We start from the raw sequence: 72,089 nt of genomic DNA on the forward strand, positions 1-72,089 counted from the left end.
AGAATAAAAATAAGAGCAATTTAGTGATTAATTACTCACTTTCCGCGTTTCCTTGAATTGCTACATCATGAATAAATTGTTAGTAACTTCAATAAAAATAAATCAAATTGAAATTAAATTAAATAAAAAGTAGAATTGATTTGGTCCAAACCTTCAGTTAATTATACCTTTCACGCCTTGGTTTAAGTATAAAACTTCGGGTATTGTATGGACTCCTTAGAGTGCTTAAGGGATATAAAATGAGAGAATAGGGCGGCTAGGGTTTAGGCAAGAGCAAGAGAGAGAGGAGAGAATATTTTTGGTGTAAAAGAGAGGAAGAGAGAATGATTAGGTGATCAAGCTTGTTGATGATTGAAAAAGGGGAGATATGACCTCTATTTATAAGGAAAAAAGAGGGGTCGAATCAAGAAAAGATAAGAATTCGAATCAGATAAAACTCTTGCGATATACAGCAGTTTTTACGGTTTTTGTTTTTATCATATCTTTTGATCCAGAAATCGGAATAAGATGAATAAGATATCGTTGGAAAGCTCTTGAAGTCTACTTTCTAACCGAATTATAATAAGATTAAAATATTTCGTAGAATAAAATATATGGCCGAAATAAAGGGACGGTGTCAGTTTTGGATAAAGTTTCGTATTTCATTCATATCTTTTTCGTTATAGCTCGGAATTTATATTATAATATATCATTGGAAAGGTGATTTCAAGAACTATCCAACCATATAACAATTAGATAAAAACTGTGAAGCACGAAAATAATATCTGACAATATTTGAACGTCTTTCAATTCGAATAAAATTAGGACTTTCAAAAAGAAAAGTTTTATTCAATTTCAAATGCTTTAATCTTATCTTTTCAAAAAGGAAAATTAAGATATTTTAGAAACTCATATAAGCTTCTGATTAATCCTAATTGGATTAGGAATGGGATTTAAGCCTTTGGACCCTCCACATGATCATTGGGTCGTAGGTAAGGTGGGCTTAGGTTCGATTTAGACTCAGTTTAGTATTTTGGCCATAACTTATTCGTTATAACTCGAATTTAAGCTTATAATATATCGTTGGAAAGCTCTTTTAAAGCTCCATCCAAATAATTAATCATTGGACCCATATTATGGACCAAAATAAACTGGTCTAAACGTTTTTATAAAAAGGACACGAAATGAATGATTTTAATAGATACGAAATGAATTATTTTGGGGTTAATGGCACGAAAAGAGGAAAATAAGTATGGTTTTGGGAAATGGGCTAGAAGTTGGGTTGGTTTATGAAATGGAAATATGTATTTAAGCACTCCAAGATTAAATACTCAACCCGACCAATAATGGTGGTGAAAGGTTGTTCATCATCGGTTTTGGTTTTAGGGAGACAATTTTAGGTGTCTACACCCACCCAAATTTAAGATCAGGTGAAGAAAAATTATTAATCACAATGTCCACTTTTTCAAAAACGTATGCTGATTGATTTAACAAGCCCCCCAAACCCATTCATCGCCAAACAACAACAGCAAAATTAAGGGTTTAGGAGTTTCATGGGTGGTCAGGTTCAGGGATTCGTGGGTGGTTGGGCTTAAGGGATTCGTGTGGTCGAGTTTAGGGGCTTTCTAGGTGGTTGTGGTGGTCGGATTTCAGGATCTTCGGGTAAGGGGTGGTCAAATTAAGGGTTTTCGGGTAAGGAGTGGTTGAATTAAGGAGTTTTCGGGTTTGGGGTGGTCAGGACTAGGGGGTTTAAAGGTGGTCTGGGGGTTGGTGTGGTGGCGGCTATGGAAGGGAGTTGGTATGGGTGGTGGCCATGGAAGAAGCTTGGAGAAGTGAGACTTGAGGTTGAAGAAGCTATGAGTATTAAAATTATATAAAAAAAAAAAAAAAAAAAAAAAAAAAAAAAAAAAGCCAACACCTGTTTAAAAGTTATACGTCAAAATACCTGTTTTAAGAAAATGGGGGTATAAGGTGGGATTATTGTGGGAATACGAAAAGGTGAAATTGTTTTGAGAAGACTAGGCAAAAGTGGGATTATTAATTTGCAATTTTTCTATTAAGTTTTGCTAGATTGGCCATAATGTAAAAGTCCATAATATCAACTATTTATTAATTGACAAAGATTTCATTTTGCTAATAAACAATTACATATTATCAAAGTCGTGCATTGATAATGTAGTCAAAATGCTCAAGGTAAAGGATAACAATTTTTAAGATTGATAGATCGAATTTATATCTTTCCTTCCAAATTTCTCCAATTTGGGAGGGAAAGAAACTCAAAATAATAAGTAAAGGAAACTTTCTTTCCACTTCCCTTTATTTCCTACTATACAACTAATCTTGTACTTCCTCCGTTTTCTTTTACTTGCAACACAGTCTTGTGGCACGTGTTTTGAGGTCGGGTTTATGTAATGTAAACGGACAAATTTTTCATTATAAATTTTACAAATGATACTTAACCATTTTCTAATTTTCGTGTAAAAATTATATTGATAAAATCGATCGTTTACCCTCACTAATCATTTTCTAAAACTGCGTGCTTAAAAGGTGTGTTGCAAGTAAAAGAAAACGGAGGAAGTATAAGACAAGCTTACGTTATTTTTATTGTACAGTTTGAGGGTAATTATAACTGTCTTTATGGTAATTTTAATCCCTTTAAAGTTGACTTTTAATTTATATTGAACTTATTGTTTTTAATGTGTAATTTCTAATGGATACAAGCTTACAAGACTAATTTGATTAATCTAATACATTACAAGTGTTGATAAATTCATGTTAGAAAAAGGTAACTTTTATAATATACTTCCTCCGTTCTATTAATATTACAACAATGGACTTTTTGCACTATTCATCACTCTTGTTTGACCATATAATATTGATTTATACGTTAATCAAAATATAGTCATGTGGGATCTTGTTGGATTCGTCTCATAAAATACTTTCACGATATCAACTTTTTATAATTTTTACACTTACACAATTATAGATATATAGCATATAAAAAGTGCTTTGGGATGCGTAATTTCCTCCTTGTTGCAATATTAACAGAACGGAGGAAGTATAAGAGATACTTTTAGAATTTGCTAAAAAAAAAAAAAAAGAAAAAAAAATACATTTAGAATAAATTGAACCCGTCATACAAAAAGTCAATAAGTTAATAAAAGTTCACCTAAATCAAGAATTTGTGCATTTCCTCACATCCAATTTATATTTTAGGACCAAACAACAGAATTAAGTTTTTTTCCTTTCTTTTGTTTCCTCCTAACTTCTGCCGATCAAAAAGTGCATTAAGTTTGGCAATTTAAATTTTTTTGAAAGGCGTCTCATCAAAAGAGCTCATGAACTTGTTGGGAAATAAAATATGGCTGACAAGTTAATGCATACGAGAAATGAATATTATATTCAAGTTTTAAATATACACTATGGCCTTGTTTGGTTGCACTTCCATAATGGGGGAATTATAAATTCATGGGAAATGTGTTTTAGGGTAGTTCTTCGGCATTTAATTCCCATATGCAACCAAACGAGCTTATAATTACATTTCCGAATTTACTGACTAATCATATATCCACAACACAATCAGTATCCATTAACATCCTAAACAGCAAGGACCCCAAAACAAAGTAAGCAACTAAAGAAAACTTTTTTTTTTTTTTTTTAAAAAAAAAAAAAAAAATTTACTTTTACCAAGAGCTACTATGTGCAGCCATTTGCTTCCAGAATGTCTCTCAATATATTACCTAGAAACGAGCCAACCGGGTTTAATTAATGGATCCTTCTTGAAATTACGGCGCCCTACAGATGTAGATTCCCCAAGGCGACGGTAACACTGTATGAAAGATGTGAGATATTAGAGAGTTAACCAAAGTAATGGTATCAAAAAATTTCGTATAAAATTGTTTCTTAACAATAAAAAGAACACTTGAAAAAAATCAATCCACAAAATTCCCAACAAAACAACAAAAACAATTATCAGTGTACTATATAAACACGCAGCTCTACGTCCAAAAGATCCATTCAACATTTAATAAGTACTCCCTCCGTTTTTAAATACTTGCTCCATTTCTCCATGTACGGAGTTTTTGGAGAAATTAGAGAAAATAATAAAATATGGAGGTAGTGGGGCAGTTGAAAAAATAAAAAATTATAAAAAAAAAACAAAAGTAGTGGAAGAATTGAAGGAGAGAGAGTATTATGTTGGGTCCACTAGGTTTGAGAAATGAATTAAATATTGTAAAAGCTAAAAACGGCCGAAAATAGAAAGTGGAGCAAGTATTTAAAAACGAAGGGAGTATCCTTTAGATTCTAAAATTGTATCTGAAATTTTAAACTAGAAGATACAGAAACAGTCACCCCCCTAAGTTAGAAATATACATAATTTTTTTTCTGATAAAAAACAACCCTTGAGAAGGATCTTTAATCCCAAAACCATCCCTAGCTTAGAAAAATATACAAAAATTATATGTACTTATGCTGGGTAGATACAAAAACTACATGTACCTGTGTTGAATGGTACAAAATTTTACAAATATGAACTCATATTCCAAACATTCAAAAAGCTGCCCCTGAATGGTTCACATGCAAAAACCATTACTTAGTCCCCTAGTCCTAAATTTAACCCTTTAGTTTTACAAAAAAGTGTAATCACCGCCATATAACCAGCCTTTCCTCTTCCCCCCTACCCCCTGCGGCATACCCCCCCATCACTGGTCCAGCCTATATGTACAGATGTACTTGTGCTGGGTGAGCACAATCTGGTCAGTTCTTCTGAATTCAACATCGTCATAGCTAAAATTAGATAATTGAGCTTTAACAGTTTCAAGGGAGGCAATGGTAAGTAATATAGGAATTTCACATATGGTTTATTTTAAACCAGGAAGCCTCCCATAGACTCTCAATGTACTGTAATGGTGGGACAGTGCATATACAAATACAACAATAGGCAGATCAACTAAACAAGATTGAGTCCAAGACACTGCTGGTTCTCCTATCATTTTGAACATGAGAAGTAATTACATAAATAATGAGCGGTGGAGGAGGCAGGGAGGAAGATGAGGTGTTGACCAAGGGGAGAGAGGAAGAGTGGGGGTACATTTAGTGGTGCCTTCCCAGCCTGGTGGTAAAGAGGTAGAGAGAAAAGTTTTGGCCGAGTTACAGAGGAACAAAGAGAAAGCTATAATAATGGAAAAAAGGAAGAATTATAGGACGGTTTCAGTGTTGTTCGAAACTATGGAAGAGAGAGAGAAAAGAGTTGGGGGGGGGGGGGGTGAGGGGGGATTTTATTTATTTATTTTTTCTTTTCTAATTAAGTTAGAGATTGAGTATTGAAGCAATGAACAGAGTAATTAAGAAACTTTTTAGAATTTAATTAACCTTAAGGTTTGACAATACTGACTAAATATCTGCCAGAATGAATTACACAATTCCACTGCAACACCGAAAGAGATGACAAGACTACAAAAACAGCATTTACCTACTGAATTTATCACATACAAAATCACCAACCTTGTAACAGACGATAGAATCATCAGGGTACATTGCAAAGAGCTTGGTTCCAAGACGGGCATGACAAGAATCACACAAGCTCTCACCATTTAGCTGCACATTCCGTGCTCTCTCCTCAAGTCTAGCAAGCCTAGCATCAACATCGACTGCACGCGAAAGACTATGCACAATCTGGGAAAAAACACGTTATGTCAGATCTGCAGAGAGCTTATTAGAGTTCTATGCATTAACAAGACATCTAGAAATAGAATATACAATACATTATAAGCAGGTTATGTTTGAGCCGAGAATACTTTAGTCAAATGTGAAGATCAAGGGTTATCCCAATAATTACAAGGAGTCTTTTTTGTTTAGATCTCATATGTAATATGTTGGCTTTGAATCAGTCCAATAAAAACCAAAGTGAAGAGGATTATTATAACTTTCTGAAAAGTGGCATGTTACAAAAGCAGGTTTTGAAAACCCATAAGGAGCCTTGATCGTGTCAAGATACACAGCTCTTGATCATGACTCGACTCAGTTGAAATTATTTCACAAAGTTTGAGCTAGGGATCAAGGCCATCTTGAAATTGGCATGAATGTTGTTAGTGGATTTTGTATTCGAGCTCAGCGCAATAATCTATGTAAATAAACTAAAAAAAATAGAATATTTCTGCAATACTGCTGCTCCTACTCGTCTTTGTGGTAGTTAACAGATCATGCAAGCCATTTAAGATTCATTGTGGCACTTTGGTAAACAGCAGACTGGAGACCTTTTAGAGGTTTGACCACTCCAAACCACTAATTTATGTGTTTGGTAGAGGCTGGATTCAAAGAGCAGTTTGGTCCCAAATATCTAATTTCCTAAAAGCACAAAAGAACAGCATTTTTAAATAGCAGTTCAAGATATAGGACATAAAAAGACATGTTTGCCCCAAGCTATATTCCACATGCATCCTACCTGCCTCCTCTACTCAGTACTCAACCCCATCAAGTCCATATGCAACTACAATTCAACTTCCATTTTTGGATGTTAATTAATTTTGGTAATATCATCACCCAAAGCCCCAAAACAGAGGAAAATCCTTCTAGCTTCATCAAAATCCCTGATCTATCTATGTATGTATGCATCAAGTTGAGAATTGAGAGATTCCAGACATGGTAATGAATTGTGAAGAAACATTGCAACTGGTAGTAAATATTTTTATCAAATTACATCTCAAGATGGGAGTATATCAAACACAAAAGATCAATTAAGGAAAGAAAAAAGGAGAAGAGTTGTGAAAACAAGAGGAATTGCCACAAATGAGCCTAACTGCCTAATGTAAACATCATTATTTTATTATTTTTTTTTTTTTGGTGATCAAAGTGGTACAATAGGTTTATCACATAAGCTAGATTGTACTCTCTCCCTCCACAAATGATAATCTTGTATTCCGTTTTACAAAGGAGTCATTTTACAATTTACACTAACTATTAGCTACTTGCCAAACACATATATAAGAATAACTAATACAATCATCTAATAGTCACCAGCTAATATAATCAGCTAATTAAACAAGCTAATAGAAACAGCTGATTGCTAAAAAAGCATAATTAGCAAAGATTAGCAACTACCAAAACACAGAACCACTAATAATACATGCAGATGAAAATTTCTGTAACATTTTTAAACCACTCAAATCTGTAGCATCATATATACAGCATGCATATACAAAGGGAAGAGGCCAACATACTTTTCCTTGATGATAATGATGAAGTCGAGCTCTCAGCATTCTTAATATAGTTTCTGATGCAAGCTGGAGTGGCATATCTGGTGATAATCTCTGCAGAGGAGACAAAAATGAAAGCTGAATAAATATACTCCTGAAGTAAAAAAAAAAAAAAAAATATATATATATATATATATATATGCATTCCAATCCTTCATTTAAACATCTACAAAACTGTGTCCACTTCAACACATTCACCATACAGGCTCCCAATGGCCAAACAGTTCCCCCCTCCTAATCCCAAAGATAAGAAAGATTATCATAACATAGTAATAATTGGATATCTTCTTAGAGAAGCTTTGTTTAAGCTTTGATTAAGCTTCTTTAAGAAGCTATGTTTTTTACTTTAGGTGTATTACTATTATCTTTTATGTTTTTTTATTCTCTGTATTTTCTATATTTTTGTCTATTTGTCTTTCCTTGATATATAGTGAGACTTTTAAATTCTAGCAGTCTTCCCTACGATAGGGGGATAGCTAGTACCTGTGTACCTTTCCAACTTTAAAATAAAAACATTAATAATTCACTTTCCTATATGGATGTTCATATTTTTGGCATTTAGTTTTGCTTTGGAAAAGGAGGTCTTGATCAAATACCTCTAGGACTTGCAGAGGATCAAGTGATTCTCCATGATTATGAAGAAGACGGACTGCAGCGTTAAACATTGGCTCCTTACCGTTCTGTGGATCTAAATACATATCAAGCAACCTGATATTCATAATAGTATAAAATCAATCAGAAGAAAATTACAAAACACTATAGACACACTTTTTGTAAGATAATTAGCTATAGACATAGGAGGCAGTGTATGGAAAACTCACTGCATGTAGGCATCTGGTCTGCCAAGTTCTACACAATATTGCTCAGCAGCTTCACTATCTTCTAGCTTCCTGATAAATTAACGACAAATTATCAGTGATCTGAAATATTTGACAAAAAAACACTTCAAGGAACTTCGTGAGCATGCATATGAAACTAAAATTGAGCACCATAAGTTATGTCCCAAATAATGTCATCTAACAAAATAAGACAACTTTTTATCTTTGCCTTTTATGTTATTCTATGATAAGTGGTCTATAGGACCACTTTTCTACATTAATATCCCCTTAATTTGGTCCCTTTCTCTTATGCTTATACCCCATTTCAGGCATTTATAGTATTTCTTCTTCAATTTCATTATCATGCTCTTAGCAAGCTCTATTTTACATCATTTTTAGAAATTCATATCCTTTTTTTTTCCATTTCCCACATATACCCTTTTAGCTTATATTGTTGCACTTGATCTTATTGTAGGTTGCTTCGGAAACTTTGTACTGCAAGGTTTCATGATGATGCACACCCCCCGAAAGCCCTTAGCATTTTAGCAAGGATGACCAAAGCAAGGAGTAAAACAGGGGAGGTACAGATGCTCTAAGGAGTGCATATTGGTGTTAAAGACCCCTTTGGGAAGAAGGCCTGGCTCTGGCCTATGGAGAGCCTGCTCCAGGTTTTGAAGGAATTTGTGCTTCGGAAGAGGAGCGCCTGCTCCTGACCAGCAGAGTGCATGTTGTATTGATCTAAATTTTAATCTTTCTTTCTAGTTTTATAATTGGGGAATTTTAGGGGGTATTTACACGAAAATCTCATGTAGTAAGAGGACAATCCGGATTTTCATATTTTTAGCTTTGATGCTAGACTAGTAGAGAGAGAAGTGGATAACCATTGTTATACAATTAAGCTTTTAATACAAGTTTCTCCAATTTTCAGTAATCTCTTGCACTTTTCCTCTATTTACTTGCTTTGCTTAGTAGTTTTGTATGATTACCTAATGATTTAACGCTTTAGTAATTAGTGATAATCTATTAATCTTCATTAAAATCTCATTATTAATTGATGCTTTGTATAGTTGATTTTGCGGTTGAACTTTTAATGTTTTCAAGTTGGTTAAGCTTTCATTTCCCAATCTAGGCTAGGTTTCATAGCTACGGAGATAGTGATTGGTTGACAGAGGATGAGGCTTTGTATCGGGAAATCATTGATTAGATTCTTTGTTTAATCATTTTCTTCCACGCATGTTGCAATTTTTTGGCCAATCAATTGTAGCATAGGAATAAGCTTTGATTAGAGATACAAGTTTATTTGGACCTTAGACTATGAATTAATTCGTTTATTTGGACCTTAGACTAAGCACGTTGAAGGCGGAAGCTTAGGTTTGCATTCTTAGAGAAAGCATCAACTATCAAAAGATATGGGGGGTGTATTTTCAGTCAATGAATTCGATTCAACTTAGTTCAATGTGTATTCTATTCCCTATCCCAAATCAATTGCATGTTTTGTGAATCGACCTTGACCTCATTCCCCTACTGCTCTCCTTATTTGAATATTCCGCTTCTTAATTAATCTCGTACCTGATTAGTGCTTCACTTTAGTCTAAGTTTTTTTTATATATAGTTCATTTTAAGTTAGCTTAATATGTTGGTTGTGCTAATAGTGTTATCACCGTCCTTGTGGTTTGACCTCTTGCTTACCATTAGATTAGTCTAAGTGTCAGGAAGTGTAAAAAATTGTGTTTGATTTAAGAGGTTAGTTAACAACCTAATTTTCCTTTATCATATACATAATAGTACTTCATTAAAAAGAAAAGGTACTATAGTTTTTTTCCATTAAAGTTCCCCACTAATGATAATACAGCTACATGATACCTGAGACAATGGGAGCAGAGACATGGGGCTTTGAGAGAGCTATGCAGTGGTAACTGTTCAAATTGAATCCACATAGTGTAAAGGGGCTCTCCTAATCTGGTCCTAATCTGGTCTACAATGCAGTCTTTGAATACTTTATTAACATAGATTACTAACTGAATGTTGTATCCAACAGCTTTTCTTATTTGGAATTTAATGCAGCTAGTTTTCCTATTCTTCTCTACAAGAAGTCTACTCAAGTTCCTTTCAAATGCTTTCGTTTTAAGTCTTGAACTTCCATCATCACCCTTTGATTGGAATAATTGTTGTTATCTTGCATAAAGCTAAGTTTATCTTGCACCGTTTTGGACAAAACAAATAAGCACAAGCACGTCAACGAAGGCAGGTGCACACTTATGTATGTATGCATGCAAGCATGATTGTATGTGTATATATATAAAAGTATGTGTGAATGCATACGTATATGACAGACTTTTTGATTCATTGACTACCTATGCCAGCCACTTATCCAGCAGAAAGGAATCAACACAACTTATGCTATGCATGCTCCACCATAACCAATACTACAACAATTCTTGGTTTCTCAAATACATTTCAAGCCATATGCAGTTATTGTTTTGAAAATTCCTTATATTATTCTCCATCGCTTTAACACACCCCTCTGATAATACAATAGAAAATCCTTAAGCCACCAAATGCAAAACAGACATCTAAGATATACCCAGTCCATGATAAGTTAATAATATACAATCATTACATTATTAGTATACTTTGAGGGAAAAGATAATTGTTTACAAAAAAAATATATACTCACAGTGCCAGTATTTGAAGAACCAATGTTTCCTGTCCTAACTTCCTGTATAGAATAGCCTGTCAAAAAGGAATAGATATTTGATCATCATACTGAAAGTAGAAGACTGAGGGCACATTTTCTAGAACTTAAAAAAGCCAATCTTCAGTGAATATCTAATTTATTAAGTGAAAATAAAATTGAGTGATTTGTGTCTCATCAGTCAACTTCAGTTTTAAGCATTAACTGTATATGAGAGGGGAAGGAAAAAAAAAAAAAACACTTGTCCAGCAAATAAGATATAAGAGAACAAAGCCTATCATTGATTCATAAGAAAAGGCATAAATACTTATCAGCTGAACCATTATATATCAGAGCATTATTAGTGTAAGAAGTGCGCCCCGCCCGCCCGACCCCCCCCCCCCCCCCCAACCACAGAATTTTTCCACATAAATCCAAAACTGAAAACATTATGTCACCTTCTCTAGCCATAAGTCTGAGCCTTCTATTAACTCAAGAACTTCTTCTGCAACATACAAATCGGAAGAATGAAGGAAGATTTGTAGTCTTTCCCTAACAGGATTTTCAGATGACAAATTTCTTCCAGGTATACATGTATTTGGTTCCCTCATGCTTTTGTTAGTAGCATTTGTTTCCAGACTTTCAAGAGCAGTTTTGGCAAGAGAAAGAGCATATAATGTGTGAAAATGAGTATCACTAGAGTCTTGATCTTCAATCAACCACTGCAGATATCTGCACCACAAGAGGCCTGGAGGTTCAAATTATGGTAATAACATCCCAAGGTAAATGAATAACTAATAAAAAGCACACCTTACATTTAAACTTTAAATTGAAAAATGAACAAGTAATAATTTATATAAGAAATATAATTTTTTTGAAAAGAGGAGCTGTAAGCCTTTGAAGAAAGAGTGGGTATAGCAGACGTTTTGTGTGAAACAGCAACATACTTATGAGTTTTAGAGAATAGAGATAAAAATGGAGCGACGAGGAGAGAGAGAGAGAGAGAGACTGAGAACCATCAGTCAAATAAAGCAATATTGCAATTATTTTGCAATTTCCCAAAAAGGAGTGCATATCATGAAGGAAAGCACACCAAAATTTCTCTACAAAATTCTCTATCCAAGACTAAATATAGTCTTCAAGCCTATTTATCTAACCCGAAAATATCACACACAAACCAAAATAAATTATTTTAGGTTTACCCCATGTACATAGCTAACTTGTATGGAAATTATATATTCATACACACAAAAGTTAGATGTACTTTGATCAAAATAAAGGTAATACGAAGTAGTTTATTTTAAATAAAACTCTATCTTCCTTTTTATCTAAAGTGTTTGTTTGAACATTAAACCCTCTTTTCTTATATTTTAATGCACCAACATGTACTAGTGCCACAAAAAGGAAAAAATACTTATATGTCCAAGAGAACTGGACACAAACATGCATCACTAATTACAATAGCTTCATACCTTTGAAGGATCTCTATTTTTCTTGGATCAATAGCGGCAATTACATCATCTGCATTAAGAAACACATGTAAAAATAATGAATAACCAAAAATTTCCTTCCAAGGACAGCAATCTACTGTATAGCAAATGTATGAAACCACACTCCATAGTGAACGCTCAACAAAATCACGAGGAATTATCCGAAATATGCTACTCCCTCCATCCTAATTCATTTTCCACAATCTTCAAGACATACTTTTGATCATCAAAATATTATTAATTACATATGTACAAAAAATTATAAGAAGTTGATATTATAATACAACATATTGACATGAATCTCACGATATCTTACATGACTACATCTTTTTAATATATTAATAAGAGTTTTTTTTCAAAGTTTATAAATTATGAGCACTATATTATGGGACAGGGGAAATAGTAACATAGACTGCAATGATAAATCAAGTTGCACAAGTTTCGCAATTGTTGCTTACTTGATTGCAACAATATTTCACAACAATTTGAGGAAAGGCAAATGAAAAGGTTATGTTCATGGAATTCAATCTTGAGGGATTGACAACTTGATAGCCATCTCTTTAACTGCAATGATAAATCAAGTTGCACAAGTTTCACAATTGTTGCATACTTGCAATCTGCTGATAAATTTTCAAGTTTGCGAAGGAAGGGCAGGCTCAAGCATGAAGGCAAGTCTTCCGATAGAAGGAATTTTAAGCACCATAGTACACTGCAGAAAAGGTCAAATCTAGAATTGGGCTTGAACACATTGCCGTTGATTATGTGAAGTCAAGACCAAGCATTTTATCCCAAAGCATGTAACTAGGCTAGCCCATTATTAAATCTTTTTATCAGCCAAACATCACCTATAGCTCCACTCTGCTCTAAGTATAGGGGCAGACACACGCTAATCTACTGTACACATTATAAATCCTATTAAATTTGCACAACTAAAATCCTGATATAAATTGACAAATTGCATATACAATTAAACTTGACAATTTACAATTACACATATAATTAGACAGATTACTCCAACTAAATCACCACGAGTCATGAGAAGCAACCAACATTTACAATCAACATTGAACGAGAGAGAGAGAGAGGAAAAAAAAAAAAAAAACAACAACAACAAGCAGAAGCAGAAGCCTGCAGTGAACTAGGTAATTAAGTAATATATAGCCATGAGCCCTTTGTCAAAAAAAAAAAAAAAAAAAAAAAGCCATGAGTCCAAACAACTCTTGGTTTTTCTTAAAACAAAAAAAATATTGGTTTCTTAAAGCCCAAGTTCTGCACTCTACATTAAGGTTTTACTAGATTTAAGCCTATGTGATCGGTTTTTTATGTAACATGTTGTATAAGATCTATATAGTTTTTTTTTTTTTTTTGGTTGCTTTTCTTAAAATTCATAGTACTTTTCTCATTAAAACCTTAAATAAATACAAATCTATAACATTTCACCACAATCCTCTAGAACCCCAATATTCATATCCTATGCACTTTATATTTTTTTACAAAAATAAAATAAAAAACCTACCATACCTATTTACTAATTTTCCTAAATTTTCTAAATTTTTTCAAGGGACTCCAATAACTATCAACATTATGCTTTGAGTTGTTTTCTTTCGTAAATAACATATCCCGTGCATCAGCATAGGCATGTTCTAGTCTATATATCAATTTAACAGTTTTTTTTTCAACGTTCATTTACAACACTCCAAAGTCTCATCTTTTCAATTTTAGCCTTTCTAATTTATTAGATTTTCATTTTATTTTTTTTTTTTTGATAAAAATTAGCCATTAACTACTCATTTACTCTATAACTACCCATTTTACTTAATATATACATTTTTTCAAAAAAACTACCTACTTTACTAGATTATCCAATAACTTTATCTAAAGAAACCCCAATATTACAACTTGCAGAGAACATATCCCGTGGGTACATTCTAGTTTCTCTGAGAAGAAGAGGCAATTATTTAATCTAGTGACTATATATTTATGTTATCATATTAACAATTTAAATTCTTCAATCTACCCCATTTGCTTAAGATTATTGCTTTTATCTCACTTTTACCATTACTTATTTGACAATACAATATTTTAGTTTGAAACAAATTGTAATTATTTAATCTCATTACCTAGAAAATTAATCTCGTATCTTTGACCATTAATATCTCTATTCTCTAATTACGTATTAAAAAATTAAAAAAGTAAATATTATTGATGCACTCATGAGATGACAAATTTTCTTTTCCTAATATAATAGAAATTAATATATTAAAAATAATTATAGCATTAAGAATAAACGGAGGAAGTAGGGAGTATATTGTTTAATAGGGTGGAGGAGAATCAAAACAATCACATAAGCATTATATAAATTCCATTAAACAACACATTTGCCTATCTAAAAAAAAACAAAAAATTACCATCCCATGGCCAAAAATAGTTTTTAATTAATTTCTATTATATAAATTTTTCACTTACCTACCACTAAAACAAAAAATTAAAAAGATTATTAAATAAATAGATAATAAACAATTAAACACTAAACTATTCTTTATTAAACCCTTAAAGCAAAAGAATTTTTTTTAAAATACAATTAATAACAATATGCAATCTTATTCGTTAAAAATTACTTATGTGGCACTTCAAACTTTTAAATATAAAACTGATTAATACTCGAATTTCAAAATCATTAGATAGTTGGATAAAACTCCCAAATATCAAATGATTATACTCCGTATATGTTTTTAAATTATTTAAACTTCTCTATCTCACTTATAAGGTTTTTTTTTTATGTGGCACTTGAATTCATTAACCTATAATTAATTTTAAATCTCTTTTTTCTCAAAAATAATTTAGAAGAAAAAGAAGTTGCATGTAAAAGTATTGTAAGGAAGATTACATGAATTAAGGCAAGTGAAAATTGGCCTCCCACACAAAAAGTGGGGGTATAAAGGTCATACAGAGAGAATAACGAGAAAAAAAGTTTAATAATAATAAGGAAATGATGCAACTATATTTCATTTTAGGGAAATGGTGCAACTACGAGTAGATCAAATACATTTAATGAATTTGGTAATCCTATATTCCTATGGGTAGTTTCCACATTAATATGTACTTCCTCCGTTTTCTTTTACTTGCAACACTTTCCTAAAAAGGAAATATCACAATACTTGCAACACACTATAAAAGGAAAGTTACTTTAGGGAAAAACTATACTATTTCCCTTATTTAAAGCACATGACCCACTAAATTACACTCCTAACAACCACTCATCCCATTTTAAAGTGTATTATATCATGTGAACCCCACATTTCTTAAATACCGTGAAAAAGTGTGTGTTGCATCTAAAAGAAAACGGAGGAAGTATATATTGTGAAATAATCAAGTCTAGTTAGTGATGGTGTATCCCACCGCATTGGAATATTACCTAAATAATGAGATTATACTATTATAGTCAAAATTTAAGTCAAATATTCTGTAGTAGATGTTCTTCTAGTGCTTGGGGTGCCTAGGTACTTGCCAAAATGTATTGACATGCTTTTGCGAGACTTCAACAGCAAGCAATTGTCAAGTACTTCCCTGTCCCTATTTAGTAGATACATTTTCCTTATAAAAGTTGCCTCTATTTAGTTGACACAACCTTTCTTTCCATAAATGGCAAGGACCCACTCATTTTTTTATTATTTCTCTCACCTTACTTTTTAACCACTATTACCCACCAACTATTATAAAAAAGTACCCTAAAACCTATAACAATGATATATCCCAATTTCAACTATCACACAATAAAATAAGACGAAAATTTTGTACTGACAAAAGTGTGTCAACTTAATAGACAGACAGAGGGAGAAATAAAATGTCAAGGAGAAATACCAAAATATAAACATATTCATTCCAAAGTTTAAAGGACAATATGCAGATGCATGAAGTGAATATAAAAATGCAAAAAACCAGGTAGCAAAATTACAACTTACCCATGCAATCTACAATCGGTATCTTTACCCTAAAAGAACTCATATCAATAATCTCCATGTATAAAAGTCATGACTTCATACAAGAGTGGGCAAAAAATGCAACTTAAAGTCATAAATCTACATGACAAAAACAAATAAAAGTTGTCTATATGAAGCAGAAATCCTACCAGGTGGAAGTTGACTGATACGTTTTTGAGATGTTAAAACGCGAACGGCAAGTTCCTCATTAACTTCTGAAATCTAGACATGAATAAAATACACTGTTAGACACCAAATATATAATCATCAATTGAACTTTACAAGAATACATACCCATCCAAGATGCTGCAGAATCGACTCAACGTCAGCGGACTCCTCAAGTATTTTAGAAGCTTCAATGGCTGCAGTTTCCCTGCTGGAAACTGGTACTGAATTTGAATCACTCATGTTGTATGAATCAGCAACATCTTGGTGAGCGCCAAGCGGATAATTTCTAGCTAAAACACGCCAAATAGCTAAGGCATTAGAGCTCATTCCTTTATTCGCATACAGAAAAGCAAGGGTCCTCAAATGCCCAGATTCTTCTAGTAAAGATTCCAATTCCTCCTGCACTGAACATGCAACATTTATAGTCATACATCAAACAGGCTTTGAGAGAAAGACTTCAATATTATGAGTTTCTGAAAAACACCAAGACTGCATAATGTAAACTTTATTGGAGCACAAATATTAATCTAGCCAACAAAAAAATTAGACCAACAAAAATCCTCTTATAAAATTTCAGACCTGCTGACAAGTGTATTATAATGACATGGCCGCACAGGTAGGGGAAGGGCAGAAGCCTCTCAATTTAATTTAAAAAAATGAAAAATTAAGTACTACTCCGTAGGAAGAATTGGCTGCGCTCCATCTTGGTCAGGTTCATTCTAATTCCAGTTACAATAGGCAAAGCAGAACGTTGAATCCAGAAATGACCAGGTGCAGAGAAGAATTCAATTTATATAAGTTCCAACATTTAGCATGTGCTATCTAATTCTTCAAGTAATAACCAGGTTATTGCTTTTGTTCACATTAGGTTATTGCTTTTGTTTCCAAACATATGATGTTTGGAAAACAGCCATTCTTGTCCGAATTAAAACAATAAATCTTCTATCTTCTCCAACTTCTAATTTCTGTTTTGTAAACTAAAACTGCAGCGAAATTGCACATAAAAAGACAGATTAACAAAGAGGGGTTGAGAAACTAGAACTATAGGAGATACTATATGCCAAGAATTGAAAATTTATGGGAAAGAAAGAGGGAAAATGCTTAGGAAAGAGAGGCTGTAGATAGCTTCTGTTAGGAACTGGTATTTAAACAGAGAGTTCCAAATAACAAAATAGAGAAATCAAATAGCCCCAAGTAGTGTTTGTATTGATGACCAGAGAAATCAACAATACAACTCTTTTCAAGAGGAAGGATTCTCTCCCTAGTGTTTACTTCTCAATTTTCTGGATACCTCTTCCCTCCTACATTCCTTCTATTTATTACAAGCATCTAGCAGACTAACAAACTCTATTCAGCTAATAGAGAATCACAACTTAAGCCACAAATTACTTTATTGCCCCAAAACACTATCAAACTCATAACTGATTTTCCACTTCAGCACTCGGGTAGCTGTTTCACCCATTTTGGCCTTCCTTCGAGCACATGTGATCACAGGCTTGGGCTGATTGGGCTGGTTCCTTGCAGCTTCCTATCAATATGCTTGGTTAAGATAAGACTGATAGGGTAGAGTATGTACTCAGTTTAACTATAATTGATTCTTGGGCCATATCGTAAAAACACAGATTAAAGAGGCAAGGAGTATTAACTTACACTTGTCATGTATTCTTACTTTAAATGCATTACAAAAGAAATTACATTGTAGACAAGATGTTTGGTAATCATTTTTGGAGGGAGAGGGGTGTGGGGGCACTCTTAATTGTTTACAGCTCAACGATGTTTGGTAATCACCCAAATTCAACAGCAGCATTGCACATGGATTGACCTCTACATGGACAATATACAAAAAAAAGGTCATAAGTACAATGTTTTAGTGGCCAATTGTCCTAATCATCAAAACATACTAATAAAGTAATAAGAACCAACAATATAAAAGAAATTCCTATATAAAAGCGGAAGAGAAGTCCAATTCAGTCATCAAGGGGAAAAAGGAAAGAGATTCAAGAAAAAAGAATGCGTACTACAACACAGCTATTTTCAGAAGATGCAAGTTTCTCCATATCTTCAGTGCAATTAAGTATTCTGTATAGGTACATTAGAAGTGTGTCAACTCCTTCCTTCACTGGCTTATTAAGATCTTTATGCCGCATAACCAGGAGATACCTAAGAGAGACATAAAACATACATAAACACAGAGTATGATGCAAAGAAATAATATGTGAAAAAATGAACTTATTTTAGCTAGGATAAACATGTACAATTTATTCCCTCAACTTCATGGTATATCTTGTTTTTATGAGAGCATGAGTTACAAAAACATACTGGTTCTTAAAACTTAAATATTGCTGGAGAAAGTAAATGTTTAAGAACAAGGTTGAAAATGAGAGATCAATGTGAAGTGAAGAGACCATTGTTTAATATTCTCTGACAGGATTCAATATCTATAATATTATTAAAACTGGATAACATGGTATTGCCATGTGTCATTCTTCTCTTTAATATTTTTGCACCATATGAGCAATGACATGTCAAGACCTATTTATCTATACTAAATACCAAAATTCAATGCAAATTTATGATTGAGTTATAATTTGAACCATTAAACTTAAGAACAACATGTACCATCAAACTAACAATGCCTCTTATTACTTATTGTTCTTAATAATATAATGATTTAAACTACGTCGTGTAATTTGACCGTAACGCTTCTTATTTCACAACTTTGTATTAAGTACTCAATATATTATTGTTTTATTGTTTATAATTCAATTAATAGGCAAGCCTAAATTCATTTTTTAATTTCAACTTCAATTCACTATTGAAATTTTGTAACCGTTGATGGGTATCAAATATTCCCACTGTAGTTTTCTCCGTTTAATGTCTAATCAAATTGACAAATTAAACATTCAATATTGAATTTTTTTTTTTTTTTGATATATAAAAAAAAAAAAAAAAAAAAAAAAAAAAAAAAAAAAAAAAAAAACTGTAAAAAAACACACGCAATGACCGGGGACATCGTCCGGGCCAAAAACTAGTTTGGACTTCTAAAACACAATTTAATTTAATTGCTTTAGAGCAGCTAATAAAGTATTACCCATCAATGATGCAAGAACACGAATACAAGTACACTCAGAGTACCTAGACAGATTATAAAAGGATCTGAAAATTGGATTTGAACAGGGGACGCTGACAATCTTTTGGGAATAAGAAATAATGTAAATGAAGTTCTTAAATTAGAATGAGTTGATGCTCTAGGAGCTAACGTTACAATAATACATGCACCATAGAGCTTACCAGACATTCATTATTTCCATTGTAAGACTAACTAAGTATTTAAAGGGTTACAGCCACGCCACACCTCACCTCACAGAATATACTTCTACCATTTTTTTAGATGCATCACTTTCCTTTATAATTAATTAACTCTCTATCTCTCTCCTTATCACATGGGTCTACTTTTTTCTTTCATTTATCTCTCTTATCTCCAAAAATTGCCAAAATTGCCTAGGAGTGTGCAATTTTTAAAGTGATGCAACTAAAAAGAAAAGGAGGAAGTAGGAATAAATACAGAAAAAAGGAAAAAAAATCAAAGAGGGGAGGGTGTGGATGGGAAGTTGCTGTAGAAAGGAGGAAAAAGAGTTCAAAACCAAGGCAGAATAACTCTCAATCTTCCTTCCTCCTATGCTCCATTATCTCTCTCGCCGGGTCCACTTTCTCGCCTTACCCTATAATCTATGTCCTCACCCATCCAGATTTGATTGTGTCAAACAGCACAGTTATTTAACAAGTCCAAGCATCAAAGCCAATTGAAGCACACATGAACTGAGCTGTAGATTCTCTGTTCCACATTGCACCACATTCATTTTTCAGACCATCCCAAATTGGTATGTTCTGATGTCAAAATAGCCAATGCCACTTCCTAATTATATCACCCTTCCCATCTTTACTCTCTCAGTCTATCTTCTAACCCTCTCCATGACTTCAATAAGTCACAACTACCAGCCCAACCCTGCTGCACCACCAGTCCACCATCACCTATTCTACCCTGTCCACACCATTTACAAAATCATTAATTCCCTTAGCCATCTGCACCGCCATTATTTGTATGTCCCCATCCAACCTAGCTGCGGCAACCTCAAATGGAAAACCTTAATGGACAATTCCAACAACTAAAACTACAATAACAAAGCCTTAGTCCCAAAATTATGGGTCTTCATTACTGTCTTTGAAGTGCTTTGATTGTGGTGATGGATGAAATATTGGGTGAGGGTTGGTGCTGGTGGTGTTCGATGAGTGTTTCATATGTAATTGAGTTTGGTTACAAAATCTATTTGTGAAAAGTTAGGTGAGGGTATAAGCAAATGGTATTGATGGCAGTGAGGGTCAAAGCAAATGGTATCAGTGGCACTGTGGCAGTGAGGGTCCAAGCAGGATTGGCATTGAGCATCTAGATCTATAGGCAGGTGGATAGGTGATGATGCAGCTAAGTCAAGTGATGGAATGGTGATGGTGGAGGATTGGTGGTTTCCATATTCCGGAACAGGGTGTTCGTCGTTGGGTAGTCAAACTCATTTGAGGGTGGGTGGTGATGGTTTGGAAATTCCAGAATGTGAGGATCAGGGGTAAAAGTGTCATTTTACCTCTTAATAGATGTTCCGTTCCAGATTGCAATGGTACAACTATTGGGGAACAGAGGAGTATGTAACATTTTCACAAGTACACCCATCCCTATGCAAGTCTATGTTGGGTGCACACATGCATGTTGGTCTTAAGGCAACAAATAGCAAGGACATAAACATCGCCAATATTGGGCAATTAGAGTATAAAATTCTTTGTTCCCAATCATGATCATTTTTTCTACCCCACGATCCCTCCCCTTTTAGTAGATTTTCACTCCTCACATTGCTAGCCTTTTTTATCCCTTTCTGCCCTAAAAATCTTCTCATTTGTCACCCTTCTACCCTCCCACTAAACCTCGTGACAGCATAGAGCTAATGTCTCTTACTAACAGACCAAGAACTAAACCAATGAATGCAGCTTAATTTTTTCATCGACCTATTTTCTAAGAAGTGTCATAAGATTAAGGCAAATTTGTTAAAAAAAAAAAAAAAAAAAAAAAACCTTTTAAAAGCTTTATTGTAAAAGAAAACCCGAACTTAAAATTTTTTTGTTTAAAACAACCAAGTAACACTAATCCACATAATTAATATCTAATTTCTTCTAATCACTCTATAAATCTTACTTAACTATTTAATGATTAAATTAATTTATAATTTTAAAAATAAAATAGAAAACCACCACCCCACAACCAGGCAGCTACCCTTTCCTCCTCCCCTTACAGCAGCCCCCACCCCCGGCGACCCAAGTCCACCGCTGGCCAATCCCCCTCCCTTTCCCCTTTCCCCCGTTGCAACCCTCCCCCTCCCTAAACCCTGGCAGCAGCCACCAATCGCCATAATCGTTGCAGCATAATCCAATTCCATGTCTTCTCCGCCGCAATCACCACCACAAACGAAGTAGAAAATTGCCGAGGTGTTCTTATGCACTTATCTTCTCTCTCCTCGAGGTATGTTCTTACCCTTGACTATTCTAAAAATTCAGAGGCTCTTGATAACAGAGACGGTGGTTTTCGTGGTCGAGGTGGTGCATAATTGGAGGATTGGGGTTTAGGGGTTTTGGAAGAAACTCAAGAAAGGGTTAGGAAAGGGGAGAATGAAGGGTTTGTGGTAGCCACCATTGTTGAAGGCATTGAAGGTTGAGGAGAGAGAAAAAGAGAGATTTAAGAAGAAGGGGGCTGCTGCCATGGTTTAGGGGGGGGGGGGGGGGTAAGGGCTGCTGCCAGGGGAAGGGGAAAGGATGGCTGACCAGTGGTGGGGTGGTGATTTTCTTTTTTTTTTTAATTAATAAAATAAAATTTATTATTAAATAGTTGATCGAGAGTTATAGAGTGATTAGAAGGAATTACATGTTAATTAAGTGAATTAGTGCTGCTAGGTTGTTTTAAACAAAAAAAAAATTAACTTTGGGTTTTCTTTTACAATAAAGCTTTTAAAAGGTTTTTTTTTTCGCAAAATGACACATGTAAAAGGTTTTTTTTTAGCAAATTTGCCTAAGATTAATTCTTTATGGAACTCCGTTTCTCATGAGTAGGAATTTCATAAGTTTATAACCTTTCCAATTATCCTAGAATCTACATGCTTCCTTTCTTCGGATTTTGTCGTTTGCCATTCTTAATGCTGCCATCTATAGCCTAAAAAAAGGGGGTGGGGGGGGGAACTTAATGCTAAGCCTTCTCCTATCTCTTAGTTCTTTGGGAGTGTCAGGTCCACAAGAAAATGAGCTAATGAACCATTTGAATAAGCAGCTACCATAGAGAAGCTTAACACTAGTGAAAGACTGCAAGTTCAAAAGCTAAATTAGGTGTTTTTGCCTCTATGTCCATAGTGTATAGCTAGTGAAGAGAGACACATATTCTTGTGTGTGCTTCTTAAGGTGGTAACGTAATAAGAAAAAGCTACATGCAATTGTCCAAATAAGGTGGGTGGTAACAACTAACAAATACGGTAGATAATTTGCATGTCCGTACTTTTTCCACAGTTTTGTGTTACTGATAAATTAGTGTCTTTAGCGAACTCACAAACCAAGATGCTGCTAGAGATTAACATATCAATTGTACAAAAAAGGATCTCACCTAATTAAATTCCTAAATGCTGAATCCAAAAGATCAGCCCTAGTTGGTGGATTCAAAAGAAACTCATTGTCGACAACACTTTCTACTCCAGCTTTCTTCAAAAAAGCTGCTCTTTGGATAGCCAACAGGCCATCTTCTACAACATCCTCAACATGTACGGGGGGTGGATGCAAACCCCAATACCTATTCCTGGGAACCTGCAGGATACCAAATGGTTAATGTACCCTAAAGACATACATACATACTATAAGACAGAATATATATGAATTGACTTAAATATTGAAAGAATAACATGGACTTGGCTTGTGTTATCAAGGTTCCTGTAATATTGGGCATGTACTTAGTGTCTAGCCAAATCGTGCCCATCAGAGCTAAATTCAGGGAAGAGGTAAGTAATTTTACAAGAATCCCTTTTCCAGACTACATAACCTAGTACTTTGGAGACCTACATTTTTAATAAAATAAAATAAAAAATACAACAAAATTTAAAACACGGATTTTAAAGCGCCACATAAAAAATGATATATTTTAGCCCATGAAAAAAGAGAATTTCAATCTCTTTTAGAATGAAAAAATTCAATTGCCACATAAGCAAAATAAACTAATAAGATTTAAGATTTTAAATTCAAGTGCCACATAACTACGCAAGTATATAAATATTGATAGTTTAAATTAATAATAAAAAAATAAAATATTATCTTTTTATATTAGGAATTTTACCTAAATACGAGACAAGAAATTTACAATTTATTATTTTATAAAAAAATAAATAAAAAAAATTTTAAAAAAATCAAGTTAAAATACAAATGAATAAAATCATAAAATTTATCAGATAAAAATATAAAATATTTGATTTAAAAGAATACAAACAAGCCGTGCATCACACAGAATTAATCTACTTATAAATAAAATGATGATAATCACAATATGAAAATCAAAAAAGTTGTATAGTGCCTCATATCCTTCACAAGAATCAATATGAGGTAAAAGGTAACAATTCTATTGCTAAGGTAAATTTGTTGATGACACTTGTTTTATAACAGCCAATAAATTATCTACTAACCACTTTGCCTTTTTTCTCTTTCTCATGTGTATTGTTGATTGCCTTAGTAGCTTAAGGTACGTGAGTGAATAAATTACTTACCTTGGTGATACTGTAACACTTGAATATCACACAAAAGAAAATGATGCAAAGGATTAAGTATTTCAAGGACTAGAAATGGTTTGTGTGTGTGTGTGTGGGTATATATTTAGTATTTCTCTTTCCATTTCTACAGTGTGCACATACAAAATAGCAAAGTCTTCTCTCATGAGGAAAACAAATGTTTAGACTTCCATTCAATAACAGATGTGAAAGAAAATATTTTCATAGGGATCAATAAGAGAACAGCACTTGAAGCTGATTTTTCCTCTCGAGGGAAAAAAAACAAACAAACAACCAAAAAGGTGACTTCAAAAGTACAATGTACTGGTTTGGTAAAGAGAGTTTTGACCAAAAATGAGGTGACCAATTTGAAGGGTTCACTTCATAAATCCGCAATTTTTATCACTTGATAAAGCGCTTGTTGAATGAGCTTGGTGTACTCAAGCCTCGAACTTCTTGAAGTTGAAAAATGAAGTTAGGTTAGCTGTAACTAAAAAGCAACTTTGTCCAAAAGTTACTAAATTTTACATCCCTACCAGCCTTATTTTTTAGGCAAATTTGTCAAAAAAAAAACCTTTTAAATGCACTGTTTTGCGGAAAAAAAACCTTTTAACAACTTTTTCGTAAAAGAAAACCCAAACCTATCTAATTTTTGTTGAAGACAACCTTAGACCTCTAATTCACCTGATTAACCAATAATTACTTCTAATTACTCTCTAACTATTTAATAATAAAATTAGTTTATAAATAATAATAATAAAAAATAAAAAATAAAAAAAGAATCCAAACCACCATCTCCACCACCAACCAGCCACCCACTCCCTTTCCCCCTCCCCTAACAGCAGCCCCACCACCGACTAAGTCACCAGAATTGTAGCCCCCGTCCAAGCCAACCACGAAAACCACCCCAGCCACAACATACTACCGTCGTCAACCACCACCAAGAAACCGCCTTACTCCCAATGTCAGCCCACCACGAAAATACCCACACCCAGAAACATCAACCTCGCGAAAGAAGTCGGGGCGTAACGCTTCCGCAAGGGCCCTCATCTACCCGTGGAAGGAGGAGAGAGAAAGGAGGAGAGAGAAATTCAAGGTGAAATTAAAGTTTATATTTAATAAATTAGGGTTTTTGTGAGATAAGTAAAGGAAATTGAGATGGAGAAGCCATTGATAACCATTATTGAGCTAGGAGAGAGAAAGATGAAATTAGGAATTTTTGGAGGAAGTTGATGAAGAAGAAAAGAGGGGGTAAGGGGGAAAGGCATGTGGGTCGCCGGCCGGCGGTATGGGTTAATGCCGGCGGCTCAAATGGGGGAGGGGGCTGCTGTCAAGGGAGGGGGAAAAGGAGAAGGAGGGGGCTGCTGTCAACTTGTCAAGGGAGGGGGAAAAGGAGAGGGAGGGGTGGCTGGTGGTGGGAAGGTGGGGGTGGGTTTTTTTTTTAATTTATAAATTATTTTAATTATTAAGTATTAAAACAAGAATTAGAGGTTAATTAGAAGAGATTAGAGGTTAATTAGAAGAGATTAGAGGTTAATTAAGTGTATTAGTGGGACTAGGTTGTTTTAAACAAAAAAAAATTAAGTTTGGGTTTTCTTTTACAAAAAAGCTTTTAAAAGGTTTTTTTCTGCAAAACAGCGCATTTAAAAGGTTTTTTTTGATAAATTTGCCTATTTTTTATGTCTTCTAGTGCTGATTTGTCATTTTACATGTTGAAATAACAAACACCTATAAGTTATCAGCTAATTTTACCAAATATATCAATACAAACTAATATAACCAGCTAGTCAAATTAACTTTTTTTTTTTTTTTTGTAAGAGAATTAGCTAGTTATTAATTAAGGCAATAAAAAATACTAATTGCTTAAGAAGAATGGATTGTAACACCAATTCATCACTAATTAAAAAGAGGGGGGGATATTACCAGCAAAGACCATCGATTAGGGTCTCGTATAACGAATGGAAATATTTCTGATGGCTCCATGGTTTCTGACAATAAGAAATGTTCAATCGCTTCCTCAAAACGCAAGTCAAACAGCAAAAGGAACCCCACTTGAGCATGGACAAAAGACACCATTTCTCTAGAAAGGTCCCCATCAACCTTAAGCTCCTCCACTAAAGAGATCGCTTCCTTGTAATTCTTCTTCCTTAACAAATCTTTAATTTGTTCTTCAGATGGTATTTTACGGTAACAAAACACCTGCCAAATGAGTATAAAAAAGAACAGCAAACGATCATCTCTAAGCATCCAATAAATTAGACTTAGATAAACAAGCAGACCTTGCCAATAGGACAACAAAACAACAATAGATAGTGAAATAAAAGTCCCTCCAAAAATTAACAAATTCTCCCAGATCTTTAAAAAAATTAAAATTTCATTACATTATTTTAAACCTATTATTTAATTACATAAGAAAGTCTTTTCTTATTAATTCAGACATCTCCTTATAACACTGTTTTCTCCCCTTTCCTCCTTAATAGGTGGGGCTAGCAGCACTATAGGTCACTGGTGAGACTTGCTTTCTTCTGATTTTTGGTGCTGTGTATAGTTCTTGTTTTCCTCTTTTTGACTCATTGGCTGCTGCTTTATTAACTATAAATTTGCTCAAGAGCTTACGCATATATAGTTTTGCTGGTTATGTTGGTTTTAGTTTTGAGAATGAATTAAAATTTTATCTATTGCGTCTTCCTCTCATCTCAGTTAGAAGATGAGTTGATTGATGAGAGGTCTCCAGTTACCAAGCATGTTCAATCAGCCCTCAGCCAGCCCTAAGGAGGTCCTTTTTTGATATACTACCTCTGTTTTATATTTTTTGCAACTTTTGGGTATTATTTGTGAGATATAAAATATTCCAAAGTAGCAAAAAATATGAAACGGAGGTAGTAAAACATAGAAAGAATAAGAGAATTCAGTTCTTAAGAATGATAAGTTTGATTTGAATCATTCCAATTGTGATACACATATGCTCTTTTTTAGCATGCCAATGAGTTTGAACTTTAAAGTTGAAAGCCTTGTTTCACAGTCTAGTGTTTTTCCTAAACCTCAATGTTATTCCTTGTTCTTTGTAACTTCATAAGTTTGGCCGAGTGATCAAACTGTGTTCACTGGTGCTAGACTTTCCTGAGAATGCTAAGGGCTTATATAAGGGAGCCCTAGTGGCTTAGCTTTGATAAATTGTGTAATCTAATTTCAGTCAAAAAAAGAACTTGTTACAGCTATTGAAGACTAACCTACAAATCAAGATGTATTAAGAGATTTGCAAAATGTAGAGAGCTTGTTAAATTATAGCTCAGAAGGGAAACACCTTTGGGGAATTCTGTTCGATGGAATCAAAGATAAAAGGTACAAAAAGGTCTATTAACCATCCTAATGAGTCGAATTCGCAACAAGTGGATCAGGAAGAAGATGAGAGTCGTTTGACAATGAGATTAGGCTAGGTTGTCAATACAATGAGGTGTTCAAGGATACTGATTGTATTATTTGGATTGACCACAAATGAATACACTAAATGTTGTTTATGCATGTTAAATCACGATTGCTAACACAAATAGGGGAAGGCCACTTTGAGTTTAATGATAAAACATTATTACAGAAATAAGTAATCCCACCTTTGCTCCATCTTCCCAAAACAACCCCTTTGACAAGGATCTTTTTTTACCGATCCCTTTGACCTATAACATGTTAAACAACTTAAAATCTTTTTTTTTTTCTAAGTCTATTTCCTCCAACCATAGCCACCAGTCCACCACCATAACATCACCCCGAAAACCCATTTGCCTTTGAATTGCAACCCTGCCATGGCCACCGTCCCCACCACGAATCCCCCCTGTCACGCCGGAAAACCCTCTAACCACCCCCAAAATCCAACCCTAACCCAAAAACCTCCTTACCACCCTGAAAACCCAACCAAAGCCACAAATACCCCCACCCCAACATCGAAACCCCCAGCCCCAAAAACCCAATAAACAGCCAGAAAACTCAAACCCCACCCCCAAAAACCTCCACCCGAAAACCTAGCCACACCGGGAAAACCCCATAACTAGTCCGGAAACCCAACCCCCCCTAAAAATCCCCACCCACCCCTGAAACGCCCACCCTTAGCCCTGACAACCCCACCCACCCCTGAAAACCTATTAAAAAAGATTACCAACCGCTAAGGGATCTCTTAAAGAAGACTCCTATAGTCCTATCAAAGGTGGGATTGTATTGGAATAACTGAAAGGGAGGATTATTTTGGGAAGATGGAGCAAAGGTGGGATTGTTTATTTCCAGTTTTCCAAAAATAAATAAAAAATATATAAAATAAATAATAAAATAAAATAAAATAAAATAAAAACTCTTCTTTGTAAATTGGTCAATTTTGAACTGCTGCTAAGAGAGAAAATAGCATATTTCAATCTCCCATGTTCACATGTTTGAAGGATTGTTGTTACTACAGCCCGTATTTATAATGATGCAAAAAAGGTGATTCCTAAGGTCAAGGATCAAACAGTTAGCATTCCAAGCTTGGAGGAGGTTAAGGGCATTAAGAAAGATAATGACATAGAGTCCATTGTTTCCATGTACAGCAGCAACTGTTTTGACTTACTTGACACTCCAAAAATTCCTAAATCCTACCTTCGTTTTCTCAGCTATGCTTTGAACGTGTGGAGTTGATGGATTTACTAGGAACCAATTAGGTAAGGCCACTCAATCAATGGTATGGAGGACAGATAATATTTCTTGTTAGTATCCACCAAATGATGATACTAACAGACCATGTATATTCGTATATGAGAGAAGATAGCTCAAAGTAGTCCAGCTTGTTTTATCAGTTGTACTTCTTACTTCCCTACGTCAACTTTCTACTTTTTCTCTATACCCAGAATTGTCCAATAAATAGGAAACACAAGATGATTTGTAAAAGTGTAAAACTATGTTGAGGTTAATATTGATGCATGCCAAAGCTGCAATGTCAAAAGAAAGAACAAATGGACAATCTTTCAAGGGAGAATAGCTCCATATGTCTATTACACTAGCATCCAATTCTCGCAACTAAATTATCATAATATTTCTTGGCAAGAATGTCATATCCAGCAATGAAGTTACCCATCAATTCTCTGCACTGAATTAAATGATTCAATAAATAGTGGATACCTCTGAAGTAAAACAGGAAAAGCAGCATACATGTCTGATCTAGTAACTATTCCGAGACAGCAAGTTAAGAAGCAAATAATAGGGGGCAAACAAAATAAAGAATCAGCACTTTACCTTAGATGATGTAGCAACTACAACAAATCTTCCATTCACATCCTCCTCATCAGCAACAAAACAATTGCTTGTTCCAACGTTACCCTTGAAAGAAAGAGCTTGAACACAATTTCCTGATATTTTATGATATAATTCCATCTTTCCATTACTAGCAACCACCACATACGAAGATAACTCAGCAATCGAACAAGGAGCACAACCAAAAACCAAGGTACCACCAACAGGCTGTCCATGATTATCCACGACAATGCCCGCGTTATCAACTACTAGAAGCACCTTCTTATCTTTTGACAACAATTTGAGACAAGGGACAGCAGCCGTATCAGGAAGAGAAAATATCAAATCAACATTTCCTGTAATGCAGGACATCAAACTATAAGCGTTATCAGTCCCTAAAATTAATGAATCATCCAGCCAAGCCATACTCTTCACACCATCAATACAAGGCATTTCCTTCAAAACCACGAACAACCCACGTTGCCCATCGACATCTCGATCATGCTTACTACTGCCTGAATTTAGCTCAATGAACACCACTTTCTTCCCCATTGCCACCACAAAAAGGCAGGCACCATCATAATCCACTCCCCTAGAACTGAATTCCTTAACCCTCGCCCCATTCGATCTAATGCCGCTACCTAACTTTTTCATAAGCCTCCCACCTACACTACTACCACTACTACTAACACCCTCTTCATTAATCCAATTAGAATTTCCAGATTCAGTACTACAAACCCTTCTAGCAACAACATTAACACCTTTCAGAATCCCTAACTTTTTCACAGGCTGTAACAATTGCAGATCAACTAGATACAAAAACCCATCAGAAAGAACCAAAATTCTACCAATTTGATTAACAACATGAATTGAATTAATAACAGAATGACTGATACTAACACTTCTTACAACCTTCAACTTACCATCCTCATCGATTGTCGCCGATGACGATGATCGATCAAAATTAGGGTTTATGGCCAACAAAAGAAGATCACCGGAATTGGTACCACAGTAAACTACAAGCTGAGAATCATCAATAACAGCAATGGCGACGCAGTTGAAGGAATGTAGAGAGGAAGAAGACGATGAAGTCGATGAGAGGTCAAAGTGTGCCAGAGATTCTAGGACAGTCCTACAATTTGAGGGCAAGTTCCGTCCCTGAGCCAGGGAAGAAGGGGCGGAAGCCCTTGACTCAGGGAGAAGAGGTCCGTTTTCATTGTTCCTTCCTAACATAGAAGGGGTAGAGCTAAATCTTACCTTAGAAGGTATTTCAATGGAGGATTGGAAGCTTTGAAGTTGCTTCAATGGAGGATTCAGATTTTAGAGTACGGTTCAATGGAGGAGAGAGACGGAAAGTTAAATGTTCAAAGGGAGAACACAAAAACTCAAGGGAAATGTTTTTCAATTATAAATGGATGCAATTTAAATAATACAAACTTTAAATGGTTATTATTTGCAAGGAAAACTAATAATCAATCATCAATATATCAATTAAAACTCCAATGCAAGGTGTTACAATCCGCCTTGATAAAAAAAAGCCCAAATATGAAAAACATAGGAAGTAAAAAGCCCAAATATGACATTATACGGGGTCAATTTTCAGTTTATAGGAAAATGATTTTAAATTAAATGATTGTAAAAAAAAAAATTAAAAAGTCAATTAAATGATTTTAAAAAAAACAAAAAATAAAAAGTCATCACGTGCCACTCAAAGTCATCACGTGCCACTCATTGGTGATTAACAGATCGTCATTTCCAAGAGAAGTGTTCTTTAAACACCTCTTCTTGGTGTATACTGTCATAAATTTGACATTATAAGGTTCCTCTTCTTCCTCCCTTTATTCTCTAATTTTGATATCAAAAAAATATGGAATCATATTGGCTCTACCCAAAAAAGCTCCAACAAATATCAGGAAGCACGAATTCGGACAATGGTGGTCGGCATACTAAAGGACGAGAAGACCATGTCCATCATGGTGGAGGATGGGTCGTCGGCTGCCGACGCCGTCAATGTTTTGACTCGACGGTTTGCAACCCCTCAAAAAGAGGTAACCGATCTATGATTTTGAGAAGCACCCTAAGTGAATTTTGGGTTTTAATTGTATTGATTGTGAAATAAAATCATTTAATTGCCTTGATTACATAATCAATTTTATTAAATACAATAATAGAGATTACCATAAATTAGTTGAATAAGTAATTGTTATGAAGATTGTGACTACAATCTTTTCAATTTTTGACCGACTAAATTATTCAATCATTTAAAGATTAGTAAGTTGAAATTGATTGCCGAAAGAAGAAGAAGAAGAAAAAAAAAAAAAAAAACTACACTATTGAATTGCCTCACATTATAACAGTTAACAGTTCACTTTTTCCTGGCTAAATTTGTGGAATTAATGGCTGAATTAATATGAGTGACATTAGTACTACTACTCAACCTTTCACTATAAAACTAACCATATTATGCCGCAAAGTTGTCACAACGTTCTAAAGGTTTACATACTTGTATTTCATTGAATTTTGTTTGAACTTATTGCGGTCGAGTGATCAAGCAAAGGTGTTTTGCTTTGAAAATATCCTCATTTTATTGATTTGTGGCAGTAGCTATTATCGTGGAGTGATTAAAAAATCACCTAAATGTTCCATTTTTTTAAAGGGGTTGTCAATTTCTTAAATGTCAACTTATGAGGCACGAACAACATGTTTAAAGTTTGTAAGGCTAATAATACAAGGTTTTTATTTTCATTAATTTCCTTTTTTAATGTTGGAATTTGCAGAGTTGTTTGAGGCTAATTTCAGTGGTCGACACTTACACTTCATTTCAATAGCCTAAGGTATTTATTTTCTTCTTATTATGCAAATCAATTTATAAAAAATGTAATGCGTAATTCCGCTTGGGTGTCTGTGTATTATTATGAACAAAGCTCTGTTTACTTTGTATAGTTGGTTAATCTCTCATTGTCACTTGTGATCAAGTGAAATTGTAGCTCAATTTTAATATATATATTGATTATCACTCTTTCATGTATGTAATTACATCAATTTATTTTTATAAAATCAATTTCTGAGTTCTTTATAGAAGGAATGCCATGGGCTTCAGACTGTCATGTCAGTGAGTAATTTCAAAGTAAGTTAACTATTTTAGCTTAGTACAGAGGGCTTAACAATGTAGTTTTATAATTTAGATAGTATGTTTCATTTACTTCCTTTTAAAAAGAATATTAGTCATGGTAATTAGTTGGCATGCAGTTCAGAAATTGCTCATAAGTTACAACACAGGCACTCAGGCATATGTTAGCTACATATTGTTGATCTTTTTAATTTTATTTACCAAACTTTATAATTTTCAACATGTCACTGAAATTGAATATACCAGGAGTCATCATTTATTTGGGGGAAATTCCAATATCCTTCATGGAGAACCAAAAGAAAATCTTCAATATAAGTTTCACTGCCCTCTTATCAAACATCATCATGTATTATGGTCTCCCACAAGCATTGTATAAACAATACCGTAAGGACCTCCGTCAAAAGTATGTAGTTAAAATCAATGTCACTATGAATAAAATGGCGAGACCGATCAATATACGGTGCACATCATCAAAGGACTTGGAAACTGCAACTGAAAATGCAGCAATAAAGGCCATTGCGAAGCTTAAAGAGCTATACATGTTTGACATAGCAGATTTCAACTTAGAGGCCATCTGCCTTGAGAGAAAGAGACGACGGATTGCAGACATTAAACGAGCTGAAAAAGAGATTGCATTAGAATCTATGAAGAGCGAGTATATGGATGTTTGCAACAAAAATGATAACCTTATAGAGATACTACGCAAGATCAAGAAGTTAGGCCACCCCATTAATTGGGCGAGCTTGCGGACATGGTGAAGAACCTAAACATGTTTTGGCTATGACTAACTTATAAAGCCTAGAAGTTAGATTATCTTTTTAATATTTGTTATATCTCTCTTTATGGTTTCCCATTTTATTTGTTGGATTATATATTTTACAAGAATATGACAACTAATGAGAAATAAAGTTATATTATTGGGATTTTCTGGGATTGCTATCAGTATGCTGTTCTTATATTTAATTTTGCAGTACCTTTTTAAAAATTGTAATTATTTTATCATTTCCTAAAATCAATGTCAGTTAGATAAGTTATCGTTTGTCCTACAACTATCAGAATAGATACATTTGGGATGTATGTTCCCTTTTTTTCCAGCTATGTTATGATCTACTTGGCTGACAGAAGTCCAATTTGGTTAAATAGATCCCTTCATTATATATAAAAGCATAGTATTATTAAACCTAGGAGCCAGATGTTTATATATATTTTAACAAGTTAAAAATGCTGATGCAGTGATGGTAGACATAGAAAAGGCAAGACAAGCACGACTCTTGCGCCGACACATTATTAGGCAAAGAAGGGCAAACCAAGTATGGACTGCAATACAAAATCAAGACAATAACTTACAGACTCAACAAATACTCCCTCCGCCCACAATTATCTGCAACATTTTCCATATATGGGTGCTTCTATTATGTGCAACAAAAAATTTTATTTCCTCATTTAGTAATAAATTAAGTGGTAAAAGACATATGTACCCTTACTTTTTTATTTTGATCATATTTAACTCTATTTAATTACACACAATTAACACCTAATGATCTACAACACTCTAATTGTTCCCACCAAAAATTAACACCCTCACACTCTCTCACATCAACAACTTTTCATCTCCCAACTGCCTCATTCAATGTTCTTCATTCAATTTCTCTCGATTACGATGCTTCCTTCATCAATTCTGGAGAAATCTCCAGAATTGATACAAAACCCCTCACTTCTCTTTCATTTTCACACTCTCTCTCCTGAAATCTCCCCCTCTCTCTCTCCTGCGAAACCTAACTCCTCAATTTCTTTGCTTTCTCTTCTGAAATGGATCAAGATCCAAACCAGTCCCCAACAAACAACACCCCGCCTCGTAGATCTGAAGGATCTACCCTCTACAAGCTTCAACCCGGATCTGGAAACCTAAAACCTGTTCGCCGCTGCACTTCCTACTTTCGGAGATACAGAAGAGGCAAGATCGGAGCAAAACTCCGAGAGTATGTGTCCAGTGACGAAGAGGAGCAGGAAAAGGAGCCTTCAACGGAGGAGGAGGGGGAGGATCTAGCCCTAGGTGGTGGATCTGGAGGGGAGAAGGGTCCCCGGACTGTTGAGGAGGTGGTTGGTGAAGCTTCCTCCGCTGTAGCTGTGGCTGAGAAGTCAGTCGAGGACTCTGACTGTGTGGAGATTCATGTTCAGCCTCCACCAGTTGAGGTTGTGGTGCTTCCAAACTCTCTTGTTTCTGGAGGTAGGGTCTTACCGGAGTCCCTGAAGTCAACAGCTTCTTCCTCCAACTGTGTGGGCAAGAAACGGGTCAGATCTGTCTTCACCATGGACTACAGTGACTGGGACCCTGCTTATTTGGCCTTCCTTAGGGACAAGTACCCTAATGATTTCCCTCCCAACAACTGATCTGCGCAGCGTAACTATTTCTTAACCCTAATTATGGTTTTCATTGTTCTTGCATTTTCTGGTTGCTTTTGAAAATGTTTGTTAAGCATGTTGAGTCCCTTGGTGTTGGTTTGTGTTGTGTTTGTGTTTGAGGATGTGTTGGATTGACTCCCTTGTTGTTGCTTCATGCATCTGTTCATATGGATTTGTGTTTGTCTTGGATTTGAGTCCCTTGGTGTTGGTGAGATGTTGGTTGTTGTGTGTTGATGGTGTGTTGGGTTGCTGGATTCACTATGGTAGTTGTACTGTAATTTTGGAGAATCTGATTATGATGTGGGGTTGTTCTGTTTTGGACTGATTCATGGATTTTGTTATGTGTGTGGTTGCTGGTAGTTGTAAGACTGTACTTATTGCTATGGGATTGTCATGTTGATGCATGATGAGGCATGTGTTGGTGCCTATCCTGTCCCTTATGGTTATTGATGCATGCTGTTCTTGGAAGTCTGTCCCTTACCCTATGAATCTGAGTCCCCTTCTTATGTAGACTACATGTATGAGTCCCTCTATGATGCATGTGTTCATATGGCAATTCCAAATGATGAAGGGACTCACTTTGATTTGGAATTGTGAGGGGGCATTGCTCCAACAAGTGTGTTTCACATTTGTTGTAGAGGTATCCCCCTCACATAATTCCAATGAAAAAAATGAAACCTAACTGATGGAATATACACAACCTATGCCAATCCAATTTTCATTCATATCATGATTTCATTTTACAACACCAAAAGATTGAGTCCTTACCCATTCATTACATGACTGCCTTAAAATGTAACAGGATATTTAACAAAATACAGATAACCAAACCATTTTCAGCAAAAAGAAAAATAAACTTGCTTAAATTTTCAAAAACCATGTTTTGAGCACATGTTTGGTTATGTGTGGAAGTCATGTTGTGTTTGAATAGTCTTCTATGCCCTGCCCCTAATCTGCATCCACTTCAAGCTGAGTATTGTCTTGATTGTTGTGATTGACTTCAATAAAAAGTGTGTTGAGGTACTCAACTGCTTGTTGAATGAGTCCCCTATCACATTCCAACTGTTCAGGAAGCAACCCCATGCTGTCTAACCTCCTTTTACCCATATGAGGTGGATTGAAATTGTTGCCCCCTTCCTTTTCTAGAATCATCTGCATGACACCTTGCAATGTGATCCATGTGTACTTGTTGAGAATGGGATCAAACCATTCATAAGCCTCATAAACTTTTTCAATTAACTCCTCAATTTTGGTGGGAAATGATTGGTATTGTATTGACTGTATGACCTTAAAGAGTCCCAGATCAAGCACATTTAGGTCAGGTGACTGTGCTGGCTGATAGATCAATTGAATATTGAACCCATCTGTAGTGCATGCTGCTGTGAATTCCTCATCCATAGGAATCTGATGAGGCCTTGCATTGTCCCATTATATGTTTATGTCTTTAGGCAGACTTGGGTGCCATTGTCTCTTGATTGCTGGTATGACATTGTTTAGCAGCATCTTCCTGATCTCCTCCTTGTTCACACTCTCTGTGGCCTTAGTTTCCATAACTCCTGCATCTCTGTTCTTGCTTTTTTTCTTGGCCCTCTGTTCATAAATGAAGGGAAAAATACCAAACTTCCCATCATGTAGCATGAACCCATTGCTGTCATACAATGGTTTGCCAATTACCCCCATGAACATAGCTTTGATTTTGTACCTCTTTGACTGCTGACATCTGTAGGGGTTTTCTTCCTTAGGTAAGAGGTAGAACCTCCTTGTTTCTGGGTTCATGTAGAACCATTTTTCATCAATGTGTATGTCCTGTTGCATGTCAACAAAAGTAGGATTTCCTACTGGTGGAATTGGGTGAATGTGTGCTAGTGCCCACTTCATCCTTGCAATTTTGTGGTTTGATGTGAGAGATGGATGGTTTGCTGCAGTATGTGTTCTTAATCTGCCCTTTTTCTTCAGTTTGTGGAGAAATCCATGAGATATTTTGAGAGCTGCTGCATAGCTTCTCTCTGTTGTCCTTTTATACAAAGGGACAGACTGCAAGTACTCATCTGATATGTCCTTTGGTTTTGGACCAGTTTTGCCCAACTTTCTGCTTCTGACATCAATGACATTCCTTTGAGCAATGCTTTGTTGTACAAATTTCCAAACCCTTAGAGATGTGCTTCTGTGTACTCCATATTTTCTGCAATATCTGACACAAATCCCCTTCTGAGTTCCCCCCCATGCATGTTCAGTAAAAATTCATCAACCATTTGCCTTTTTGTTTGGACAGTAAGTTGTTTTCTGCTTGTTGCCTGGGCTGGTGTCATGTTTTCCTGTGAATTGTTAACTGCTTCATGGTCACTGTCTCCTTCATCCATGCTTGAGTCACCACTGAAATACTCATATGGTCCTTCATTGAGTAGTTGTTGAATATCAAAAAATTCCTGATCAAAATATTCTTCCATGTGTGTGGTCCCCTCTTCAATTTTTTTTTTTTCAGATTGATGATGAAGGTGATGAAGTTTTTTGCTGGTTGAAGTTTTTTGGAGAAGACCTCAAAGAAGCGGAACCCTAATGCTGCCCGTAGTTTAGGACTAATTGTAGTTTAGGCAGTGTATATTTTGGACTGATTATGTTAGGATTTAAGGGGGTTTATTTTTGAAGAAACATGAATTCTTAATTTGCTAAGCCATGAGGCTTTGGTTGTGTAATTAATGGTCTAACTCTCACTATGGTGCCCTTTTATATGGCACTTGAATTGCTGAAATGTTGATGTTTATGTGACTGCTTTTGGCAAAAGTTGTCAAAATTTGAAATTTTTAAAAATTTGGGTGGAAAACTAAAATTTTGAAATTTTTAGACCAAAATATTAGAGGGAAAACCAAATTCCCTCCACTTTTGGGAATCTGATTTCCACCCAAAAAAAGGGAGGACCACTTTCTCTCTCCTTTTTCCCACTAAAAAAGTACCCACTTCCACTTTCCCACCCATGTGCTTCTTTTTTCTCTCTCTTCTTTCCCTCCAATACTACACTTAATTAATCCAACACAAATGTAATTAAACCTCCCTAAAAGTTTCACCTAGGAGTCCGCAAAAAGTACAGTTGTTGCAGATAACTGTGGGCGGAGGGAGTAGTAAGGACCATTTTGAGTGAAGGTAAACTTGGTGAAAAATCTCATTATTCTTAATTTAATAGCATAACAATCACTTAATACGTTCACATTTCATGTTTTTTTGACAGACAAGGCAAGGCAAGCAAGACACGCACGACTGTTACGTCGATACATTTTAAGGAAAAGGGCAAACCGAGTGAGGGCCACACTAGCCAGCGACATACCATCTCAACAAAGTGTATCAAGTAGATTAAGTGAAGGTATGTACACAAACTAACAATACCAAAAAAAAAAAATGAAACTGCACAAAGTTAATACACAATTAATGAGTTTGTATATATTGTTTTCTGACATCCAATATACCATCCTTGGTTCCAAAGGGTCCTCTCAAACTTATTGTCGAAAGAGGAGGATTGATAATGGTGAATGTTCGAACGCATCACGCCAAAAACAAAGAGTGGAGTTAGAAGTAAATGAAATGCATGACCAGCCCAATCAAATTGACACCCACTCAACAGCAGGTATAATCATAATTGGCATAAATCATGTTGTGAAAAGCTTATTAATATGTACACAAGAATTAACCTAGAGCTTTTATGTCATGCAGCTACAACATCAATTGGATGTAGTAGCGAGACCAATATACATGCACACGTTTCTGGAAGAAAAGAGCAACAAAGTAAGGTCACTATCTTTTAGTGCTTTTACAACTATTTAGATGTACAATGTCATATGGACTTATGGAGATATCTTAACAGGGAAGTACAAAGAAACGTGGAATTTTGGGCCACCAACAAAAAAATGTGTTGATTGCAGTGCAAGGGTTTGGATTGAAGAAAGAGTGAAGAGTGTTGGCTCAGTTGACAACCCTAAGCACATCATCTGTTGTCAAAAGGGGAAGATTCTACTCCCAAAACTCAAGAATCCACCTCAATTCTTAAAAACCCTTTTAAATCCAGATGGAGGTACTCAAAATAAAAACTTCAAGGAGAACATCAGGCCGTATAACTCTATCTTCGCATTCACATCTATGGGAGGAAGGGTTGACAAAAGTGTTAATAGAGGTCTTGGGCCATATGTCTTTAGATTACATGGACAAAACTATCACAAGATAGGCTCATTACTCCCTCCTGTTGGTGAACAACCAAGATTCACCCAACTTTACATTTATGACACTCAAAATGAGGTAGCCGACAGAATCAACTCCCTCACAAGCAATGCCACCAGTGAGTTGGATCCCGAAATAGTTGCTGGTCTTGCAAACATGCTTTATGAAAACAACGAACTTGCTAAGGTGTTTAAAATGGCAAAGGAATGATTTGCTGTCACTGAAATGCCAAATGTTCGGGTACGCCTAATTGGTGTGCGGTCAAAAGATGGTAGGGAGTACAACCTACCAACTACAGAGGAGCTTGCAGCATTAATTGTTGGAACAGGTGATCCACAACAAAGTACTAGAGATGTCATCATAGAGGAAAGAAGCTATGGCCTTCAAAGGATATCAGAGAACCACCCCAGTTTTATGGCCTTACAATATCCATTGTTGTTTCCTTATGGAGAGGATGGTTACAGAATTGACATCCCCCATAAAGATGCTGAGACCACAACTAGAAAGAAAAAGAAAACAGTCAACATGAGAGAGTATTATGCTTATCGATTGTGCGAGGAAGCAATGACTCTCATATATTGTGGGAGGCTACGCCAACAATTCATAGTAGATGCACTAACATGCATTGAAGAAGTGAGGCTAGGTTATGTCCGGCTCAATCAAACCACAATAAGAAAGGAAATTCTGCGTGGGTTAACAGATGCAGTTTCTCGAGGGGATACATCACCCGCCTCAATAGGGAAACGTGTAGTATTACCTTCATCATTCACTAATAGCCCCAGATTTCGAGTCCAGAACTACCACGATGCAATGGCCATATGTAGATGGGCTGGCCCACCAGACTTATTCATCACATTCACATGTAATCCAACATGGAGTGAGATTAGAGAATTTTTAGCGTTGAATCCGGGGCAGCGGCCTGAAGATCGCCCAGACATCGTGGCTCGTGTGTTTAAACTAAAGCTCGATGAATTAATCAGAGACTTAACAACAAATGAACATTTTGGGAGGGTTCTTGCAGGTATGAAAAGAAATTAACGAGTTACGAAAACTTTGAAATTAATAATAAAACCAGAAATTTATTATTTATTTATTTATTTTTTTTACAGTTATATACACCATTGAGTTCCAAAAGAGAGGTTTTCCACATGCACACATACTTCTCTTTCTACATCCGGAGGATAAGATTAATAACCTTGAAGACATTGACAGCATAATCTCAGCGGAACTTCCAGACAAAGAAGCCAACCCAAATGCATACGAATTAGCTGTCCAGCTAATGGTACATGGGCCTTGTGGGGTTATGAACCGAAGCTCCCCTTGCATGCAAGATGGGAAATGCTCCAAATACTATCCTAAGGATTTCATTTCTGGAACAACTGTAACTGATGAGGGTTTCCCAATATATAGACGACGTGATGATGGTCGAACAGCTATAAAAAATGGCCACACAATAGATAATAGATTTATCATCCCTCACAATGTTGATTTGTTGGTGAAGTATGCAGCCCATATAAATGTAGAATGGTGTAACAGAGATAAGTCTCTAAAATACCTATTCAAATACATGAATAAAGGACCAGATATGGCTCTTGCAATGATTGAAGAAAGGCACACACCTACAATGGAGAATCAAGAGAATGGGTCTGAACAAGTAGTTGATGAAATTGCTTACTACCTAAACTGCAGGTATTATTCACAAATAGTTATTAGTACATCAATGAACATCTTTTCCTATATGTATTTAAAATAAAATAACCACTTCAGTGGTGTTCATGAATTTAGGTATGTCTCGGCCGCAGAAGCAAGCTGGCGAATATTTGGTTTTCAAATGCAATATAAAGACCCCGCTGTTGAGAGGCTGACCTTCCATCTACAAGATGAACAAGAGGTCATTTTTCATGACCATGAAGCACTGGACACGGTCATTGAAAGAGTAGGGGCTCGAAAAACAAGCTTGACGGAATGGATGGAGACTAACAAGTTGTTTCCAGATGCTCGAGAACTCACATACGCCGACTTTCCAACCGAGTGGGTGTGGAATAAAGATTTGAAACTATGGAAAAGGCGAGAAAGGGGATTTAAAATAAGAAGAATATATTTTGCTCATCCTAGCTCCGGTGAAAAATACTATTTGAGGATGCTACTCAACATTGTCAAAGGTCCAACTTGCTTCCAAGACATCCGCACAGTCGATGGAATCATTTATGCCACATACAAAGAAACATGTTATGTCCTAGGATTACTTGATGGGGACAATGAGTGGAATGAGGCTCTAAAAGAAGCTGCTACATGGTCAACCGCACCACAACTACGTGAGCTATTTGTAACAATTCTACTCTTCTGTGAGGTGTCAGAACCAAAAACTCTATGGGAGAAGCATTGGCAAAACCTTTCTGATGATATATAATATAGACAACGACGTCATCTAGGTATTGAAGGGTTGTGTCTAACAGAAGATGAAATCCAAAATTACTCGCTCTATGAGATTGAGCATATCTTAAAAAGAGGAAATAGAAGCCTAAAAGAGTTCCCTGGAATCCCATTTCCCGATATGGCCCGACTTGAAGACATTGGAAATAGGATGATTATGGAGGAGCAGAATTATGACACAAGCACATTGACTCAAGAATCATATCACCTTCAAAGAGGTTGTTGAGCAGAAGCAAATTTACGACACTATACTCCAATCTGCTTATCGACAAGAAGGCGGGGTGTTCTTTGTCTATGGAAGTGGAGGCACAGGGAAAACTTATCTATGGAGAGCCTTAATAACAAAGTTAAGATCTGAAAATAGCATAGTCCTTGCGGGGGCATCATCGGGTATCGCATCATTACTTCTGCCAGGTGGACGAACAGCACACTCGAGGTTTAAAATACCATTTGCACTAAATGAGTATTCCTGCTGCAACATTGACCAAGGATCTGATCTAGCCCACTTAATAGAAAAGGCAAGCCTCTTTATATGGGATGAGGCACCAATGGCACACAAACATGCCTTTGAAGCAGTTGACCGTACATTTCGAGATATCATGCAACTACATGACCCATCCTCTATGGAAAAAGTATTTGGTGGCAAGTTAGTTGTCTTAGGTGGAGATTTCAGACAGATTCTTCTTGTTGTTAAAAAGGTGAATCGAGCAGATTTCATAGATGCGTCCATTAACAAGTCCTCTGCAATATGGCCACATTGTACTGTCTTTAAATTAGAGACAAACATGAGATTATTGCAGAGTAGTAATGAAGAAGAGAAGAGACAGCTAGCTGAGTTCAGCAATTGGGTGTTACATGTAGGAGATGGAAAACTACCAGCAATTGCTAAAGAAGGGGAGGATGAACCAATGTGGATCAACATACCTGATGACCTATTGATAAAGGCTGGAGAAGACTCAATTGATGAAATGGTGGAATGTGTCTACCCAGACCTTCTTCAAGAATACACCAACCCAACATACCTACAACAACGTGCCATACTTGCATCGAAAAATGACATGGTTGATAAGATCAATGATCAAATACTCAAAATGATACCGGGAGAGGAAAAAGTATATAAGAGTGCAGATAGAGTATGCCCATTGACTAGGACGGGGGTGAATGTCGAAGCATTATACCCAACGGAATTCTTGAATACACTGCAGTTGCCAGGAATACCAAATCATGAATTAAAACTTAAGGTGGGATGCCCTGTTATTTTGTTGCGGAACATTGACCACAGTCGTGGACTTTGCAATGGTACAAGACTAATTGTCACAAGATTAGAGAAATGAGTAATCCAAGCCGAAGTTATAACTGGAACACATGTGGGCAAGAAGGTACCAATCAGCAGGGTGGAAATGTCACCATCTGATACAGAGTGGCCATTCACCTTAAAGCGGAGGCAATTTCCTCTAAAACCATGTTTTGCAATGACAATAAGTAAGAGCCAAGGACAGACATTCGAGCAAGTAGGAGTATACTTACCCGAGCCGTATTTAGTCATGGCCAACTTTATGTAGCGGTATCACGAGTGACTACCCGTAAAGGCCTTAAAATATGTATCCCCACATCTACATCAACTACAGAGGAGAGCAAGTCCACAATGAATGTAGTGTACAAGGAAATATTCTCTAACTTATAATTATCTTTGGTTCTAAATTTAATATAATAAAATCAGCCATAGTATTAAACATAGATGTGTTAATCTCAATATTGCTATTGTTTTCCAATGTCTTTGCAAATAAGTAGGTTTAATTTGTATGCACGTCAAGAATTTTATCCGAACGTAGCTTAAAAATGAGTTTTTATTTTATTTTTTAACAAAAGGTGGGATCGTAATGATTAGTTACCTTACTTCATAATTTTAAAAATACAAAATAAACAACTAGATATCAATTTAATAGGAGCTCAGCTGTGAAATATTCATACTTTATGAAAATTAGTATATATCACAAAAGGTATGAAAACGACATAGTATAGAATATAAATTCAAAGCCTTTAAGGATGAAATATATACTCCGTACAACTGTTAGCTATTAATTTACTAAACATCATATGTCTATGAATCTATTATTATACTACTAACTTACAAAATAAAAAATAAAAAAAAAATCCTCCCCCCAAAAAAAAAACTAAAAAGTTATAACTGATGTTTTTTTCATTATAATAAAAAGTGGAGCATCCTATTGACTGTATTTCTTTCTTTATGTTTCATAGGCAATTGGCATTCTGATTGGGATGGACTCAGTGCCCCATCAAAAGCAAACTCATTAGCTTAATGCATTACTCACGCCCTTATGTCAGCAGGCTAAGTTTTGTGGTCATGATGTCTAAATAAATTACTATTGCTGTTTATGTGCTTTTTGGATGCGTTGATTAAGTGCTAGATTTTATCCCCCCCAAAAAAAACTTATAAGTTATAACTGATGTTTTTATAATTACAATAAAAAGTGGAGCATCCTATTCAAATATATTGTCGGTTACTAATCACATTAAAAACACACCTTCTCAATTAAAATAGTTATATTCTATAGTAATTATATAGAGTTTATTAAAATAATTTAATAATTTAGTAACCTCTATATAAATTTAAAATTCAAAACTATTAATTAGTAATTAACACACTATGTATATAATTTCAAAACTGAAAACACTCCAACAGCAAGAAAAATGACACAGCATTAATGTATAAAGAAATTTGAAACATATATATGATTATCTAATATTGCATCCAAAGTAATCAATCACTCTATTACAAAAAGAAAGGAGAAAAAAACCAACCACGCACTCCAATAGTTTCTCCATTTATAAAAAAACAAAACAACAGGGTCACAAGTAGTTTCAATCTCAGAGTCAACATTTGAAATATATAGGTAAGTACCTCTCAGATAAAGATATATGTAATTATCAACTATACAGAGAAATTGACTCCATCAACACAACTAACAGCTCTATTCATATTGCAGGGCAAACAAAATGCTGATAACTGATTTGAAACAAACAAAAAGCGGTAGCCATTTAATAGTTCGAGTATCGAGAATATGGAATGTGATCTATAACACAAGTGCAGAACCAACATCGTTGGATATGATCTTCATAGACAGACGGGTTCGAGATTTGATACAAACAATAGTAATGCATGAATTTAAAATTACAAAAGCTAACAATTTATTTCCTTTAAAAAAAATAGGGAACCTCAATCCAGGCAACAATAAGAAAGGCATTGATAAAGGAGTTTAAAGACGATATCATAGAAGGAAAACTGTACACAATCAACAATTATGAAGTTCGTAAACATGACAAGCATTATTGTGTTGTTCGTAGTGATCTCATTATTAGATTCACACCCTACACAACAATAGTTGAAGAACGAGAGAGCGTTGCCGATATTCCAATGCAAAAGTTTAACTTGCTAGCCTTACATCGCTTGGAAGAAAGAAACAACAAAAAGGACTACTGCATAGGTAACTTTTTCCTTTTTTCCCGCGAGGAATACTGCATAGGTAACTTAAGTAAACAAAACCATTTTTTAAGGGAAAAAAAAAAGATTATTATTGTTTCCTAAATTCGTATAAACAGATGTCATTGCTTTTATAACGGGCGTGGAAGATAAAGGCACTGTCAAGGTCAAGGGAGAAGACACACCTATAAGGAGACTACACATTGAAGACCTTCAGTAAGAAACCATACTAATAAATAACATTAGCTTTTGATTTCGTATTAAGTGAAAAGAAAGCAATGGCATTAACAAATTACCATCAGGTTTAATAAGATCGTTGTGACACTATGGGGATTGGCCACAGACCTCATCACTACAGATATTACCAACGACGAAATGAGTTCAACAGTGGCAGTGATCACCTCATTAAAAGTCACACAATACAGAGGTAACTACTAACCAAAACCCACTACACCTACACAATCTGCATTAAAATTCGATATAAACTAATAAAAGGCCCAAATCTTATTTTATAGGTAAGTATCAATTGGGATCGTCAAGTGCTACAAAGATATACTTGAACCCGGAAATTCCAGAAGCAAAAGACTTCTATCACAAGTAACAACAATTCACACTACACACTAATATAGAAATAACTTTCAAAATGATAAATCAATAATTAAAAAATATATGCAGGTCAAAAGAAGAAACTACACCTGTACGATACTTGGAGGCAAGGAAACAACAACCAATTGAGGAACAAATGTTCACAAATAGAGAACAAATACAGAGCATCTTGGAAATGGATCCAACTAGGGAGGTACTGTACTAAACATAAAACATAAAAAAACAACATACATTATACAAGTTCAAACAAAACACAAGAAACACCATTACTGTACATTTTCAGATCAAACTAATCAATTAATATCTACACACCCAAAAAAGGGAATATTCACTTACAGGGGAATAATAATGGATCTTCGCACTGATGGACAATGGAAATATTTATCATGTGACACATGCAAGCGAAAGATAAATGACGATCGGTTTTGTAGGGTTTGTCAGCTACGAGTGAAATACCCAAAACCAAGGTAAAAAGAAATAATTTTTTTAAAATAAATTACACTTACAAAAATTTACAAATACATCGCACACATAGGTACTTATTGAAGGTGGAATTAGACGATGGGAGTAAAAGCTGCCAAATGACATTATTTGATAAAGAAGCTGAGAAGATTGTCGGAATTGAAGTAGAAGAAATGGTTGACCTCTACAATAAGGTAAACACAAAACCCACAAAAAAAAAACCAAAACAAAAAAATGGGCAAGACAAAAGAAATGGCAAATCCATTAATATATTCTACTGCATTCATTTAATACTATCACACAAATAATATGCACATTTTGATACCTAGGGCTAACACATTTACATCACAATCTACAATAACAAATTGCAGGCTAACAGGGAGGACAAAGTTATGAGTCGCCTAAAAGAATGCATCGGAAAACAATTTGTATTCCGTGTGAAAGTGAACACAAGAAGTGACACGGTGGAGTTGAATTGTCACAAGACATTTGACATAAACTATAACTTGGAAACAAAATATTTGCTGCAAAAGATTCATGGCATGATGAAAACATCAAAAAAGAACACTAACCAAGGTACACAAGAAGATCCGCATATGTTGCACAACACAAGTTCTCCAAATGCAAGTGATAACACATCAACTAAATCAGACGAGAATGAACAGAAAAGAAGAAGAACCACAGAGTAAGCATATGTTGATACCCCTACCCCCAAACCCTCTATTTCCCAACAACAAATAACCCAAAGCACTAATATCATCATATGAATTTGTACAGCGAAACTGAACAAACGAAGCTTCTCAACTTTGGAAAGAACCTTATGCAAGGAGAAGACGCAGAAGAAAAACAACTCCCCTCAAATAACCAAGATGCATCACAAAATGAAAAAAATGAGGAAGTGATAGAGTCTATAAATGATTTACTTGAGAAATAATATATATAATAGTAAATGTAAAAACTAGCAACCAAGTACAGTATTGTTAATTGTTCTATCTATTACTTATGCATTTACGGGATTCTATTATTGTTATTTAATTCTCAATATATATGCTATTTAAAAATGAAAAACTTGCAAATAATACGTACAAAATTCAAGCAACAGAACATAGTGCGTGAAATAAAATACATTAGTCACACACAACAATTGATTTACTAACTTTGTGGAATATGGAGAAAAATTCAAACAAAATTAAACGCTTGAAATATCACAACATCTACAAACAACAAAGAAACAAAAAAACCGGGGCATCGCCCGGGTCACTAACTAGTTGTGAGTATAAATATGCATGTGGGGTTAGAGAGAGATAAAGAAAAGAAAAAGTGGTTAAAAATACGGAGAGAGAGAGTGTTGGGAATTGATGTTAGAGTACAAAACATGAAAAAGAAAAATGGTGACAAATCATCAAAAAAATAAGAATGATATTGTAAAATAGTACAACCTGGCCATCTCCAATGGTAAGACTCAAGTTTGAGTATTGAAATACAAAATGAGTTGTTTTTTACCTCTAATGGTGATATCATATCCACTTCTCAATTTAGCAACTCATATGAAGTCTTAATTTCTTATAGTGAGACTCTCTAAAGTATGCAAATATCACTTTTAATTTATGACCCACCAAATCCTTTTTTTTTTTTTTTTCTTTTGTGAAGAGTTGTTTTCTAATTTGTATTTAAAAAAAAAAAAGAAAAGGTAAAACTTAAATAAATTTCAAAATATATTAGAATATTGACAAGGACCCACATTTTTTGTTAAATGAAACTCAAAGTTGAGTATCTAAACTTAGCAACTTTCTTTTGGAGTTGTTAAGTTTAGATACTAATTAACTTATTGGTATACATTGCAAAAAATACTCTTTCTATCCTAAAATACTCACTTGAGTCTCACCATTGGAAAGGGTCTAAATAGAAATAAACACTTAATTTGATGACCCAAAAAATGAATACAAGCATGTAATAAAGGGGACAGAGGGAGTAGTGAAGTACGGAGGTGTGAATGTTTTATTGTGGTTTTTATTGAATGTTTTATTGTGGTTTTTATTGCGCCTTTTGGGAGATGAACAATCGATCGAGGGTCTATTCACATTTACATAACTTAACTAAACTGATTAGAGCTGAACTGAACTTAATTGAACTGATTGGAGTTAAACTGAATTGAACTGAACTGAAATATTAGATTATGAATAAATGTCTTCTAACTATAGATTAATGATCTTTTGTTTATTTATTATTATATACATTAGTGTAATAAATATATTTTAAAAATACATAAAAATATATAAAAACATTTATGAAAATTAATAATAACTTTTTTTATCAAATGTCTCCGAAGAGACTGAAAATTAATAATAATATATATAGTGGATTGCAGAAAAATATAAAAGTGATAAAAAAAATAATTCTGTAAATTATTAAGTTTTGTAATATAGTATTTTAAATATATATAATTAAGAAGTAATCTTTTAATATTATTTTATTATAGTGGAGCGCATATGGGAAGTACATACAAGCGTCGTATAAGGGTACAAAAAAATTGAAGCGCGCTTTTAGTATTTTATTTCCTAAATCTTTCAAAACTCCCGATCTCAACTCCAAACAAAATCTCCAAAAACCTAAATTTTTTATTTACTTCCTCGTCTATATTATTAGGAAAAATCCTGGTCGTCTCCCTCCTCTCAATTGTCAAGCAGCAAGGTTTCTTTCAAATTTCTTGAGCGAATATCTGAATTGTTCTACTAAACAAGGTTTGATCTAATCCCTTTAATTTCCTTGCCGAATTATGTTTTTGTGGTCTGAATTTGTTGCGATTTGAAACGTTTCCCCAATTTTGTTGTGTGCGTGAATTTTAATTGTTGAATAAATTTAATTCGCTATTTTTTCCCTCTTTAATGGTCGAATTTTGCTAAACCCATACCCATTTTTTTTTATTTGTTTTTGAATATTAACAGAATAAAGAAAATTTCTAAATGTTCTCTGCTTTTTACCCCTAATTTTATTTGCATGTATTGTGTTTAATTGATTTATGAACCTGCTAACTTAAGTAGTATATATCTTGGTAATATTCAAGAGGATTGTTGAATTGAAATTCAATTATAAATATACAAATAAGGACATATTAGAGGCCCTCGAGAGTCAATTGTAGATATACAAATAAGGACAAATTCAATTATAGAAAGCAGAAGAAGATTGGAAGAACCCCTTAAGATCTCGTTATTGAAGACAATAATGTTATTGTTGAAGCTTTCTCTTTGTTTTCTTGTTATCATATTAGGAGGGGGGCAACACAGTAGCACATCTAATGGCTAGATTAGAGCCAAGTAATGGCGGCATTGAGCAGGTGTTTTTGAGTGGTTTCCCGTAGGGTATTGTTACCCTTGCGAATATTGATGTAACTTGATTTTTTTTATAAATAAAGTTGCTGCCATGTTTCCTGTCAAAAAAACAAAAATAAGGACAGATTCAGTATTCCATCATGTAATCACCCTCAATACAGATAAGGACATATTAATCTGTATAATAAGGTAATAATGTAGTATAGTAATGTTAATTTCATGTGTTTCTCTACTGTTAATTGTAGTATAATAATATTAATTGTAAGTACTTAAACTTGCATACATGACATGTTTTCTAATAAACATTAGTATCCCATTAATTTTATTGCTAGTTACTTACTCCCTCCGTTTTTAAATATTTGCTCCACTTTCCTTTTACGGCTGTTTTTAAATACTTGCTCTATTTCCTTATTTGGAAAGTTTTTACAATTTATAATTAATTTCTCACACCTAGTGGACCCAACATATATTCTCTCTCCTTCAGTTCTCTCCACTAATTTTGCTTTCTACAATTTTTTATTCTTCCACCAACCCCACTGTTTTTATATTGTATTACTTTCTTCAATTTCTCCTAAAACTCCGTGCATGGAGAAATGGAGCAAGTATTTAAAAACGGAGAGACTATTTTAAAAGTAATGGAGTTGTCAGGCAGTTTGTGCTTTAATATCTATTCTTTCACTCTGGATGTTGTTTAGCCATATCTTGTTTGCCATGAGTACCCAACAGGCATCTTTTCACTTCGGATGTTGTGACCATACTTTTGGGAATCCTGCCGGACTGGATGTTGTTGCTAGAACTTTAAACACCCGAATTGGAAAGAACTTTACACCCCTAACACCCCAATAATTCTCTCTTTAAACCTGTGAGTACCCTGACCAATATCCAAGAGAATTACTGAAGTGTTACTGCCACGTGTTCAAACTTTAAGGCTATATCAAAAGTTAGCAGCGGAAAACTAATTCAATTATAAATAAGTTTCAAAACCAACAACCAAAACCTAATTAAGTCTTACAACTTGAAACTATTAAGGCCCTTATTCAAAACCCAAACTAGTAAAAGTCGTATATAAATGAAACCGTGTTTAGATAAATTCAAAAGTAAGTAGCAAAATAAACTGTGAAAAGTAATCAACACTCCACTCAAAATCCCACCACCTTGATGCAAATTCTAATTATGTAAAAACATGTGGTTAATCTGCTCCCCAATATTACAAGTGTAAAATTTGGATCGTCACAGGGTCACTGAAAGGCAAAGGCCATGAAAAAAAACACACAAAATCACGCAATCAGCAACGCTGAGTACATACAAGCTACGAAAAATAATAAGAAATCCCTAGCATGCTACTAATATTCAACCATTACATATAATTAAATTATAGACTTAAACACACGACTGAACTGGCAACTTTACTAAGACTTCACTAGTTAATAATAATTAAATCATTTCATTTTATTCATCCGATTAAGCAATAGACAAGGTTGTCCATCCCATCCTCTATTTGGAACATCAATAAAAGAAAAACCCCATGCCTCCATTCGGAAACATCAATAAACATCCAATGGCCACGGGCGCGACTCCGTGACCATATCTAGTATGAGATCTCACCTAGCTCATAGTTTTTGAAAAGTATTCGAAACAAGAGACTCGTAGATTAGACGGCCTCTAGAAAAGTGCACGACTAATACCCCGTGTACCCAACCCTTGATTGTCATTACTCTAGGGCCCTGCCTGGATTGTAGGTAATGGGCCGGAATAAATAAGGGTTAAAAAATTACGGGTTAATATAAGCCTGGAATGAGGGGAAAATTTTGGGCCCGAAATTTTTACTCCAAAAATGAGGGTTATACATTACCCACCCACCTTTAATCTTTTTTCTTGATTATCAGCACGACAACACTACAACAGTTACCCTTTCTTTCTCCTCCTCTATCTCCCATGCTTTAATCTTCTCGACCAACATATTGGATTGGATCTTCCTTGTTTACAATTATCAAATGCAAATTTCCGGTGACATGAATTGAAAATTTATTTTCTTGTTTGTTTGTTTGTTTATTTTTTTGTTTATTTTTTTTTTTAGAAAACCCGTTCCAATTGTATATCATGCCTGCAATTTTCTTTCCGAATTTGTTATTCATATTCCAAATTTAATTTGCAAAATTATAAGATTTGTTTCTTTTTATTTATTTTATTTTTTTGACACAAAGAACTACCAAATTAAAAATAAAAAAGACCACGAAATATAGAAATGACGATGAGCTTGACCCGCAAGCCAATGAGCCGGCGACACCCAAGACCTAGGAACCTTCTGAATTTTACAGGCAGTAAGGTCCCTGGCTATGTCCTTGATAGCATCCAATAGCCAAACACAAGAAATATCATTCCCACCTGTCCTTGTTGTTTTGGGTGTTTTTGTCCCTCGGGAGAGTTACAACTCGAAGACTGGTCCGGTGCGGCCTGTACCTGCAAAACAAACGGAGACACCGGTTGGTAGGTGCTCCGCCTCCGACGATCAAGTTAGTAACTTGAAGGGAGAGAAAGAGGTGCGGAAATTTAGGTGGGTATCTGCTCGGATTCCAAGCTCAGATGTCTCTATCAAAGGGACAGTTTGTAATAAATGGTAAAACGTGTCCTCCAAAAAAGGGGAATCTCCCTATTTATAGGGTCCTCGGGAATTGTGCCCCTTAATTAGGTCACGGAACCCTAATCATTGGTGGGCTGCGCCGCATTGCGGCTTTCTCGGGATTTGGGCCTGAAGGCCGCCATTTCCCCAATATTTCTGGAGTGACACATGTCAAGCAGGGATAGGTCCACTTTGGACCACCCTGGGACTGACACGTGTCATCCTCTGGCTGGACCACGTGGCGGGGTAAAATTACCTAATCATTTGCCCCTCACAGATGTGACGTGGCATGCCACGTGGCATCTGTGACATGTGTCATGCTCCGGTTAGTTGGTGGTAATTTTACCGCCAAAAAGTCACTATTCACCTTCTGAGTAAATTACGGGATTGCCCCCGAATTTACCCTCTATATATAGCCGTTTACCCTCATTATTTTTGTACGTTCACAAAAACTTTCGAGAGAGAAAACTTTGAGTAGAAGTCATCTGTCTGAGTCAAGCGAAAGTCAGGAAAACTCATTTTCATCAACACAGCCGGACCCGTCTACCTTCATATATCAAATCTAAAGGTACCGTCTCTGTCTCTCTCAGCTCTTTTTCATTTTACACCACTTGTACATATTTCTTGCAATAAATGGATTCATCACCAACACACACGGCACAACCTAGGTTAGAGTCCAGTCGGTCACCAGGGACGGTTGAGTCTAGGACTGGGAGTGCCGTCTCAGGGTGTTGGAACCACCCCTTTGCTTGGATTCCGACCATTTGCGTGTCTGTGCAGGACACAATGGCTCGGACTATGCAGACAGCCACAGATCCAAACTATAGGAGCAAAGGCTCAGGCGGCCAAACGCCTGAGGGAGAGACGTCTGGCCAAGGACACCAGACGGCTCCGGAGAGATCCCCTCCGCGTGGCCCCCAACTCCTCCAGACTCGTTTTTGGACGAGTGTGACTAAGGCGGCGATGAGGCCGTCTCAGCTCCTGCCTCCCAAGATGGGGAGGAGACGGAGAGCGGATTCTCCGCCTCCTCTTCTGAGAGTAGTGATGACCTTCCCCCGCTTGAGAATAGCAAGGAGGAAGAGAGGAAGAAGTTGAATGAGAAGGATGATCCCTACAAAATCCACTTCTCAACCAAAGATAGGGATCTCATGGAGAAAAACCTCAAAAATTTCCAAAAAATGCACCCGTTAGGAGACGGGTACAAAATCAGGGTGCCGCCAGCAGACGGTACCATCTCATGGGAAGATGACTAAAGAAACGCCAACGGCTATTTCGGCTGTTATGAGGCGGTGTTCAAGGCTGGTCTACGCTTTCCCCTTCACCAGGCGGTGAAGGCAATTTTGAGAGGCTATGGCCTCGGAGTCTGGAAACTTACCCCCAATTCTTGGGCAAACATCTTGGGGTATGTTGTCACCTGCAAATTTCAAGGGCTCCACCCCGGCTGGGAGGCTTTTGCTAAGATGCATTATCTTAGCCGTAGCCCAGGCGGGTACAAGGCGTGGTACACTCTTACCACGTTCCCCCAATACATGATGACCTTGGACAAGGTCTCCAAATTCGACGGTTGGAAGCACAGGTCCCTCCAAGCGGGAGAACTATGAGCTCCGCCAGTATAATAAAAAGCCCGACCTACTGGGCCGGAAGTGCTGTCTTCCCCGGATCCCGGTGATGAGTGACATTTATGGCACTCATTTGATCTCTTTTTGGATGAATTTCATTTCATTTTATAGCTCTTTTCTTTAGTTTTCTTAAGTTTTGCTCTTTATTTCTTCATTTTGTGCTTTTTGTAGTTAGTTTCTTTATTTGTGCATTTTCTCGTTTATTTGTTGTTTTTCTCTATTATTTGCTTCTTTTCTTTTGTTTGTAGGTTATGATCGATTGTCCAAGGATTCCCGAGCTTCCCTTCAACGGTTATCATTGCTTTTGATGTCTTGTGCTAGTGCATTGAGCTTCAAGTCAAGGTGAACTCGAAAAGAAAGTTTCAAGACCGGTGCACACAAGCGGTGTGGACACCATTTATGCCTTGTGCCCACCAAAATTGCCATGAACTTGCTGCCTACTTCGTTCCCCATCACCATCACCAAAGGTCGTGTGCACCGGATGAGCTAGGATGAAGAAGGGAGGGGATCATACCCATATAGGTGCGGGCGCACAGGGCTGATGTGCGGCCGCGCAAGTGGCGCGTGCGGCCGCACACCAGGCGCGTGCGGGCGCACCCACATGGGTTTATGCCCGTGCGCCCCTTTCTCTCTCCTACGTGCGACCGCACCGGCGTGGGTCTATTTTTGGACGTCATAACCAACTTCTCCTTTGTATATATAGTTATTTCCTTCTATTTTTAGAGAGAAAAGGAGATATTAATTAGCTAGAATTAGATTAGATTAGATTTTAGAGAGAGAAAAACACTTGTTCTTAGATTTTTAGAGAGAGAAACTATGGGTTTGATGATTGATGATTGAAGATTGCTACAATTGATTTGATTTCTATCAAATTTGTAAGAATTCTTTACTCTTTAATGCAATTTTATGTTTGATTTCATTAGTATTGTTGATTGATTTAGTTTGTTAATAGTTTGATTGATTTGGTTTGAATTTGTTGATTTCAATTGATGAATATTAAAACCGATGCACACAAACGGTGTGGACACCATTTATGCCTTGTGCCTACCAAAATTGCCATGAACTTGCTGCCTACTTCGTTCCCCATCACCATCACCAAAGGTCGTGTGCACCGGATGAGCTAGGATGAAGAAGGGAGGGGATCATACCCATATAGGTGCGGGCGCAAAGGGCTGATGTGCGGCTGCACAGGTGGCGCGTGCGGCCGCACATCAGGCGCGTGCGGCCGCACCCGCATGGGTTTGTGCCCGTGCGCCCCTTTCTCTCTCCTACGTGCGACCGCACCGGCGTGGGTCTATTTTTGGACGTCATAACCAACTTCTTCTTTGTATATATAGTTATTTCCTTCTATTTTTAGAGAGAAAAGGAGATCTTCATTAGCTAGAATTAGATTAGAGTAGATTTTAGAGAGAGAAAAACACTTATTCTTAGATTTTTAGAGAGAGAAACTATGGGTTTGATGATTGATGATTGAAGATTGCTACAATTGATTTGATTTCTATCAAGTTTGTAAGAATTCTTTACTCTTTAATGCAATTTTATGTTTGATTTCATTAGTATTGTTGATTGATTTAGTTTGTTAATAGTTTGATTGATTTGGTTTGAATTTGTTGATTTCAATTGATGTGTAACACCCCAATAATTCTCTCCTTAAACTTGTGAATACCCTGAACAAAATTCATGAGAATTACTTGCGTGCTACCGCCACGTGTTCAAACGTTAAGGCTATATCAGAAATTAGTAGCGGAAATACTAAATCAGTTATAAATAAATTTCAAAACCAACGAATAAAACCAAATTAAGTGCTACAAGTTGGAACCGTAAAGGCCCTTATTCAAAATCCAAACTAGTAGAAGTAGAACAAAATAAAACCGAGTTTAATTAAAATAAATTCAAACCTATAAAGAGAAATAAACTGCGAACAACAAACAACTCTCCACTCAAAAATCCCACAACCCTGATGCGGATGCTGCATGTGTAAGAACCTGTGGTTAATCTGCTCCCCAATATTACAAGTGTAAAAATTGGATCGTCACAGGGTCATTGAAAGGCGAAGGCCATGACCAAGGAAAACACACACAAAAGCACGCAATCAGCAAAGCTGAGTACATACTACAAGCTGCGAAAATAAATTAAGAAATACCTAACATGCTACTAATAATCAATCATCATGCATCATTAAATTATAGACTCAACACACGACTTAACTATCAATTTACTAGACTTCACTAATTAATAGTAGTTAACTCGTTTTATATCATTCATTGGATTAAGCAATAGACAAGGTTGTCCAACCCATGCTCCATTTGGAACATCAATAAAGAAAACCCCATGCCTCCTTTCGGAAACATCAATAAACATCCAACGACCACAGGCGCGACTCCGTGACCGTAGTTAGTATGAGATCTCACCTAACTCCTAGTTTTAAGAAAAATATTTGAAATAAGAGACTCGTAGATCAGACGGCCTCGAGAAAAGTACACAGCTAATACCCCATGTACCCCAACCCCTGATTGTCATTACTCCAGATGTGCACCAATCCAGAGTTTTATTGCTCATCCATCTTGCACTTTACGTAATTTACAGGTTTAGACTTAGTGATGACTCATATGCAAACAATACAATTAATCCAATATCAATTCAATCAAGTAAACAAGTTTCCAATTTCATTTATTGATTTATGAGTGACAAGCAACATTTATTATTTATTCCTTTAACTACCTCGGTGTATAAACACCTTGAGTGCATAGGGCACCCCAAATCCTTAACCTCGTCTTATAAGACTTGAATTCTTCCTTTACTCATTTTATTTCAATAATCATGAATGAGTAATAAATAAATCATTCCACATACTTACATACTTTTGCCTCTAATTGCACCTTGCAAAGTTAATACATGAATAATATTTGCCACGTAAAATAGTGCACATCATTCGGAAATCACAATGTATAACCAAACAATTATTCCCAGTCTTCTCTATACATGATACTAAGTTCTTGTTTCGTTCCTAAACATGCTTCTAAAGGCAAGGTTTCGTAACTCGTACGTACCTTAAGTAAACAAATTGTTTGGCCACTTTACCAACTAGAAATCACCTTCTATAAAGTCCTCTCCTAAACCAAACAACAATAATTCAATCAATACCCAAGTGATTAAATTTACAGCAATACCGAACTACTTTGAAATCCCTTAAACCATTGAAATAATACCTTTAAATTGTTCATAATAGTCAAAGTTAATAATTTAATAGTTCAACTATAAGTTTATATGTTAAAATCATGAAAATATAGCTTATAACATGAATTTCCAGCAAATTTAAAGTAAGGAATATAATCTGAAAATTAAGTTTAAGATAATAAAACAACCTCATAAACATCTCTACTTAAAATAATTATTATTTAGTAGATTAGTATGTTAAAACCCTATAATTCCATCATAAAACCATAATTTAAAACCTTTAAAATCAAGACTAAAAATCTGAAAATTTAATTCAATAATAGAATGTATAAATACAACAATCTAAACTTGAAATATATAATTAGAATTCAATTAGTTTCATAAAACCTCAATCAAACCTTCAAATTTCACAACTTAAACCCTAAAATATACATAATTCAAATCTGAAAATTTATTTATAATCAAAATAATTGAACTTAAACATAATTTACACATAATATAATTCGATAACTTAATTAGCACGTTTTAAACCCTAAAACCATGAAAAATAAACATTTAAACCCTTAATTTTTAATTAAACCAAATCTGAAATTTTATTCAATAAATTAAACATGATAAAACTCATAAATTTATAATATTTTATAACCCAAGTATAATATCAAACCATAATAATAATAATTTAGAATAAAGAAAAATCAAGCAAAGATTAGAACTTTAAACCAATTGAATAAAATAAAAAGAAGTAAAGAAAAGGGGAGAAGAAGAGGGGCAAACTGCAGCTCGGGGTGGTGGCCGGAGGTCAGCGGCACGGCTGGGCAGCGGTGGTCTGTGGTGGCAGCGGTGGTTCGAAGGTTTTTTTTTTTTTTTTTTTTTTGTTTCTTGCTGAATGTCGTGAAGAGGGAGGAAGCAAGGAGTGAGTTTTCTTTTTTTTTTTTTTCATTTCTTACGTGAGAAGGAGGAGAAGTGTGGGGAAAATAAGGTGGGTATGATTAATAAGAATTGGGTTTGAGGGTATCCTAATCCAAATATAATTAGGATAACTTGTTTTGGCCCAAATATATACCAAAGCTTAAAAAAAACATGTGGTGTAAGGTTGGGCTTTGAGGTAACTTGGACTAGGCTCTTAGTTTGTATGGGTAAAAGGATTGTTGTCAATAGTTAGTAGTGGCTAAATAGCTTAAAACTAATTTATTATTTTCGAAATATATATAAAATTATACAATTATCGTAAAATAATCATATAATTATAATTACAAAATCATGGAGGATTACATGATGAATATGGATTTGTTGATTAGTTTAGCTTTGATCTTGATGTTCTTTATGGATTGTGAGTAGTTTGATTGCTAGGGTAATGGTGAAGCATGTATTAGTAATGAATTGAGATTAATTTGGGAAAATTGATTGAGTTGATAATGTGATTAAATTGGTTGATTGATTTTGTGCATGTGTGTGCTTGATTAGGCTTGATCACCCTTGTTATTCACACTAGATTGCATTCTAAGTTCACATTAATACGGACCATTGATTTGTGGCTTGCATTTACACGATTGAGGTATCTTGTGACGTTTCCTAGTTAGAGTTTATCGTAGTTGGCGCTAGTTAGACCTCTAGGAGAATAGCATGATATGCTCTTTTGGTTGCAATTTCGATTTTCCCTCACATTGCTTGACTTAATTGATTGACCTCCCAAATTGATTAATTTTCATTGTTGATGCATGTGGATCCTAGCCTTAGTGTTTGTTATTTTTGGTTTACAAGTTATAGTTGTGTTTAGCCCTAGTTTAGCCTTACAACCCCGTTCTTTACTTCGGAATAGCTTAGTATAAGACGATAGACTCTCAATTACCATTCCTTTGGGTTCGACCTTGACTTACTACTATACTCGTATAGGGGTTAGTTGAGTTTATAAATATTGTTTGATTGGGTGGGGAAGGTAGCCAAACGACCTACCGTTTCAACGCCTATCAAAATGGCGCCGTTGCCGGGGAATGGTGTCTTGATTGTGTATTGTTGTTGAGTCTATTCCATCTTATTGAAAAATACAAAAAGATTTTCTTTTAGGCTACATTTGTAGCCGTGCTACTAATAATTTTTGTTTGAGAATTGTGTATGCAAGTGAACATGGGAGAAGCTCAAAGGTTGACATTGAAGGAATTAGGCACTTCGGGAGCTTACAAGTATGAGAGTGGAATTGTTCCATTGATGATTCCGGATCATGACTTTGAAATCAAACCGGCCTTGATTACTTTGGTTGAGAGGAAGCAATTTGGAGGGACAAAGAGTGAGAATCCTCTCAATCATCTCAAAGATTTTGAGAAATATTGCAATACTATTGTGGTAACCGGAGTTGCTCAAGAGTACATAAGACTCAAGTTGTTTCCCTTCTCTCTAATTGGAAGAGCTCTAGAGTGGTTGGACAAGGAGGTCAAACCAAGGTCCTTAAGAACATGGGATGAGGTTACAAAGGCTTTCTTATTTCTTTTTTTCCCACAAAAGAAGACGGCGGAATCAAGAACTTTGATCCAAAATTTCAAGCAAGGGCCTAGTGAGAGTCTCTATGAAGCATGGGAGAGATACAAGGAGTATCAAAGGGAGTGTCCACACCATGGGATTTCTACCTATCAAATCATACAAATCTTCTATGGTGGGTTGAGTTCTCATGAAAGAGCAAGTTTAGATGCCGGAGCCGGAGGCCCAATAATGAACAAAACGGAAGAAGAAGTGGTGGATGCAATAGATGAAGTGGTTCAACATTATATGAATTGGCAAGAAGTGGAGAAAGAGCCAACAAGCAAAGGGTGCTCAATCAAACAACTTAGTGCCATTAATGATTTGACTACTTTGATTGCGGATTTAGGGAAAGAAGTTGTGTCACTTAAGGCAAAGCTTGAGAAACCACCTTCGCAAGCTCCGATTCTTCCCTCCCAAATTAAGGGGAGAGGGACATTTTCTTACCCTAACTCTAATCCTTCTTCTTGTTGCATGGTTAGAGAATGTTGGCCTTGTGAATTATGTGGAATGAATGATCATGATGCTTCTATGTGCCCCAATGTTCCTTGTGATGAATGTGATGGAATTGAAGTTGAGCATGTGAATTATGTTAATGATCATGAATGTGAACCTAGAATTGATGTTGAAAGAAATGTTGGAAATAGGAATTATCATAATCATGTGAACCATGATAATTATAACCTAAATGGAGGTTGTAGAAATCATGGATTCCAAGGGGTTCATGGTAGCTACAATAACCATGGTTATAATGGTCATGGTCATGGCCAAGGACATGGGAATCATAATCAAGGTTATGGTAACCATGGTCAACAAAGGGGCCAAAATCAAACTAGGGGTAATTGGAATAATCAAAGTAGGGGATATTTCCAAGCAAATTTTCAAAGAGGTTCCCCAATAGGTTTAGTTCCAAATGCTCAAAGTTTAAGTGATGATTCCTATGATCAATCATTTTCTTCTAGGGAGTTTTTGGAAGGAGTTATTGAGAAACAAGCCAAGATGCTAGAAACTTACATGGCTTTGAATGATGAGAAGTTCAATCACATGTTGTCTTACAATAGAGATTTAGGTGATAAACTCTCTCAATTGACTAGTGTGTTTAAGGAATGTGCAAACTCCTCTTCTTTGACTCCACCTAGCCTATATTCTAAGAACCCTATGGATGCTATTGTTACTAGAAGTGGTAGGGTCCTTGAGGGTGGTGTGCCTAAGAAGAGTGTTGGTAGAGAAAGCACTAGTAAGAATCCCATTGAAATTGAAGAAGATGAGTGTCCTTTGAGTGAAAAAGTTGATGAGAGACAAGTAGAGAAGGTGATAGAGAAAGAGAAAGAGAAAGAGCTTTTCAAACCCAAGCTTCCCTATCCCCAAAGGTATAATAGACACAAATTGGATGAGCAATTTGGGAAATTTGTAAAGATGCTTAAGCGACTTCATCTAACTCTTCCTTTCACCGATGTTGTAGAACAAATGCCAAACTATGCTAAGTTCCTCAAGGAGATTTTGAGTGGGAAAAGGACATGTGACATGATGGAAACAATTAGCCTACCCGAAAATTGTAGTGCAATTATCATGAATAAGATGCCTCCTAAGTTGAAGGATCCCGGAAATTTTTCCATCCCTTGTGCCATTAATAAGACTCAAATTGATAATGCCCTATGTGACTTAGGAGCTAGTGTTAGTCTTATGCCATATTCGGTTTATCAAATATTAGGTCCAGGAGAACTTTTACCTTCCAAGATTACTTTGCAATTAGCCGATAGATCGATTAAGATTCCAAAGGGGAAGGTAGAAGATGTTCCTTTGAGGGTTGGAAAATTTGTCATTCCGGTTGATTTTGTAGTGTTGGATATGGATGAAGATGCTACTATACCTATCATCTTTGGTAGACCATTCCTTGCTACATCGGGGGCTATGATAGATGTTAAAAGTGCTAAGATTTCTCTTAAGATTGGAGAGGAGGTAGTTGAATTTGATTTGAATGAAGGCATGAAATATCCCTCTTCTTCTTTTGAGAATTGCATGAGAGTTGAAGTTCTTGATAACATTGTTCAATCCATGCATGAACACTTGCTCACATCTAATGATCCTCTTGAATGTGTTTTGTTGAATAAGGAAAAGATAGGTATCCCAAGCAAGGAAGTGCAATTGTATGAAGATTTGCTTGATGGAGGCAATAAAGGGAGTGATGATCAAATTTGTATGGGGATATCAAGTCAAGATGCTTTGCATGTGGCCTCAACTAAAGAAGGTAAAGGTGTTCCCATGGTAGAGCTCAAACCTCTACCATCACACCTTAGGTATGAATTCTTAGGCCCTAATTCTACTTATCCCGTTATTGTTAGTGCATCCTTGTGTGAGAGCCAAGCTCAAGCGTAATGTGGTGTCTTGAGAAAGCACCAAGGTGCTTTGGGGTACACAATTGATGATCTTAAAGGCATAAGTCTCGCCTTGTGTACACACCACATAACACTTGAGGAGGGCACCCTTCCTTCTATTGAACGACAAAGGAAACTACATCCCCAAATGGGAGAAGTAGTAAAGAAAGAGATCACCAAACTTTTGGATGCGGGAATCATATTCCCCATCTCAAGATCAAGGTGGGTCTCCCCCGTGCATGTCGTTCCTAAGAAGGGGGGTATGACCGTAGTTAAGAATGAGAAAGGTGAACTCATTCCAACTAGAACGGTCACCGGTTGGAGGATGTGTATAGACTATAGACGTCTAAACACATCAACCAAAAAGGATCACTTCCCTCTCCCTTTTATTGACCAAATGCTTGAAAGGTTGACAAGGCACAAATTCTATTGCTTCCTTGATGGATATTCGGGATTCTTTCAAATTCCTATTCATCTTGAGGATCAAGAAAAGACAACCTTCACATGCACCTATGGTACTTTTGCATATAGAAGAATGCCCTTTGAATTGTGTAATGCTCCGGCGACCTTTCAAAGGTGTATGATAAGCATTTTTGGGGACATGCTTGAAGAGAAATTGGAGGTTTTCATGGATGACTTTTCCGTGGGAGGAGTTTCATTTGAGGATTACCTCAAAAATCTTAAAAAGTGTCTTGAGAGATGTGAAAAGGTCAACTTGGTGCTAAATTGGGAAAAATGCCACTTCATGGTGGAAGAACGGATTGTGCTTGGACACAAAATTTCTCATAAGGGCATAGAAGTTGACAAAGCCAAGATTGAGGTGATAGAGAAATTGCCACCTCCGGTTAGTGTGAAGGGAGTGAGATCGTTTTTGGGCCATGCCGGGTTTTATAGAAGGTTTATCAAAGACTTTTCTCTCATTGCTAACCCTTTAAATGATCTTCTCCAAAAAGATGTTGATTTTGTCTTTGATGATGCTTGTTTGGAAGCTTTTAATAAATTGAAGAAAGCTTTGACTTCCACTCCTATTGTCCAAGCTCCTAGATGGGATTTGCCTTTTGAGCTTATGTGTGATGCGAGTGATACGACTATAGGGGGTGTGTTGGGTCAAAGAATTGATAAGAAGCTTCATGTCATCTATATATTATATGTCGAAGACCCTTAATGGTGCTCACAGGAATTACACAACAACGGAAAAGAAATTCTTGGCAATTGTTCATTCTTTTGAGAAGTTCCGCTGTTATTTGTTGTGGTCTAAGACTATAGTTTTCACCGATCATGTGGCTTTGAAGTATCTCTTTGGGAAGAAGGAATCCAAACCAAGGTTGATTCGTTGGGTTCTTGAGCTTCAATCTTTTGATCTTGAGATCCGGGATAAGAAAGGTGCGGAAAATATGGTTGCGGATTATTTATCTAGGCTTGAGGATTTTCAAGTTCAAGATGATGGATCCCCTATTGAGGATCGAATGTTGGATGATTCCTTGTATGTCATTAATGTGAAGGAGCTCCCATGGTTTGCCGATTTGGTAAATTTTCTTGCTTGTGGGGAGTTTCCTGCTTCTTTTTCCAACAATCAAAGGAGGAAGCTCAAGAGAGAAGCTAGGCACTATGTGTGGGATGAGCCGATCTTATATAAAAGAGGTGTAGATGGATTGTTGCTCCGGTGTGTGCCAAATGAGAAAATACCAAATGTTTTGAAGATTTGCCACTCGGATCCTAGTGGTGGTCATATGGGTGTTTCAAGAACGGCCTCTAAGGTGCTTCAATGTGGTTTATGGTGGCCAAACCTCTTCAAGAATGCTTGGGAATTTGTCAAGAGTTGTGATCAATGCCAAAGGACCGGGGATATTTCAAAAAGGAATTGAATGAGATGCCCCAACAACCAATTCTTGAGTTGGAAATTTTGATGTTTGGGGTAAAGATTTCATGGGTCCTTTTCCATCTTCTTTTGGGAATCAATACATTCTTGTTGCCGTTGACTATGTGTCAAAGTGGGTTGAAGCCATTGCTTCTCCAACTAATGACCATAAGGTGGTGATGAACTTGTTCAAAAAGATTATATTCCCAAGGTTTGGCATTCCCAAGGCGGTTATAAGTGACAATGGCTCTCATTTTGTGCACTATGCTTTCCGAAAAATGTTGAAGAAGCATGGAGTGAACCAAAGATTTGGTCTTCCTTATCATCCTCAAACTAATGGGCAAGTTGAGGTATCTAATCGTCAAATTAAGTTGATTCTTGAGAAGACGGTTGCAAGGAGTAGGAAAGATTGGTCAAACAAGATTGATGATGCTTTGTGGGCATATAGAACGGCTTTCAAAACTCCTATAGGTACCACTCCTTATCGCTTGGTTTATGGGAAGTCTTGCCATCTTCCGGTGGAGCTTAAGCACCGCACTCATTGGGCAATTAAGAAGATTAATTTTGATTTGGCTAGTGCGGGTGAACAACGTTGGTTGGATTTGCATGAATTGGAATCGTTTGGATGCCTATGATTGTGCTAGCTTGTATAAGGCTAGAACCAAGGAGGTGCATGATAAGCTAATTGAGAAGAAAGAGTTCATTCCGGGGGATAAGGTGCTTCTCTACAATTCAAAAATGAGGCTTTTTCCCGGAAAGTTGATGTCTTGTTGGACCGGTCCTTTTGTTGTGCAAGAGGTGTTCTCAAATGGTTCTATTGAAATTTCGCCTTCGGACCTTTCAAGGAATTTTAAGGTCAACGGACATAGGCTCAAGCGTTACTATGATGGAGTCTTTGTTGGAGTCATTCATGACATGACTCTCTATGATCCACCTTGAAAGGTGTGGAGAATGTCAAGCTTAAGACTTTAAATAAGCGCTTATCGGGAGGCAACCCGAGTTTTCTAACCTTTTCTCCTTTTCTTTTGATTTTTCTTTGTGATTTGATGATGTTTTTGTCTCTTAATCTTGTTTTGTTTTGTGTTGTAGGTTTGTTTGAGTTGAATTCCAACAACTTTGATGCCATTTTTGAGGTCAAATTGTCCCATTTCTTGAGTTAGAAAATTGTGTAAGTATGGAGCTTGGTGGGTTCTTGTGATTAAATTCTTGATTTTCATGCTTTATACCCACCAATATGAAGGTTTGCTACTGCCTATATGGTTACCCATCACCATCATATAGGTGGCCGCACCATGGTGAGGGAGGAAGGAAAAAGGGAAGGAAAATACCCTCGTGGGTGCGCTCGCACACAGGCTATTGCGGCCGCACACGAGGCTTGTGCGGGCGCACCAAGCTCATGTGCGGCCGCACGTAGCTGGGTCGTGCACCCTCCTTTTTCCCCCCTTAAATCCGAAATTCCTCTCTCCTTCTCTCTCATACTTCATTTTATTTTCCCCTCTAGATCTATTTGGTATTGCTCTAGTTCCTCCTTCATCTCCATCATATATTTCTCATTGTTTCTTCATCAAAGTTCATAATTTTCAAGTCTTTGTTGCTCAAATACTCACTCTAACACATTCAAGGTAACTTTCTCTCTCCTAAATTTGAGATTTTTGGGTATTTTTCAATTGAAGCTTGGTAGTATGTTGTTGGAAATGTTTGTAAGTAGTAGTATTTTTCTTGTTGTTTTCTTGTGTTTTCTTATCAATTGAAGGTGTTTCGGGGTTTTTTGTGAACTCCTCGAATACTGGTCGCGTTCTTCAAGCAACGAGACTCGGACACCTGCAAAAACAACGAATATTCCGTTTATTGGAATATTCGCCTCCGACGATCAAGTTAGAGATCGGAAATCGGAAAAGCTAGAGAGAGAAAGTAGAAAGAAGTTGGAGCTCTTTAATGCTCTATTTTTAATGTTATGTCACAATTCACCCCTCCCATCATAAATGATTGGGGTATTTATAGGGGTGGGAACATGTGCCCCTCTAGGGTTTGTACCCTAGATTTCCGTGACGTGATTGGCTGCGCAATCAGGGGTCGCTACGTGTCATGGGGGGCGCCGTTTTACGGCTTTCAAGGTTTTCCTCGGGATTTGGGCCTGATGTAATAAAGGCCTGTTCCTCTTTCTGATGTTGTATTGTGTACTAAAGACAGCTGACACGTGTCACCCTACCAGGAGGACACGTGTCGCCTTCTCATTGGGCCACGTGTCGCATTCCTATTGGGCCACGTGGCACTATGAGATTGGGCCACGTACTTGGGGTATATTTACCCTAAACAGAAGGTGTAATTGCATCAATTATTTGATAAATTTTCAATTTTTATGATTCATGAGAATTTCATTTTGTTGGTACTACCTTTACTTACATATCCATGTTGCTACTACTTGCTTCAATACTTGATGATTATGAAGATGATGATGTTGATGGTGTTGATTTTTGTTATGATGATGGTTTTACTTGAGCAACTTGAATATTTTGGCATGAATTTTGTTGGATTTGTGTATGAATTAGTTTGTGGGTTTATTGTTGGTGTTGATAGTGTTCATGTTGACAAGGGTTTGCTAGTAATAAAATGTGATGTTGCTTCAACTAATTGTGTTATGGGACAACAATTAAGACAATTATTGTGATTTGATTATGCATTGTTCAATTGAGTTGAATATTTGCTTACCTCTTTGATTATTGTGAACTTTGCTTGTCTCACCATTATCATGATTGGTTTTTGGCACATTATTTGCTATTTTTGAAGCCCTTTTCTTTGTTTGTTGCTTGTAGATGGTTGCTCCTCGCCGAACGAAACGTGCCAAACATTACAACCTCGGGATGTAATTGAGCTGCCTACTTCTATTGAGGAAACTTATGGTATAAGGTTTAGAAAGAAAGAGCATTGGGATAGATTTGCAAATCTATCATCAAGGAAACTTTACTCCACTAGATTCTATGATCAAGAGACTACTACTCTTTCGGGAATTGACGAAGACGTGAGAATGCTAGCAAGGAACTTGGGCCTTGAAAACTTCATTGATCTAAATGCTCCAACTTTTCCTCGAATTACATTTGAGTTCCTTTCCTCGCTAGATGTTCATGGTGGTGGTGATGATGATGATGAGCCTCCTACACTATTCTTTCAAGTTTTCAATGAAGATCATTTTATCCCTCTTTCTTATCTCAACGAAATGTTTCATTTTCCGGAGCCAATTGAAGGTCTTCCATTGATATATCCGGCTTATGAGACTTTTCACACGGACCACAAGTATGATGAGAACGATTGGTGGGATAGTATCTCTTTTGAAGAATCTTACCGAGCTCAAAATTCAAAGTCCGCTTCAATCATCCACGGAGCAATGCGCTACTTTAGCCGAATTCTAACATATGCTTTCTTCTCCAAGGAATCTCTTGGAGCGATGTCTCAAGAAGAGCTTAGTTGGCTTTGGTTGGCGGATAAGCCAAAGGATGAAGAGATTGAAGTTATTGATTTTGCAAGGCATTTGCTCGATCGTTTCATTGACATCCGTGATGGGATTTTTCTTTCCGGTAGCATTCAAATAGGAGGAATGATTACCATCATTGTCTTGTCTCTTGAGAAAAAGTATGGTGGCATGCTCCAAAACCTTCAACCAATTCAAGACATAAGAGAGAAGACTCCCTCATATCTTTTGAGCATCTTTGCCTTAATCAACCAAAAATTCTTGGAGCAGACTCTCATGGAGGATTTATTTATATGGAAGGTGTCTCGCACCACGAATTGGTGTCTCATTCCCCATGAAGGTTCAATGGTGAGAGACTTGGAGTCGGCCTACCCTTGGAAGCCATGCAAAAGGGATATTCCTAGTTCCCTCCGTCGGGTCTCCTTACCCCCCATTCGGCAAAAGGGGAGTGCTCCTCCTAAGTCCAGGGGCGGAGCCACGGGGGGGGGGGGGGGGGGGGCTGGTGGAGGCTCGGCCCCCCGTGGCCCAACAAGTACTATATATATATATCTGTTTTGGCCCCCCCGAAGTAAGTAATAAATAGCAAGTATTTACACCATATATCATGTTATTAGTTATAGCCTAGTCGGTTCTTAGAGTTTTGCATAGTAAGGGAGGTCTCAAGTTCGACTCCCCCTATGAGCTTTTTTTTTGTTTTTTTTTAACTTTATCGTTTCCCGGCCCCCTTAGATTTTTATTCCTGGCTTCGCCCCTGCCTAAGTCTAAGGCATCTTCATCAATGGGAGGTAACCCTAGTCCTCCACCTTCTCCTATTTCTCCTTCTATGCATGATTTGTCTAGTTTGCATGCAAAGATTAATGCCCTTACTTTTGCTTTGTCTTTTTCCTCTTCTATGGGGAATGGTTGTATGGGTAGTTTTGACTTTCATGCTAGGAGGGTTTATGATTTTCATGTTTCAAGGGGAGGGATTTAGTTCACAGTGTCATTTATGACATTGGTGGGGGGAGTTCTAGCTCTACCCCCTACCACAGTGCCGAGTGAGCCTTGTCGGCTACCCCCTCCTTATGCTTGTATTATGATTGTGTCTGTTGCTTGCCCTGGTGTTGGGATTAGCTTGGGGGAGGGGTAGCTCATTTCTAGCTTGGGGGAGTTATTTTAGGTTGGTTGTGTTTTGCATGTCTTTACCCTTGCTAGTGGTTCATGTGGCATTATTGCTTTTCAGTCTCCCTGTCTTGTATCTGCACTGTTGTTTCTCTGATGATAGTCTGTTGGTTTCCCTGATGATGCTTTGCTTTGATTTTCTCTGATGATTGCTCTGTTGTTACTCTGCTGGTTTTTATGGTGATATTTCCTGTCTGCTTCTATGATATTTCTCTGTCCCACTGATATATATATTTTTGATATCCTGTCGTTATGCTGCCGGATTTTCGGCTGATTTTGTTTGGAAGTTACAGACAATTTTCTTTGTATATAGTTTTCTTTATTTCCTTTTACTCTATCCGGGTTGACTATCTTGCATCTGCTTGGAGATTTATATGGTGATTCACGTTTTCGCCTATATTTCTTCGCCTTGCTTGGACTTCCCGGTGAGACCTTTCCTTTACTTTCTTTTATTTTCTTGGTTGCTTTGAATAGGATTAGTTTAGGGAAGTTGAATGGTTCGAGGATGTATGTGTTTAACACCTAGCGTGTTTGGGATCTTATGGTGTCGATACCATTAAGATCACTTGTTTTTCGATTGGGATTTATGTGTTGCATATACATTCTTGTTATTATCTTCATCTCTTCCTCTTCCTATTTCTTTGCATTTTGCATTATGATTTTTATTTTTGTTTCTTGCATTTTCTTTTTACTTTGAGTTTCTTTTTGAGGCTTTTTCTTTTCTTTATCCCTTTTATGAGTTGGACTTCATATCACATGACTTTTGCCTTTGAATGATTTTCTTCCTAAACGTTAGAGGTTTGCACATTTTGAGATTATGCTCGGTTGATCTAAGAACTAATTCATGCTAAGGTAGTTGGTTAGAACTAAGAGGATCATGAAACCGGATTCTACTTGATTGTGGCATGTTGGTAGTTGCCCTCTATGGTGGATTTGACGCTAATAGTGAGTTTTTGCTACAACCATGTGAGTTCTATGTTTTTCAAGCCTTCCACCTTACTTGTATGAGCGGCATGGATCCTTGACTTCTTGCAAACCTAATCTTGAAACTTAACTCATAGATCTTGAGTTCGAGACCGAACCATTTAGGGAGGACAAAGGCATATTTTCGGGGTGGTATTTTTCTATTTTTAGGATAGTTTTATTCCTTTATGTTATTTTGGGTTTACATTTGCCTTATTGCTAACCAATTTGAGCCTATACCTTTCTTTCTAGCCACGTACTTAGATTCTTGAGCCTTTTGTTTCTTTTCGTTCCATCTTTGGTTTTTGTGAAGCAAATGGCCATCTATTGGAGTTGTGGTGTATAAGTTTGAGTTTGGTTCTAATTGGGAGCATGTTTGTGTTATGTACATATTTTGTGAATAATGGCAAATGGTATGAGTAAAAGTCGTCCTACATTATAAAAGGCATGGACAAATAAGTGCAAAATCGAAAAAGCCGTCCAAAGTTAAAAGAGGCAAGGACATTGCAAGTTCAAGTTAAAAAAAAATGAAGAAAAAAATTGAAAAGCGAAAATTCAAAAATATTTTGATGTATTCTTTTCTCCTTCTAAGCATTGAGGACAATGCTCCATTTTAGCTTAGGGGAGAAGCGCTTACGCTTTTTGTGTATATGTTTGTGATTTATGGCTTTGAATAAGCTTGGGGGTGTTAGTTTGTTTTTGTTTGGTGACCACTTGATTGTGATCCTAAGAATTGGCCATTCTTTTGCTTCATTGATTAGGAAAACCACCAAATTTTAAATTTTAGCCTACCTTCACCATTTCGCCTTTACGTTACAACCTTGGGGAAAGACCTTTTGATCTATATGGTTAAGTCATTCATTGGAGGAGAGGGATGTTAGTTTTAGGAGTAAGGAGAGGGGATGCAAAAGTCAAGATGTCGAGTAGCCTAAAAATCTTCCTTTTTCCGGTTCCTTCGAGGAATCATTGGGACGCTCACTAGAGGTTGATTTGAAGCTAGTAGGGGGAACGCGGTAAGAACGAACGGGATGAAAGTGGAGTGTGATACTTAGTTCTCTATGCTTAGCATGTTTTATTCTTTCATCAACCTTGGATATCTTGAAATGTACCCTCCTCTATTTGTTTGAGAAAGATTGTCATTCATTGGAATTGTAGTTATTGTGAAATGTCCAACTCGTAGAATTTCATATTTTTCCCTTTCCCTTTTGTTTTGACTTTGTTTTTTTTTTTGGTTTTGCCTCATTGATGTTTGGTGGAGAGCTATGGGTCAAACTCTTAGGATACCCTTACGAGACCTCACTCGTCTTCATTGGCGACTTTGGGGTTTAAAGGGCTTGTTGTACCTAAAAGCAACCGTGATTCCTACGACAGTGAGTCTTAGTGTACATTCTTATCTTGAGTCTTTCTTTTTAATTTTCAATCATCCTCATTCTTTCTTGCTTTGTTTTGCTCGAGGACGAGCAAAAGTTTAGCTTGAGGGAATTTGATGAGTGACATTTATGGCACTCATTTCATCTCTTTTTGGATGAATTTCATTTCATTTTATAGCTCTCTTCTTTAGTTTTCTTAAGTTTTGCTCTTTATTTCTTCATTTTGTGCTTTTCGTAGTTAGTTTCTTTATTTTGTGCATTTTCTCGTTTATTTGTTGTTTTTCTCTATTATTTGCTTCTTTTCTTTTGTTTGTAGGTTATGATCGATTGTCCAAGGATTCCCGAGCTTCCCTTCAATGGTTATCGCTGCTTTTGATGCCTTGTGCTAGTGCATTGAGCTTCAAGTCAAGGTGAACTCGAAAAGCAAGTTTCAAGACCGGTGCACACAAGCGGTGTGGACACCATTTATGCCTTGTGCCCACCAAAATTGCCATGAACTTGCCGCCTACTTCGTTCCCCATCACCATCACCAAAGGTCGTGTGCACCGGATGAGCTAGGATGAAGAAGGGAGGGGATCATACCCATATAGGTGCGGGCGCACAGGGCTGATGTGCGGCCGCACAAGTGGCGCGTGCGGGCGCACACCAAGCGCGTGCGGGCGCACCCACATGGGTTTGTGCCTGTGCACCCCTTTCTCTCTCCTACGTGCGACCGTACCAGCGTGGGTCTATTTTTGGACGTCATAACCAACTTCTCCTTTGTATATATAGTGTTTTACTTCTATTTTTAGAGAGAAAAAGGAGATATTCATTAGCTAGAATTAGATTAGATTAGATTTTAGAGAGAGAAAAACACTTGTTCATAGATTTTTAGAGAGAGAAACTTTGGGTTTGATGATTGATGATTGAAGATTGCTACAATTGATTTGATTTCTATCAAGTTTGTAAGAATTATTTACTCTTTAATGCAATTTTATGTTTGATTTCATTAGTATTGTTGATTGATTTAGTATGTTAATAGTTTGATTGATTTGGTTTGAATTTGTTGATTTCAATTAATGAATATGGATTTGTTGATTAGTTTAGCTTTGATCTTGATGTTCTTTATGGATTGTGAGTAGTTTGATTGCTAGGGTAATGGTGAAGCATGTATTAGTAATGAATTGAGATTAATTTGGGGAAATTGATTGAGTTGATAATGTGATTAAATTGGTTGATTGATTTTGTGCATGTGTGTGCTTGATTAGGCTTGATCACCCTTGTTATTCACACTAGATTGCATTGTAAGTTCACATTGATACGGACCATTGATTTGTGGCTTGCATTTACACGATTGAGGTATCTTGTGACGTTTCCTAGTTAGAGTTTATCGTAGTTGGCGCTAGTTAGACCTCTAGGAGAATAGCATGATATGCTCTTTTGGTTGCAATTTCGATTTTCCCTCACATTTCTTGACT

General features: G+C 36.2%; 3 protein-coding genes and 1 non-coding gene across 4 annotated transcripts; 1 reads left to right on the forward strand and 3 right to left on the reverse strand.

Annotated features, from left to right (window-relative positions):
• Nucleotides 1-3,407: 3,407 nt before the first annotated feature.
• Nucleotides 3,408-31,218, reverse strand: LOC145611126 (vacuolar sorting protein 3-like). Its single transcript, XM_081666367.1, has 14 exons — nt 29,448-31,218; nt 26,121-26,396; nt 23,054-23,250; nt 18,384-18,525; nt 16,492-16,764; nt 16,347-16,419; nt 12,200-12,248; nt 11,186-11,459; nt 10,731-10,786; nt 8,057-8,125; nt 7,832-7,943; nt 7,200-7,289; nt 5,485-5,655; nt 3,408-3,808 (listed from the first exon to the last, which is right to left on the reverse strand). Exons 1-14 carry the CDS (start codon nt 30,675-30,677, stop codon nt 3,716-3,718), a joined length of 3,105 nt encoding a protein of 1,034 aa, XP_081522493.1. The 5' UTR covers nt 30,678-31,218; the 3' UTR covers nt 3,408-3,715.
• Nucleotides 31,219-36,405: 5,187 nt separating this feature from the next.
• Nucleotides 36,406-37,424, reverse strand: LOC145610596 (uncharacterized). Its single transcript, XM_081665907.1, has 2 exons — nt 37,272-37,424; nt 36,406-37,185 (listed from the first exon to the last, which is right to left on the reverse strand). The coding sequence occupies exons 1-2, from the start codon at nt 37,422-37,424 to the stop codon at nt 36,406-36,408; spliced, it is 933 nt and encodes a 310-aa protein (XP_081522033.1).
• A 1,981-nt stretch (nt 37,425-39,405) lies between these two features.
• Nucleotides 39,406-47,117, forward strand: LOC145610597 (uncharacterized). The gene is made up of 12 exons (XM_081665908.1): nt 39,406-40,201; nt 40,290-40,869; nt 40,966-41,506; nt 41,811-42,854; nt 44,846-45,119; nt 45,235-45,331; nt 45,418-45,542; nt 45,631-45,712; nt 45,791-45,914; nt 46,270-46,377; nt 46,555-46,868; nt 46,961-47,117. The coding sequence occupies exons 1-12, from the start codon at nt 39,406-39,408 to the stop codon at nt 47,115-47,117; spliced, it is 4,242 nt and encodes a 1,413-aa protein (XP_081522034.1).
• A 12,320-nt stretch (nt 47,118-59,437) lies between these two features.
• On the reverse strand, nt 59,438-59,544 carry LOC145612800 (small nucleolar RNA R71). Its single transcript, XR_014106720.1, has one exon. It is a non-coding gene; the product is annotated as a small nucleolar RNA R71 (small nucleolar RNA).
• Between the last annotated feature and the right edge of the window lie 12,545 nt (nt 59,545-72,089).

Source organism: Chenopodium album, chromosome 24 (genome assembly GCF_948465745.1).
Source record: "Chenopodium album chromosome 24, dcCheAlbu1.1, whole genome shotgun sequence".
Taxonomy (NCBI): domain Eukaryota; kingdom Viridiplantae; phylum Streptophyta; class Magnoliopsida; order Caryophyllales; family Amaranthaceae; genus Chenopodium; species Chenopodium album.

What these genes read in the sequence shown, in the direction of transcription:
- LOC145611126 (XM_081666367.1), bottom strand. Translation starts at nt 30,677, where the DNA reads ATGTTAGGAAGGAACAATGAAAACGGACCTCTTCTCCCTGAGTCAAGG. An exon ending in TAGTTGCTACATCATCTAAG is followed by an intron (nt 26,397 to 29,447) that starts GTAAAGTGCTGA and finishes CTCATTTGGCAG; the next exon opens with GTGTTTTGTTACCGTAAAAT. An exon ending in ATCATTATCATCAAGGAAAA is followed by an intron (nt 5,656 to 7,199) that starts GTATGTTGGCCT and finishes GTTTTTTCCCAG; the next exon opens with ATTGTGCATAGTCTTTCGCG.
- LOC145610597 (XM_081665908.1), top strand. Translation starts at nt 39,406, where the DNA reads ATGCCAAATGTTCGGGTACGCCTAATTGGTGTGCGGTCAAAAGATGGT. An exon ending in AAAAGTCACACAATACAGAG is followed by an intron (nt 45,543 to 45,630) that starts GTAACTACTAAC and finishes CTTATTTTATAG; the next exon opens with GTAAGTATCAATTGGGATCG. An exon ending in TGGTTGACCTCTACAATAAG is followed by an intron (nt 46,378 to 46,554) that starts GTAAACACAAAA and finishes AACAAATTGCAG; the next exon opens with GCTAACAGGGAGGACAAAGT.
- LOC145610596 (XM_081665907.1), bottom strand. Translation starts at nt 37,424, where the DNA reads ATGGAAGAATATTTTGATCAGGAATTTTTTGATATTCAACAACTACTC. An exon ending in AAAACATGACACCAGCCCAG is followed by an intron (nt 37,186 to 37,271) that starts GCAACAAGCAGA and finishes GGGGGAACTCAG; the next exon opens with AAGGGGATTTGTGTCAGATA.